The sequence below is a fragment of the Erithacus rubecula genome, assembly GCF_903797595.1.
Source record: "Erithacus rubecula genome assembly, chromosome: 6".
NCBI lineage: Eukaryota > Metazoa > Chordata > Aves > Passeriformes > Muscicapidae > Erithacus > Erithacus rubecula.
In genome coordinates this window covers 47,339,200-47,411,288 of record NC_136688.1, presented here as the reverse complement: position 1 = coordinate 47,411,288, position 72,089 = coordinate 47,339,200, and the positions used below count along the sequence as shown (strand labels likewise).

The 72,089-nt window shown below is 38.5% G+C and overlaps 1 long non-coding RNA gene across 1 annotated transcript; it reads right to left on the bottom strand.

Moving 5' to 3' along the window:
* Positions 1 to 51,635: 51,635 nt before the first annotated feature.
* On the bottom strand, positions 51,636 to 63,573 carry LOC306803771. The gene is made up of 3 exons (XR_013774689.1): positions 63,462 to 63,573; positions 56,045 to 56,184; positions 51,636 to 51,741 (listed from the first exon to the last, which is right to left on the bottom strand). It is a non-coding gene; the product is annotated as an uncharacterized lncRNA (long non-coding RNA).
* Between the last annotated feature and the right edge of the window lie 8,516 nt (positions 63,574 to 72,089).

The window sequence follows — 72,089 nt, the reverse complement described above, 5'->3', positions numbered from 1 at the left end:
GGCACCTGCCAGGCCACACACAGATTTAATGATTTCCCTTAATGTCATTCTAAAATTTAATTAGATATGCTTTATTCCTAAATACAAAGAAGCCATTTTCCAAGTTTGTCAAACCTCCCACATCTTGGCTGAATAGGGGAGAGTAGCTGCATTGAAGACAAACACTTGCTTTTCAATTACCAGAGTCAGAAGCCAAAACAAAGTTTTGAACACAGACAATTCACCTGATTTATTTTCAAAGGGATCCCTGAGGTAGGAGTCATGTCCACAGGTCTATAGAGAATACAGTCTTTTTTATGGGTTCATTCTACTCTTCGTGCTGGGTCAGAATCAAAAAAGTGGGTTCTTCTAAAATAGCCTGTCTATAAATCATTTCTACTAAAATTCTGAATAAAGCACATACACTTCCTTAGAAAATCCCTGCTCACAAGAGAGAAAGGGAGAGATTTCTCAGAGAAGTGAGCTGACTCGTGTCCTTGTAGTTATGTCCAATATTTTGACAGTGGAGTAGTAATTAACCTTGCACTCTGCTCAGTATCACTGCATTTCTGCTGTGACCACTATGAAGTGCTTTTTTGTGAAAGGAAAGAATGAATCTAAGTGGGAAAATTACTGGAAAGGAGCTTTAATGGCAACCTTGGCATCCTGCAATTTCACACATTAAAATATATTTTTAAAAAAACAACCTACTACAGTGCTTGTTGCATAAGGCTAAGCTTTCTCCTCTTCAAACTATTAATAAGGGCTTCCCATCGAGAAGACAAATACATGCTTGATGCATTTTTAATTCTGTGCCAATACATTTGACTAAAGCTGTTTGCTGTTTCAATGACAGGATTTAACTTGCCCTTCTGTATTCAACATTTCTGATTATTAATGACATTTAGAAAACACAGACAGAGGCTGTAAAGTTATATTCTGGTCAATGTTTTAAGAAAGTAAAAAGACTACCAATTAAAGGTCCAAATCCTTCTTATACAGTAAATGTAATCAGTTAATAAACTACAATTAAATAAAATTAATCATTTAATAGGTGCAATGGAATTTTTACCATAGCAAGGAAAAGCATCATCTTGACCACTGTTATTAATCCTGATGGCAATTGAAGGCAAAAAACTGCAGACTTCCCAAATCAGATGTGAATTGTATATAGACAATCTGTGTATGTACAAGCCCAACAGCCCTTTCAAGATATGTGCCTCTTAGTCAAAAAGCATTCTTGTCTATATTTTCTACATCCCATACTGAAATTAAATCAGAAATAAGTCAGAGGACATTGCTGAAATCTAAATTTTTTTCTTTCTGAACATCTCTGTAGTTCCAAGCAGTTTCTCTCCTAAGTTTGCCAGGAGTGTTTCTTTGAAGAAAAAATAGGATGAATTGGTATCAGTATTGAGACTAATATAGGGATCACATTGAGTTAATTTTTTACCTGCAATAAATGGAAAAAAATTGCCCTTTCCCACAGACTGATTATTATTTTGTTATTTAAGTGATAATGTAAACCTAAGGCTAAAATGAAATTATATATACTGATGATCTCCTAGTGACCTCCATTGTGCTGTTCCATTACAGCACACAGTAATAATACACTAAGTGCACACACTTATGGTACTGTCAGGTACCAATGCAAATCAAGCATCACAGGAGGCACATTACTTTTGTTTTAACCATTAAAGACTCTAAGAAATGCAATATGACAGCCAGAAGAAAGAAGGCTGGGATTTTCTAAAGATACCCAGGAGTGGCACTGATTTCTGTTTTCTTTGGTATCCTTTTTAAAAGGCCTTTAGCTGTGCCAATATAATAGATTCAAATCCTGACCTTTCTCAACACAATGAAGATACTCTGTATATCTTTCCGTATAACACAGGGAATCAATACTGTATTTTACTAAATGCGAGTTAATTTTACCCAGGGAAGGAAATTACTGCTCTTAATAGTAGAACACTTCTTTTTTTCTCCTCCAAGTCAGTGAATTTCAGGTTTGCCAAACCCTATCACTGTTTAAAAAAAGGGTTTGAGAGATTTTAATAGCTAATAATAGGAGGAAACATAAAAGGACAAATCCAATTTAAGTGAAAGGGTTCCTGTGTAAGCATTACTTGTCAGTCTTTGGTCGTACTGTATAGGGACCAGCTACAGAGCAGTGGCAGCAAAGAAATATAAAGTCCAGATTTAATTCTGATACAGAGAAATACAATTTCAAAACCGGACGTCTTATCATAGGCATGTCCCATTGGAGAACTCATTTCCCTAGCAAAAGGCTGTCACTGCCATTATGTTGTACAAGGAACCAATTTACTACTACAGCTAAACAGGGTTACTGGTGCTGTTGGAACTTAAGCATTTGAAGTTATCACTAGAAAAAAAATAGCATTTCAAATGTCAGTGAAATGGGAAGGTATAATTGAAAAGTATCAATCAGAGAAGCAAAAGGGTTTAGAAGGCTAAGACTGCAGTTTTAGAACTGCCTTCCCCCCTCCCCTCTTCTTCTTTTTATTTTTTTAAATTTCTTTCTCTGTTTCCTTTTCCCTTTCACATGCAGCTTCAGATCTTGTATTGCAAATAAAAGATTTTAGCTTGATACTTGTCCTGTGCCAAACATGAAATAAATTTTGATTATTTTCTTCATCAGTCTAAGAGACCATAGTTTCATGACACAGAACTCTCATCTCACCCTGCATCCAGAGCTGCCAATCTTGAAGAAATTTAGATTAATTAAATAAAAAGCTGATCTGAATTTTAGTTACTTTGTTTGCATCTTTTTTTCTCCCTCCGTCTGAAAGAAGACCAATCACTTGAACCTCCTTTATATAAAAGAATCTTTTCCCTCACCCCAGGCTGATCCTACAGAGAATTTGAGAGTGAATAAACCTTTGAGTTTTCAGGTCTTGAAAATAAAGAGAAATGGTCTGTAAAATGAATTAATTTCGTTATGTCTCCACGTAGAAGAGGAGGGACTTTTTCAAACTGCCTCATTTTGCTGCATTTTATCCTGAATCAATGTGTGGCAATATTAGTAGCATGTTTAGCTAATATCGGAATCGGAAGGCTGGATTTACACAATCTGCTGCTCATATGTAGAATATCAAGCTTTCTTTCATTATTACTTTCCTTTGCTGTGCAAAACGGCTCCAGGGGCTTTGGAAAAAAAACAGCTTTTAGTCAAATAGCAATTAGTAGAACAGATCTGGTGTATAATCATGCTAAAACTTGCTTATTTTACCCCTTAAATGGGTTGCCAAATTGCATGTAGTAATTTGTCCTTTCAGCCCAACATCACTGCCTGAGTCCCAGGGACATTGGTTAGTCTGAAATACCAGCACTGCTTCTGGCATTCATACACAAAGCAAATTTGTCCATTGCTTGCTACAACTCCATGAAAGCAAAACTGCAAAAGAAATTCCAATTCAGAGCATTGGCCCTCATTCATATTTTGAACTTGCTAAAAAGAGGTAAAAGGAAATGTTAGAAAGTTCTGCTGAGTGGTGTAATGTATTAGAGCATATCTCCTTACAGAGGAAAACATCAGCCCTGTGTTCCACAGCGAAGAGATGAGACCTCCTGAAAGTCAGGCTGGAGTTCCATGGTGATGAGTAACACAGCCCCCATATATGGATCTCCTCTTTACACAGAATAATTCCTATGTTAAGGGAAAAAAAGTACTATGCATTTCTAAAGGAGTTAGATTTTTTTATTTTAAATAATCATCAGGATGGTGTACAAAAAAAAATTTTTTTGTTTTTTTTTAGTGGCTGAAGAGTTTCAGAAAATTCTTGGTCAGGAATGATCCCAGGCTGTAGAAACTTAATTTTTTTGCCTAAAGTTGGGTTTAGGATCTGGTTGGAAAAAAGCTGAGAGTTTGAGCTGAGGCTGGGAGAAAGGCACCTGCAAGGTAAAGCTGCATGTCTTCTTCAGAGTTTATTTAAACTTCTCTTATTTCAGAAGTAATTTTACCTGACACAGAAGATCCTTTATCCGCATTAGAGTGCAGATATATTCCTCCTCCACCACCCTTTTGATGAATTTCAATTTCAAATAACTTAACGGCTAACAGCTCGCAATTGTTCTTTATATTAATAGAAATACATGGTCTCCTTTGAAGTTCAGGTAGTAATTCAGTTCTTAAAATTCTTCTGCTGTTTATAAATGATTTGAACAGGATGTCATAGCTTTTGATGCACCATTGCAACCCCTGTTCAACTACATTCTCTTATTTAACTGAAAGCAACTTTTAAATGCTTAGGAATCAAATTAAATGTGCGAACTGTAACCATTGAGTTGTAAATTACATTTCTTTTGGACCATGGGTGCATGTTATTAATTATATCATGTGTCCACTTCAGGAAATTAATGAGCATGATTGTGAGAAATCAGATTTTTGACTTAAAAGCATTCAGAGAATTTTTTTTGTGTGTGCTAGAAAGTATGAGATATTAAGAATAATACCTTGCTCTCAAACATTCTCCAAATTTCATTTCACTTAAACAGCTTCAACAAATCTGCAGTGTGGGAAATTTTAGTGGAAAAAAATCCAACCAGAGGAAAAATTCAAAACATTTCAAATAGTCAAAAATGTTAGATAGAGGGAAAGTACTTTTGCAATGCATTGCAGCTCTGCAAATCATTTGTTGAGAGACCTCTGGCATAAAAACTCCCTTCCACTACAGATGTAGCTCATGTGCTACCATTTCCTAGAGTGCCTCAGTCCTGCCACTGCAGGAGCAAGGTAAGTCAAACTGACTTAACTGAAACGAGTCACTGCTGCTGGAACTGAAGGGAAGGAGGGATTGCTAATTTCATCAGCTAATATTGTGGAAACCTGCGATTTCTACTTGGGGTGAGTGTGATAATTTCATAGCTCTGATTATGTTTCATGTAGCTGAAGAACTATAGATTGTTCAGAGGTGTCTGCCCACAACCACCTCAGTCATGCAGGCAATGAGGGGCAGCTGTCCCATGTCATGGCATCCTATAAACACAGTTTACAAAGGTAAGTCAGATTCTGTTTTTAAGAACAGTTAACAAGAAACCCCAAAAATTAAATACAGTCACTAGGAGGCTATTAATAAAGAGACAAAAATAGAAGGAGACTAGACTGTTCACTGAAAATTTCCAAACAAGAAAATGAGTTAATTTATGAGTCATTTTAAACAGTCCATCCAAGTCTGAGCTCAGAATAGTGATATTTCTTAAACACAATGTGCAGACAGTTGGCAAAGCCTGTGATTCTCTGATGATAATGAAGGGAGGGGGGAAGAAGACGGGCAGAGGGAGACAGAATAGTAATAATAGTTAAGGAATGTTTCTTTACCTTTAAAGAAGAGAAAATATCTCCAGTAAAGGAGTATCTCTTCATTTTATCAACTCTCTAGCCATTTCTTGTCACCGGATAAATACTAGAGTGCCTACTACAAAAGACAAAAAAGAAATATACATGCTTTATATACAATAATTCATTTAAAAATAGAAAAGAGATGTCTAGGTTTTTTTCCTAGGATAAAAGGAACCAACTAGTTTTTAAATCAAAACTGGAAGAGAGGAAAATTAAGAAAAAAGCTAGAGGGGAAAAACTAACGGGATTAATATTGATGCAGCTATGGCAAAAGCAAACAGACAGGCAGGGACAAGATTGCATCCAACCTCCAAAACACATGTAAAGTTGGAGCTAAAATGTCATATGCGTATGCAATTTATATGCAAAAATCTTTTACATAAAGATACTAACTGCCAAGTCTTCTTTCACAACTTTTTCAAGGCTTGCAGTAACTCTGGGATTTTATATTCTCCCTCCGTCACCTTACTGAAGGCACGACTGTCTGTGAAGAGCACGGAAACTTTCTTAAGGCCATGGTATTAAATTCTTTCTTACATTGCTGGGCTGGTGGCTCAGCAGGAAGACCTATTTTTGCTTGTGTTCAAGCAACTTCCCTGGCAGTTCTTGCCTGCAACAGACTGTAGGGAAGTTGCCAGCATTTAGAAGCTCTGATGATGTGAGCCAACCTTAAACTAATAATTTTTTTATCTCAATATAAGTGGAAGAATTACATAAAAATAGACAATTTTTAACAGTATGGTATTCTGTTATGAGAGAAGGCTAAATAACACGGGTGCCATATGAACATCTTTCTCCTATCTACAGCACCTAACTTTAGCATAGTCCATATGTCTATTTGTCTGATAGCTGAACTTATTGAAATAACATGAGGTTACAAAAATGAGTTCTAAAGCTTAGTGTCCCCAGACCTTTCAAGGTGAGACACCCATCAGTCATAAACACTTTTTTTTGCATAACCTTAAAAATCAAAGCCAATTAGTGAGTCCACTGGAATTTTACGTGGGAAACACAGACACATTTTTAAGAGTTCAGAAATTGGGATGAATGCTGCAGTCATTTACTGCTACCTTGTGCTCCTGTTTTGACACATGGAAAAGCTTCTGCTATAATCTCTTAGGAAGCTTCAGGATGGCAGAGTAGGCTGGAGAAGCAAGCCCCCAGAAAACTCAGCCTGCACACACAAGTGAGTCAGTGGTCAGCAGTGGGATGGCTTACAGAGGAACTGGAAACAATTATTTCATTTCCAAGTTATTTTAAACTCACTCAGAGCAGTCTCCTTCAGACAAGAATGATGGGCAAAGCCACCAGAAGGAGACAAGCAATGGTGTTACAAAATTTCCTTTCATTTTTCATCTCTGTGGCTATTGTACATTGTCAGACTGTTTTGTGAGCATTTCCAGAGCAGAGGCTTTGACATATCTGCTCCCAGCAAACAGTTTAAATGTTGGCTTTAAATTCCTTAACAGATTCCAGGCCATCATCTTTTTTAATTAAATGCAAAAAAACTATGTTAATGCAACGTTAATGTTGAGATTGTCATTGGACAGATGTCAAGAAATTCAAAGTTATGGTTCCCACAGCAACCATAATTTAGCGACCCCCTCCCCCACTTCCACAACCACCCTCCTGAAACATATTGGTCTCAAATTGTACAACAGGCACCAGAGTGAGGGAAAGCTGTGAGAGACAGAGATTGTGCATGGGACCTCTTGGAGCTGCTGCAGGTGGGATGGAGGCCAGTCCTGTTTCCAGAGGAGAAGGTGCTGCTGGTGGCAGCACTGGGACAGAAGGGCTCCTATCTGCACCCCACAGTGCTTGTGTAGCTGGGGTAAACAGGGAACTCACTTCACCCACTTCAGCAGTGTATCCACCAGCAGACCTAACCCAGCACAAACCAGCTGCCCTCTGTACTCACAGAAATGACCCCTGTAAAGGTACCACTGTAGCCACCACAGTTAACACTGCACAACAAAACTCTCCTTTATTCATCCCAGAATATAACAGACTTCATCACTATGCACCAGAGTGAACACTGAAACACACAAAGCACAGAAACAATAACTTCCAGTGAGATAACATTTTTCACAGTACAGCTTTTCAGACCCTGATCTCTCAGGCTTTGTATGTAAAGGAAAACTACAAATTGCTTTTAAAAACGAGCCTGTAAACTTAAAATATAGTCCAATACAGTGCTAAAAATCATGATTTTGGAAGCAGTACTGGTTTTCTGACATTTATTATTTTTTTTATTTGCCATCCCAGCTAACTCCTCAAAATTCAATACATTAAAAAAATATCCATTCACCCAACAATGTCATGACCTCTTGCTTGCTAATATTGCCTAGTGCACTACAGTTCCCTACTGCCCGTCTTCCAAATTGTCTAATTGCAGTTAACCTAATTAAGTTCGCCAAAAATTTACCCTCAATATGTAGTTTCAAGTTTTCTGATTAACCTTCAGACCCATAAAAGCACATTCACAGAAGTATGTCTGTTTTTGGGGGTTTTTTATCAGTTTTCCTATACCTCTCCCTCCAAACCAATTTGGAGTACTTTAGAGGACTGTTACACCTACATGAACTAATCTTCTGTCATTTTGTGCATGCCTTTTTAAAGATCTAGAGCCTGTGAATGACTCTATATTTAATCCTAAAGTCAGTGGGTTACATCAGTCCATCATTACAACAGTTACATTACCAGGTCCTCTCCTGAATAGAAATTATACATTTCTAGGTAAAACATCATGAGAAAAGAATACTTTTACTACTGCTTTTTCCTGACTGTATAAGCCAGAGTTGGGGCAAGCAGAATTTCCATGCTTTATATCATTTCAGAAAAAAAATGAGGATTGATGGTGTTGGTGGTTTTTTTCTTGCAAGAAAGTGTTTACTCAGTGTCCTGAGTCCCATTTACTAGTCTGGGCTTTGGGAAGCTTGCTGAAGGCTTGCTTGGTAGGTTTTTTCCCTAAGAAGCACATGATGTGTGTATGGAACAGGAAGAGAAGGTGACAGGGAGATGGGAGAAGGCAATCTTAACCTTAGGACACTCATCAAGTGATTTAAGTCTGTATATGCACTGCAGCTCTGCCTTTGAAAGACAAATCAAGTAATGCCTTCCTTTCAGACACTTCTTTTATTCTCAAGCCTGTCGATAGCTTAAAAGTTACGTTATATCTTCTCCAGTGTTAGTGAAGCAGTTTCTCATTTGATTTCATATTCAGTTTGTATTTGTGGAAGCAGGAGGAGCTCTTTACTTTACTTGATAAATGGTAACATCTGGCTTTGTGATGGGCCATCACCAGCATGTTTAAAGAGCTGCTGACGCTTCAGGGAAAACTTGGTAAAACATTTCATTGAGGCAATTCTAGTTATTTATTCTATTTTCTGCATTCCTCGTCCTACACTTTATACTGAGGACATTTGCATGAAAACAGACTACAGATCCTCATCTTCACATAGCATTTTTTTGTCTGCTGTCCTAATCACTAATCATGTTTGTGTCACAGCAATCATATCCATAGCAACCACTTATGATGTCATAGAAAATTAGAGTTTCTGGGAAGGGCAATGAATAGGGTATAATGATATTAAAAGGACAAACTCCATATTACACTACAGCAGTGAAAATTTGTTAGAAATCTGTAACAGAAAACTGAATTGGGCTATTGCTCTTACATAAGCACACACAGAATTTGACCTTTTCTTTTGATTAGAGAAATACAATAAGCTAAGCATTCCTGTAAATCACAATATTTATATTAACATTTTAACCTGTGTGTATAGAGATATCTTCACTTGAAAAAAAGGAACAGGCAGTTTCTCAAACAACATTTTTGCACATTCTCTCAGGAAGCTGCTTTCCTTGAAGTAATGGCAGGTCAAATATAGCCAAAGGTGTAGACATTGTACAAACAAGACTTTTCCAAAAGCCAAAATAAGTTTTTGACTCTTACAGAGATTCGTCAAGTTTTGTGCAGTTTTTTGCTGGATATTTTTAAGCAAATAAGTATTGCACATTCCTTAGGTAGCTTGGTTATAACTGGAAATCATAAATAATAAGCAGGAACATAACACAAAGACAGAAATTTGGCCCAAGCTTTAGTGTGAAGCTTTTATTTATTTTTATACTGGGTTTAGGTACTAAGCAAAATGAGGCAAAGGACTTCATATCCATGATGTAAACTCTGTTCTTTATCCATCAAAATATCCATCAAAATATCCATCAAAAAGGTGGGAGCAATTATTTTTTTTTTCCCTTAGGCCATTTTTAGAAAATATATATTGTAGGAATTCCACTTCTGGCAATTGCAAAAATATACTGAGATACAAGGACAGATGAACTAAGGTTCTTAATGGTTAAAGAACTAAGCTATGAACTTGTGAACTTTTAGGTATTTCCCAGGAAGTGCTATAGAGATAGGAAAGCTGTTAGTGTGTCCTACACTGTAAGCAGTCACTCTGCACCTTTGTCATTTTGCAGGTAACATAGTCCATGAACACATCAGTATTCTTTCCTGACCCTTAGTTCCATAGCCTCATGCAGAGGAGGAAAACAACTGCAGCCATAGGAGACACTCTTTTCACCATTTTTGCAGAAGTAAATATTACTGCAGCTGAGCTCTGCCTGAAGTTTGTAGCTCTTTTCATCTCTGCTCCCAACTGCACTGTCTGGAAATGCCCATTTGTGCACTTATATATGTTATTATAATGTGCAAAAACTGGGAATTGAAAAGAAAGTAAATAGTGTATCTTTATGCTATGTTACATTTTCTAGAAGCTCAATTGAGGTATCAATCATTCCATTCTGGCTGCATTGATCGGTAATTTTCATTTTGTAATTTCAAATAAAGCTTCTCTCCACAGCAGCAACGGCAGCACTTTCCAACATATAACTTCAGTTCATTTTAGCTTCATGAGTTAAAGATCCTCTCTCCCCATCATTCTTGCACATCTTCTAAGTGGTAATTCCACTTTTCCAATTAGATTGCTGGAACATGCCAAGTAAACAGTCACCTTTTCCTGGAGTCACTACATCTAACTAACATGAAAATTTAGTCCAAACAACAGCTGAATTGTAACTGCATTGTAGCTCCAGCATTTAGAATGTGGATTTTTACATATACATATATGTATATAAGGTGAACCTTGGACAGTACTAATGACGAGAGTAATTGCTCAATTTGCACTAATTTTCAAGAAGGAACTTGTTAACAAAAAAAAAAAAAAAAAGTAAATATGATGCACACACACAAAGAAAAAAAAGAAAATACTGTCAAAAAAAAAAAAAAAAAAAAAGAAAAAGAAAAAGAAAATACTGTAAGTGGATGGAGCCAGAAGTCAGACATCTTCAAATCCTTATTTACCACGTAGCCCCGGGCAAGTTACTTCTCTCTGTCCCTCAGTTTGCTCATCAGTAAAATGGGCATCATAATAATTTAATTCAACAGGCTGTTGCAATGACATACAAATTCATTGCTCTTTCAAAAGCTGTGAGCTCTCCTAATGAAGGGTTCCTTCGAGATACAAAGAATTCATAGTGGGAAATTATTAAGTAATTCATTTTCATTTAAGCAACATTTCATTTAAGTGACATTTCATTTAAGTAACTCATTTTCATTAGTTCTGACCAACAGTTTTCTGTGATAGCAGGTTTAGTTTAGACATAAAAGCATAAAATTCTTAGAAAAATTATTAGAAAACTGACTGAAAGAGAAAGGGAGTGAGAGTGCCATTGTCAGGATCACTATTCTATTTTTGTTAATTATTCCTCTTGTATTTAAAAACCAAGTACCAAAATACTTCAGGCACATCAGAAATATTCAAAACAAAGAAGCGTCAGAGAAGCTTCACAAGTGACAGTAAAGCTGAATTAAGAAACCAGGACAATATTACCCAAAAGCTACACGAATCCTGCATAAGACACCATGTTATAAATTAAATATAATACTTATGCAAAATTGTATGCATAATTATGCTACAAGAGCACTTTGGCATGAAACTATGATTCAAGCCACACAAGGCTGCAAAGAAAGCATTGCTGGAGAACCATATTTGAGGTGGACAAAGGGAAGAAAGAGGCGAGGCACAGGGGGAGCTGGTGTGACTCATGAATCCTCACATCATAGCAGAAGCCAGGCAATTTGGTCTTCCAACCCATCTGTTTAGAAGGTCAGGCACACACATCACACCCTCTTTAAGAATGTGCTCTGACAATGGTTGCATGCCCTCTTATATTTTTTTTCAATACATATTCACAAAACAAATGTTCAATTCCAAAAATACCTAGCAGAGATTAAAAGTTATGGGCTAAATATTTATGGAAAAGAAAAAGTCAAGTCCAGAGATCATCAACACACATTTTGTAAGACCTGAATTAACACGTGGACCACTCACAGAGCAAATCCACATAAACACATGATAAGTCTGTCCTTTGAGTTCAGCAGCTGATGACAGGGCAGACCACCCTCTGTGTGAAAGAGTCACAGGCACAGTCAGGATCTTACAGCAAATTTTTCCCACCAAGGCAGCAGAGCACGGGAAAGGAGCTCCAGCCCCAGCTCTGTCACCACCTTTCTGATGATTTTGGTCACAGCATTTGATGACAGTCACTGCTCTTTCCCCAGCCTTTGAGTTTGTGCAATCTGTTCAGGTCACATACTCCATAGAGTCTACTGGGACTTCCCAGCATCAATCTGATACCTCCACTACCATCATTTACTGCCACTGCGTGAGATGAGGGGCAGCACCATCCAGAGACAGACTCCCAAAAGCTACAACCATGACAGACATGTATGAACCAGATGGAGTCTCTCATTTTGTGCAAAATCTCCTTCAGTTTGGCCATAGCTAGCAGCATCCAAATGACAAAATCTACAGTTTCCCTCAGCTGAAACAAGAACAAATGTTTGTCTACTTAACACTGAAAGAAACTGGAAACACTGAGAAATCTGAGTAGTTTTGCAGGCTACAGCACAATTTTACTGAAAGAACTTGACAAAACCAGTTCCTCTGCAACCAATACTTAATGACAATGCTTCAGACATTTATCATTTTTTTTAATCTAAGCTTTGGCATGTATGAAATATTGAAATAAACTGAGCTAAGAAACAAATAAAATATGCGAGAGCCACAAATGGGCCTTCTTTTGTTTGTTTTCTTGATTTTTTTCCCCTGCTTCCCACCTCTGCAGTGTCTGCCTGCAATGATTAAGTTGACAAATGAAGTTCTGACTACTAATTAAATTGAAAATAGCAGATATGCTGTGACAGTGATCTCTCTCTCCCCCATACATCACCAGTAGCAGTGACTGTGAGAGGTTTTCCCTGCTCAGCTACCCCCAAGCCCAGTGGCACAAAACACAGCAGCTGACCTACACCGAGGTGGCAGGGAGGGAGGCACTGAGTGTCTCCTCTCACATATCAAGAGAGGACAGGAGAGTTTAAATGTGTAACTACCACAGCCTGGAGCCATCTCTGTGCTGGGACAAGCAGTGGGACACCACTACTTTGGCTTGTCCTTTTTTTAGCCTTGTGGGGGTTGGTTTGTCCTCTAGGACACAGCCCATGGCTCTGGGGACTGGGCATCCATGTGATGCTCCATGCATCTGTGTGCATACATTTCTCATGTCAGCCTCACAAACCTGCTCCTGACATCCCATGGACTGTAGCAGTTCCATATTGGGCAAAAGGCAGTCTGTACAAGGGGAAGTAGTGGCAGGAAATCTCTGTCATCCATTGGGATAGCAGTGAAGGGATCACTTGCCCTGCAAGAGCACAAAGGAAGGATAGATAGATTTGGTCTGCAGTCATCCCTGCTTCCACCACCTAACCTTAATGGCCTTTTCTAACAATTGTAACCATTCCTCAGACTATCTACTGTCCTAATGATTCTTCTCATTCTGTGATGTTTTATTTCTACTCCCTTGGTGCAGTCCGTTTCATCTCTATAACAGCAAAAATTTGAAAGCCACCCCGAATGCTTTGATTTTAAAGAAATGCTTGATGTATATGAGCTGTGAAAATTCTAATCCAAATCATCTCTGAAGTTTATGATTTAACAGCTAAAGAAAAATTTGTTCAATTGTTCTCATTGCACCACCTGCTTTTTTGGGATGGTCTATGGGTTTTCTTTCAATATGTTTGTAGGAGAGGACTCTCACAGACAAAAAATGCAAGTATTTGAAGTAAAAATATCAGCATATTGATTTACCTATATAGAATATACACACATATAAAAATACAAGCATATTTTAACACTGGTAATAATACAATTTGTGTTTCCATTTGAGTTAGCTGAGGTTTTCATTTTTTCCTCATTCTGGGTTAGTTAATGTGATTTCGTTATTTAAGCATTCTCTTACAGAATTGTCTTTCTGGTGTCTTTCATTCACAATGAGCGACCCATACATTTCTTTCCTCATGAAAGTAACTACTTCAACAATGTTTTCCAGGATTTCTGAAAGGAAGAAAATTGTAACTAACCAAACTCATTTTAATTGTACTAAATTGACAACCCCAAGAACAATGACAGAATAAGAATCTCTTACCAAAAACAGCCAACTACCTCTTTTTAGTGCTAATTTTGTCTTTCAAAGTTTCCTTTTCATTGTGGAAACTGTAAGGAGTAACCAGCTTGCTTTTGTAAAATACAGTTTATTTCCAGCAGGTCTCATCCAGCTGAAGCCTTAAGTGAAGCTTTGGAAGTATCTAGGCATTCTTAACAAATGAAGGTGCAGAGTGACACACAGTCACTCTGGCTGGAAGCTGTTTGGGTCAACAATTTTTTTTTCATTCAGTGTTCAACCAGAGCTTCACACAACAGGAACTGTGGAGGGCAACCAAAGCAGAATCATAATGGCTAACTTAATTCAAGCCTCTTTTAGGAAAAGACTAAGTGAAAGCCTATTGTTCACCCTTCTTTTCAGTCTCGCAAGAATGATGGACTCCTTTCACTCCAGGGAAACTTTTGCTGATATACAGGATGGGAAGTTGATGAGATAGCTGGACCCATCCATGAAAAGTTAGAGAAGTGTCCGTGCTATGAAATGCCCCCAATTTTCCTCACACCTCTTTCTAACCAATTTAGTTTGCCTCACTTCTATGCATAGAAATATACTTTGCCCTTTAGTCACGCAATTTCAAGGTTGTACTCAAACACGTACTGGAAGATAAAAGCTTTAAATAATGTACATTCTCTCGTTGTCCTTTTCATCGAGATCACAGGTGCATGACCTCGTCCCCCAGCACAAAAAGCTGTTGTCATGGAAACAGCTCAGGATGCCAACTTGACAACAACTGACATTCAAACCAGGAGGGACACCTTGTCTCCTGCCCTCCCCCACCAAAGCACTGTGCTACAGCAGGGGCCAAATCTGCAGTGTTTCTTCCTTGGCAGGGCTGGGATGTGTTCTGCTGTCAGGAGACAGTGCAGTTGGCTCCAGCCCCACACGGCCACTGCACCCCAAAAACTGCCTTGGTAAAAACGTCATCTGACACTACAGCTAAGAGCATCCTTTGCTTTCAGTGCTTACTGAGATGGGATAAGGGGAAGAGAAGGCCACCTTTCTTAATGGCTAGAACAGAGAATCTCATACCAGATCTCTCACAGTGCCACTAAATCCATTCCTTTCAGAGTTCCAGAGAGATTGCTGTCTTCCTAGAGGAAAATCACTTCAGCACTCTGCATTTCCATTTCCTGCATGTAAAATGGGCATAACTGTACCTATGGCAAGACTCAGATAAAGAGCTTTCAGTAATCGGTATTGTAATACATTTTTTTTCTTATTCTATTTCCAGCTGTATCAATACTATGGTAATTATTCACCATTTAACCCCAGTAATTGAGTAATAAATAGTCCAGGAAGCAGGAGATAGACTCCTGGGCAAACATGTTGAAAAAGTGGATGCACATTCCAGAGAGAAATAAACTCAAGAGAAAGGTCTCTTACCTATATTTTTGTCCCCCGGGAGATTTAATTGGAATTAACTATATAGTTAAAACACACCCGTACTCTTTGCCTCCTTCATACCTAAGCACTGTGGATAGTCTGAAATGCGGTACACAACTTTAAAGTAAAAAATAAACAGTTTTATGTATACATATATATCTACTCACACACATATAAATAAATAAATAAATATCATTGTGGCTGGGGGAAGGGAAGCAAAACACATACAACAGCATTTACTTTCCTGGAGGCTTGTGCATATTCTCGTGCCTGAATGCTGTCTTGTGATCTCTACATAACCTTTGAAACACAAGTGCATATTTCACCCTTGCAGACTAGCACAACCATTTTTTTGTCATTCCAATTTCATTTCCAGTGCGGTGTGGACTGCGGGCTCAGCAGTCACTGGAGTCTGAAGTGACTCTTGGGACCTCCTCACTGTTCTATATGCAAATGGCCCTGCACCTGGGCAGCCGAGCGGGCTTGCCGACAGTTTAGTTATGCAAATCTGATTGATCGAGAGCATATTGCAGAAGAACACACGCAGGCCTGAGACACTGGCAGCTATATTTCACTGGCTAAATTCCCGAAGAAAGAAAAAAAAATTAAATGCCAAGCATTTTGATGCATATTCCTATCAACCCCTGAAGTGCTCTAGCGTTTATTTCGGTATGTTTTCAACACTTTGCTTAAATGTTGTTAATGCAATTTCTTGTGCTATTGCTGAATTCACAGAAGGGCTTGTTTTCTGTGGTTTGGGTTGTTTGGTTTTTTTTTTTTAAACAACCCTCAAAAAGACCCAACAATAAAGAGACAAAGAAAGACCTGAAGCAACAACAAAAAATAGTTGTGATGATGTTGCAACACAATAGGTCTGTCAGTTTATTTGAAATAATTCTCCAAGCAAATGGAGTAAATGCAGTGTTAAAATATAATTAGGTCTTACAGTACAGAGGAGTGCAAAGAAACTGATGTACTAGCACAAGTTGCCCAGACTTTATTCTTTCTGCAACAAAAGGTAAAACAAACAGAGGGAATGTAGATTACATACTGTCACCCAATGTCGAAAGCACTTCTCTATTTACTAAACACTGTATAAAAATGCAGGGAAGGAAAAGAAAAAAGAAGATAGAAAATAAAAGAATCATCTGGGATCAGCTTAAAATAATAAATTCATTTTTTATTTAACAGAAAAAAAAAAGAAAATAAAAGAAAAAATGACAACCCACCTTTGTGTGAGCGTGTAGAAACCTCTAATAGAGAACACGCTTCAGGCATCAAGTTAATCTCGGTTTATTGCATACAACTGATTTATCTTCATTTATAAATGAGTGGTGAGCTCTGGTTCTAATATTTGCATTTCTTGTAGTTGTGTTTATGTACTTTAATGCCTTGGGGAGCCATTCATGGTGTTGAAATAACACGATTTTTATTTTCTTTTCCCAGTTTTTCCAACAGCATATACAGACTACTTCAATGTTTGAACACTGTTAAAACCACTGGGAAGAGACATTAAGTGAAAAATTTCAATCACTCATCTTTTCCAAGTCACATTGTGATAGAGGTTTTCAACAACAAGAGGGCTAATCAAACTAAACTCAGAATATATTTTTTTATTGATTTGATGTTGGGGTTTTTGTTTGCTTGCTTGCTTGCTTATTTGAAACAGTCTCTTCTCAGGCAAGTTTTGGGGTTGGTGGTTCCACAACTAAAGACTTACCGTGCACAGATCCCAAAGCAGAGAAGAGAAACTGTCTCCAATGATATGCCTAAAATGACTAATGCAGAAGTCCAGTCTCAGTTGGAGCCACAAAGCATTCCACAAAACAAATTGTTGCAACAGGCCACTAGACAAAAATCTATTAGTCTGGTCCTACAGAATATGAACTCACAGAAACTCTCCCAATAAAATATATTTCCATTGTGAATCAGTGCATAAAGTTCCTTACCTCAGAATATTTTTACATAAATTAAAATTAAAAATTAAAAAACTTATTATTTGATTTTACTGGAAAACAAAAAGTATTTGATTTTTAATTTCAGAGTTAAATCTGCCTTAATCGCAAGAGGACCATGCACAGAACAAAATTCCTTGGTAACAGAAGATTGTCCAAAAGCACTCTTAGAAATCCCCCTGAGAAACATAGTTAAAATTTCTAGAGAGAAGCCCAAGTTATCTAAAGGACTTGAAAAGCCAAGCAACCCTGCTGGAGCAATGTTAGAGCACATCTTATTGAATAGAAAACATTTCTCTGCACGTTAAGTTGTATTGCCTTTGGCAGAAACTCTTCAGCTGCAAATTTGTCCAAGGAATGACATACAGTACACATCAGAGGAGTAATGAAGGAAAGAGGCTTAGATGGGCACTTTGCAGCTGACGGGGAGCTGTTATTGAGGCTTGTCTGCTGCACTTAACAAAAGGGGGGGAAAGAACCCAACCGAAAAAGAGGGACCATCTTTGTGTGCCCCCGACTCTTACTGCCATCTCTTTAAAATAAATAATCAAATAAATAGTGAAAAAATAGCCATCTGACAAGCAAAGCCTAGCCAGAGGGTCAAAAATGAAGATCCTGGGAAAGGTCAAGTTTAATCTCTACCCACGATGCCCTACTGCATCCCTCACAACAGCTGACTAACAAAAGGGGCTCAGCACTGTGACTGACAGAATTCTTAATTGTATCCACTCATTCATGACAATTTGATTAAAATATTACGCCAAAGTCTCACCCCCTGTTTGCTTCGATCCTCCAAATCTAATTTTGAATTTTCAGAAAGGAGATTACCTCCACAAGCATGACTGGGATGCTATTAACTTCTACTTAATCTTTATTACTGATGTGAATTTAACATATGTATGGCTTCGTCTCGCTCCTGTTGTTTTCTCTCTAAAGTAACGTCTAGGCAATATACAAGTGGCGGACATTAATTTTCACTTTGATATTCTGTCATACCAAAGCTCATACTTTCATATGAAAATTTAAAGATGCACTGTCTTAATACCATGGCACAATTAGACTGCATTAAAAAAAATAAAAAGCCCATACATGCACTTGCTTCCTCCAGTCACCACCAAAGAAAAGAACAAAGCCCCACAGAAGAGACTTCAAAGCATTATAACTTTTCACTGTTATCTCCAGCTATATCCCCTTTATTAGAGGAGCCGTTCCAAGGACTGACAAGAACAGTTCTACTTAATATCAATAATGCAGTTGTGAAGAGGTCGAGAACGCAGTCAAAAATTCTAACCAATTTTGATTATTCCCAAATTTATGAATCTAGTAATTGAATATGGCCATTGTTACCTGTGTACCCATTTCAAATATATTTGCATAAAAGATATTATTTAATCTTCAAGGTGTTTATTCCCACACTCCTTTTCTCCCCTCAAGTAATACAACAAATTGACACAACCAGCTACAATTATGCTTTCAGGAGCATTCACAAACCTATTGAACATGAAACATTTCCAATAAATAGTCTGGTCTGGAAGAGAATTCCACCAAAATATTAATTGATTTTCTTCCCTTTCCCCCACAGGATCAGAAACACATCTTTTAATATCTTCTTTTGCAAAATATTTTTGTCATTTCTGTCCATGTCTACTTTACTCTTATCATAAAAAGAGAAGCAATAAATTAATCTTCCTAAATTCAGATGCTATGACTTCCTAATTTGCCTGTCCAACTGCTGCTCCCATCAGCAGGAGAGTATTTGGACATGATTCAAACTTGAGGGAGGATACCACCTCCAGTCATTTAACATGTATACCACTTATAAGGAGTTGTAGAACTACTCTAAGTTTCTCAAATCCCATACTATCCAGACAGTGAGGAATAGACTGATATCTAGAAGTAATGTCTGGAAGAGGTTTCTCAGAATCCTTTTCCACATTTCATGCATTTTGCTCAAATAAATATTTGGAGTACTGTTCAGAATTTGACTTTTGTCCAATCAAAGAAAATAATCTGTATTTCTGTATTAAAACTTTTTTCAGCATTTGCCCAGGACTGAAACTATATTGACACTTAAAGTATTTAAAGTTCTTCTTCCACCTGTGTGTGTGAGACTACAGGCATATTCTCTCTAGCTTGTTCCTTCTGTTCCTAGCACTGTCATGAGACTCAAGAACCTCTATATAGGGGAACAGCAGCACAGTAAAGACCTCACATGTCTTGCAACAACTTTCAAGTTTTCCAAAATATTCTCACAGCAGCTGCAGAAATACAAAAATTGTCTGAAGTTGCATCATGACGGTGACAATACTAATGAACACTGAAAATATTAATCTTACTGGTCCATCCCAGGGAAATCCCTACTTCAACTGATTTCACCACATCTTTTAGAGGACTGATCCATAAAGGACCACATTACAGTAAGAAAAAGAAATGTGCAACAGGCTGTCCAATCTCATCCTCAAAAAGGACCCTCCTCCCCAATTCCAAATCTCACAATTTGTTTAATCCTTGATATTAAAATACAGCATATCAACGCCTGAAAGCTTCTCAATGCCATCAGGAGGACAGATGAAACAGACTGAACACATCATGGTCAGCTCTGCTACCCAGCAGTGAGTCAGGAAAGGGTGGATAGAAATGTGATAGTGAGCTCTGCTTCTCCCTTGCAAATGAACAATAGAAGTCCTGCACCCTCAAAGACCAAAAAGTCCGTTTCTTGTTAGAAGTACAGGAAATGAAAATTTACTAATTTCATTCTCTGAGGACACAATGTTTTCTGGGAGTTTTCTGAATAATACAGAGCAGAAGCTGAGCAGCACAACTGTGTTGCAAGGGCAAGCTTTACAGGATAGATTTAATAGATAGTAGCTTTATTTTGTTTAAGATCTCGTCGCTTGTTTATACAGAGATATCACTAGAGGTTTCTCTTTCTTTTGCCAGATTTTTGGCAATTGTAGAATAATCCCATTTCCTGAGAACTATGTCCCTCAGTTTTCAATAAATCACTGCTAGGAAGATGTGCACTGTCTGTGTAGCCAGAACAACACAGAAATCTCTCTCATATCCCAAAAGCATAAGGCTACTCTGCACTCTTAATGACACTAACAAATACTTGCTTTGACTCCCTGTCTCCAAGAAAATGCATCCCCAGCCACACATCTCAGCCTCCTAAACAAGTTTTCTACTCCACAAAAGTCATCAAAGCAGCTCCTCTGTTGCCTCGGGACCAAAGTATCTAGACCCAAACTTAGCTCCTAGGTTTGAGCAAGTGTGGTTGCACAAGGGCAGGGTGATAAAATCACCAAGCACTGTCTCAGAAATTCAGGTGAGGGATAAAAAAGACTCACTGTCTCTGAGGGAAGGGAACCCTAACCACACATGGTCCTCGTGAGGCCACAGGTTCTGTCTCAGGATTCCCAAATCCAATAACAAAATTAAGTCCCTGATATTTTTCACCCTAATTTTGACACAGGCAGTGGCTATGTTTGTAAGCTAAATCTATGTGAAACACAAAAATTACTAAGTGTGGAGGGAGAGGTGGCCACTTACAGCATGTCAAACTGTATTTCTCTGACTGGTAAATCTTCATGGAAGGTGGCCACTTTGTGGTTATCTGCCCACAGTCCTGGATAGCAGACTGGAAGCTCCATTCTACTGAATGCCAAATGAATTGTTCCACATTGCCTAAGACATGTCTCTAGAAAACTGAGCCAAAGGGTCACCAGATCTGGTTCTTCCCCCACCCATCTCTAAAATCAGAAGGGGATTTTTGATTTTGCTGTAGTCTTTTCAGTTTTCTTCCTCATCTCTAAAGGTCATGGAATATTACAGGACTTGTGGAATTACAGCAACAAAAACACAGATAAACACATGGTCCTGCTGAGCCTTGCTGCAGCCAGCAACCACATTAATGCAATGCTTGCTTCAACATGCCTGAGCTCCTCACAAGGTTTCTCCAGTGGACAATTGGTGGTGAGAGGGAAAATAGTCAAAAGGCTAATGGGAGCATAAATAAATAAATAAATAAATAAATAAATAAATAAATGCAGATTGAATAACCTAAGGTTTAAATAAAGAGGTAGAGCAACCCCCTGTGTGGTCTGAAGACAGAGTGAAAGCTAAATATACCAGGGTTTTAAAGTTTCCAGGTGATTATTTCTAAATAGTCATAACAGTACCTTGAAAATTTATTTTTTTACCACTGTATACACAGAAAAACTTCACTGATTTTCTGAACCTCTTTCCATGCCTGGAGGTTACATATCCTTATAGGAAGAATCTGAGGTGTTAGCTCTTTTATGAGGTTCACTTGAAACAAGGAAATAAAACCCAAACAAACCACCTCTCCCTCCTCACATGCATGTCTAGATGTCCATTCCCAGTGCAGAGGCAGGACCTTTGTTAGGAGTTCCTGTCTCTTTGAAGGATAATACTAAGCATTTATTGGTTTTCTAAATATAACTGGGAGTTTTCAGTTTATTTCTCTGGTATCCAAAGAACTGAAATCAAACTGGGGGGAAGGAGACTAGGACACCCCGCAAACACTCCAAGCCCCAAAGCAAACTTGACAGCTCCTTAGGAATTCAACCATGGTTTGAATAAAACCAGCCTGCTTTCTGTTCACTGAATGCCAAATGGTTTCCTGTCATTTCCAGTAGGATTTTTTTCTTTTTTCCTTTTATTTTTTTTGCCAGTTCACAACGGCCTTCTATTGTCAATGCTTTGAATAGCCAACAACAATTTAAAGTGCTGGGCTCCTATCAGCATTGTTCTTCTAGTCAGAGGCACAGAGAACAAGAATACATCTATGTTTTCCATACAGTGTAGAAAAATGTAATTCTCTGTTTAGTGTCATATCAACAGCTCGTGTCCCAGTTCACTGCTATGGGCAATGAATGACAGGCTGTGCTGTCCATCCTGACAATGTGACCAAGATATCTGTGGTCGAGGCTGCTATATTGTTTTTCCCCTTTCCAAAAAAATGTTGCCAGAGAAATCTCCTATTTTTGTTCCTTTATTTGTTTCTTTATCTAAATACAAAGTAGAGATAAAAATGAAATTGAGTTCATTAAACAAGCTGCAAATAATGTCTTGATAGCACAGGAAATGTTACATTCCCTGGAATTTAACATTGCAGCATGTGCTCTCAATGGAGCACGGATTTCTTTATAATACTAATAAAAATAGCTGTAGTCCCATTCTTTCAACAAAGGCTTCCCCCCACCCCAGCAATTCAGTAGAATATATCTTATTTTCTAGTATAAAAAAGTTTCCTTTATAGGTAGCAGACATATCACGGTTAACAATATGTAGCTGAAGGGTGATTAACTCCAGGTACCATAGGTCTGGAACTGGCAATAAAGAGGTAGCTTGGAGCTGTGCACTGGAAACAGCATTTATTCAAGAGAAGAGGAGAAATGAAACAAAAGTTTGACAATGTTAGAAAAGAAATGTGAGAAATAGGTTGAGGCAGCTATGGCACAGCAATGATTTACATGCCGTTAACGTTCTGTGGCTGTATGTTTTGTTCAGGACAATATTTAAATAAAAGCAGCGTTAGCCTTGGCAGCCTGTGTATTAACACACTGAATTTATGTTGCCTCCAAGGTAAAGAGCATCTTCTTATTGCAACATATACAGGAATTACAGTGTCGAGAGCATCTTCAGCAGTATATCCTACCTTAAGCAGAGCTTACTGGATTTGTTTCAATTTATTTTTATTTTTCCATCATTTCTTGAGTGTTTTCATTTGTTTGGAAGTTGTTGAGCATGATGATAATTTTTTCTTTTTACTGCTTCAGACTCAAAAACATCTCCAGCAGAGGGAAAAAGTACATTTACACAGGCAGCAAAGGAAAGTAGAGATTTTAGCTTAACAGATGGTTGGAGTTGTTGGAGTAGGGAAGTGATGGAGTAGAGGTATCCAGGCTGCATTCCTGTGGCACAAGAGTTTTCCTATCATGCAATGGTTACTTTTATATGAGCTGCAGACTAGTGCTGTGGAGAGCAGAGACAAGGGCAATGTCTCAGAACAGGCCCTTTGACACTCTGCCAGCATCAGTGTCATCCCTGTCTTGATCCTCCTTTGCGTTTTACATGGCTCTCCCAAAACTATCTGAGCTGCCAGGTAATGTTGGTCATAGGGGGATCTTAGCAGCTGGCTGTTTTGTGACAAATGACACAGAATCAGCAACAGTACATGACCTTTATGGATTCTGGCTGTCTCTTAGAAGAATGTGAAATATTCACAATGAAATACAAAACCTACTTGAAATTCAAGTTGCTCCTCAGACAATTACTATGGAACCAAAAGACCTAACTGCCCTGTATTGGTAAGATATTTATATTTCTACTGCCCCCATAAAGTTCTCTGCCTTGTGCATCATTATAGAAAATAACAAGAAGTCAGAGCTTTTTTAAGTACAAGGCTGGTCCTAGATGACTGTCTGAAGTACAGATGAATGACAGTGAAAAAAGCAATCCCAATGGTAGCAATAAGATCTGAAGGCATAGCCTTGGAGCAGAGGTGTGAAACCTCCAGACTCAGCCAAAATAAGCCACTGCTACTGTGGGGGGAAGATGTGGGGAAAAGGAACATAAAATTCAGGCATTAGTTCAGAAAAGCAGCTGCTACAAACTTCTGAACAAAGCACACTGAATCAGCAATATAAGTAAATCATAACATCTTCTGCCTCCCAGAGCAAAAAAGTTAATCATGTTAGGTCCCTCTGAACATCTGTCATCTTCCACAATATGGAAAAGGGTGAGTTTTAGATCAACAGACTCTTACTCTGTCAGATCAACTATAAGAAACTCAGTGACATACTTCAAGGTCCTCTTCTTCCTCTTCTTTCATGTGACATGCCCCCTTCCAACTTAACTGAGAGTACATTTCCCTGCCCAAATTCCTTATGCTATTATTTAGCATCACAATGAGAGGATATAATTCTGGACTTTAAAAGGTTGTTGTAGGGAAATTAACAATTCCTCTAGGTTTAAGACGTGCTGTAATATGTCTGGTAGGAGAAAAGGAAGATAAAAGCAGGACTGGAGTTCTGTATTTGGCAGTATTTTCTTGCTCTACAAAAGACGAAATGTTCTTGCCACATGCAGAATGCATACAACTTACTGTATCTGATTATTATTATTATTATTATTATTATTATTATTATTATTATTACTATTATCCATAGGCCTGGTTTTCCTTTTCCAAAAACAAAAACAATTCTCTATGACTACTTAGATTTTTTTCCTTGACCAGCCCAGACCATAAATCAAAACAAGAAAAAAACAAAAAGAAAACAACCCACAAACAAAGAAACAAAAAAATCTTGCTCATAAAACTTTTAGAGTTCTTCACACCAACAGAAACCACAATTTTAAATTAACAAAATACCTACTTAGAATATACAAGAGATAGTTCTGGTGACATGTCTTGGAGGTCAGAATATAAAAAGTTGATAGTTTAAAAGGCTGGAAAAAAGAATCCATTGTTACTGCCAGAGCTGAAAGATATGAATACTGAGCTTTGCAAGGAGAAGGATAATAGGGGGCTTTAGTCAAATTACAGGTATGCATAAAGGAAAAAGACTTTTTCTGATTGTAAAAGTAGCCTAAACTGAAGACAAAAAGTGGTATCAGATGCCTGGTAGAATATGTATCTACACTGATAAATGCAAAAGACAAATGAGACAAAAATTCTGAAAGCAATTGAATACTGAAGCATCCTGCTTCATGACAAGATCTCATCATGATAATCCTCAAAACAAGTTTAACCAGACGGTTTTGCTGAAGGATATTCTTTGACTCCAGAGGCACCCAACAAAGTTCTACAACTCATGCTATGTATGGCGAGTAGGATGCTAGACTAAGTTGTCACAACAGTTCCTCCTAGACTTACATTCCTTAAGAATTTGGAATTATCACAGCAATCATCCTCCCCTTGCCACCTGATGGTTATTCTGTGGGCGAATGACATAACACATTTCTGAGTTACCATGCCCAGTCACAAATATCTGTGAAAAGGCATGAGGTAAGACAAAATCTGGGCAGATAAAGTGACCTCCAGAGTGAAGAACAAATTTAAAAATATATTTTCAGACGAACAGATGCAAGAGCACAAGTTTGTGCACAAAGTACATGCTGATAATAATATGATATGATTTAAAATATTACTTCAGGTGAGGTTTTAATAACACTTAAAAACCCCTGACAGCTCCCTGTCAAGGTATGTCCATGTTATTAAGTTGTGAAACACTTGTCTTGCTCATAAAACAATCCAAACTGGAAAACACATGGTGGACAAAGCCCAGGACAGCAAGAGTCAGTGCTGAGCCCCATTTTGGTGATGTGCTGAGAAGAGCCTCCTAAGAACCTGCATTAGCTTTGACGAGCCACATCTTCACACAATTCATTTTCATCACGCTGAAAGATGAACAATAAATACCAGGCAAAGAGAAGCTCTGCAAGGAGGAGGCAACTCTGACAAGAGCATCACTAGGACACATTTCCCAAGTTACTCCCAGAGCTGAGCACTAGAGCTGCAGTAAGTGAGAGACAAGATGATGATCTGTAAAAACCTTCTGTCACTGTGTCAAGGGAATGCAGTGGGACCATTTCATGCCTGCATTCCAACCCAGTTTGGGCTTTTCTCCACCTTTCTCTGAGGAAAATTCTGTGTTCTGCTGTAACTTCCTGCTCTCCTCACCCATCCATCATTTAAATCCCTTAATCTGATCTTAACCTGATACTAATCTATTATTTCTTTTCCAGGAACCTCATGGTAGTCGTGGATTGATTTTATTTTCTGTACTCTGTAATTCAGTTCTCCATTTTCTGTTGTTTCACACACTCCCCATCTTGTTACTATACTTCTCAGCTTTCTGGTTTTCCTTCTTGCACTCCAGCTCTCTATTGTAGATACAACTGATTTTGCTTTCATTGCCTTCTTTTAGGATCATTATGATGTTTGCTACTTTTTTTTTTTTTTTTTTTTACTTTTCCTGTTTGGTATGTTCAAAAATCTTATATTATGCAGCTTTGTATTTTCCCTGGCAAACTGGCCAAGTTTCTTAAGATTATTGTAAATTTGTCCCAGCCAATCAGGACAAATACCCGATTGTACTCCGTTTTCTGTGTTCTTGGTTCACCTGCATGTAAGAGCCTCCATAAATAATTTCTTTACAGCCTTTCTAAAGTTTCTCTCACATCTGTTTTGATAGGATAGCATAATGCTTGAGACCCTTCAATGTGTTTAGACTAAAAGTTTTTATCGGAAGTCTATCTTCTTCACAAATACTTACCATTTGCATCTCCTCTTGGTCACAAAGTGCTTTATTAAAAACAACCTAAAACCAAAAAGTTATCCACAGACTTTATGCATTTCCCAATTTTGAAATGCATCACATTGCAGGAGGATACTGGCAGACCTCAAGACAGTTTGCATTAGTCCACTCAGCCCTCCACACTGCTGTGTCCATATTCCATGGGACATGTTTAAACTCCATGTGTTTCACAGCCTGAGTTGGGAGACAGCAATCCCCTAACTTGCCACAAAAAAATTTAATAATCATATCAGGATTCAAAGTGAATGGAGCATGTAATGTTTCAAACATGTTCCCATTAATTTTTTGTCTTTTGTCTGAAAATTCAAGCAAATTCGAAGCCCCATTGCTCCATGTGACTCCCTCATGTGATCCAAGGAAAGCTAGAAGGAAGCAAAAACCCAAGTTTTTTCCAAGTCCAATATTAAATGAACAAGACAACTTCTGTGTGCTTTTCTACCTACAAGGCAATATCCTTTACTGCAGCACTATGTGTCAAGCTCCAGGATGCTTTCTCACACATCTTTATTTTCTACTTTTTGGATCCCAGGATGGTAGAGAACAAGATGCTGGTTGCTGCTGAGAACTAAGGGGGTGGAGGGGGGAAAGGGCTCCACAGTACTTACACTGCCAATGGCCAGCAGCTGTAATGAGAGAGAAAAGACAGCTGAGGTTATAAAAGCTTAGCCAAACATAGAATAGGTAACCTATTTACTTTTAAAGGTTACAACAACAACAACAAAAAAGACTCTAAAGAGGTAAAACTGGGAAGATGGATATATGTCTTCAACAACAACTGGACTGGTATGACCCTGGCAACATCAAGCTCCCTACAGTAGCTCTTTCTCTGTCATCTTGGATATCACTTATTTTAATAACACATTTACTGATGAGAGTAAAACTAATGTAGCATGAAGAGAAGGATGGAATAGAAGGCATCTTATTTGTCAATACATCGTCACTGTCACCCTGCTTTGGTAATAATGTGAGATATGAACAGCAGCCTGATTTTCAAAGACACCACACACCACAGGTCTCTGCATTTTCATCTGGAAGTGAGGGAGATCAGAAGTGCTGGAAAAAAGTTGTCGTTTATTGGGGTTTTTTTCTCCCATATCTTATACATTTGTTGTATTGATTTGAGATGAATTTTAGAATCTATTAAAATAAAATATTTATGTAGTAAATATTCTATTCTTATGATTCTACCATTATATTCCTATTTTTAGGTACTTTCCTTATAGTACAGCTCACACTAATAAAGCTTTAATTATTTTTCAGAAAGCACAAACTCTCCAGTTGGAAAAAAGAGTTTGAAAATACAGCCTTTGAAAACAGGTAGGACAATAATTTTCTTCATGTCTTGAGAGTAAAGAGATTTGACTCATGATTTTTGAAAATCTGGGGTCAGGAACAATTTCCAGATTGTTTTACTAAACCATGAAGTAATAATAATAATCAAAATCTTAGACAAAAGTTATTCTGTTGCTGCTACTGAAGAGAGATTTACCTCTATTTCCCAGGGATTACCAATATAATAGTCTTTAATAACCTGCAATTGTCAGACAAGCATGTTTTATTTCTGCACTTTAACAATAGCCCAAAAGTGCCAAAAGCATTTGCATTTATCTTCAGCCAGTGAAGTAGATGGCAAGACCAGAAGGAGCTTTATCTAACAATAGCTCTGAGTCCTTACAATTGTCTTAAATATTTCAACAAAGAGATACCTCAGTGTATTTCCCTGGCTACCAATGATTTGCCAAAGGTCAATAACTTTAGCTTTAAAACCCAACTGATTTCTAAAGATTTTCTTGCAGTTGAGAGATTAATCCAGACTCTTATAAACATATTTATGAAATAAGAGCAAAGGACTTCAGTCTGGCAGTCTGGAATGTAACACCATTTTGTATCTATATTATTTTTGGGATTAGAAACCATTAATTTCTAAAATTGTGCTGTGGAGCATAAGTGGCAACAGCTGCAGCTATCTGTTTGCTGTCTTTCCACATGGGCTGTTTTCTGTGCAAGATATGCATGAAGAACACAAATAAATGGGGTGCTACCTCTTTAGACAGGGCATGGCAAATTTAAAATAAAAAACTAAAAAGCATAAACCATGTTTGCCTTAAAATAATAAACTCAGGTGTTAATAAAAATGGCATCTTAAGGCAAGTCCTTACACACTTCCTGTTTCTGTAATCAATTCTTCTTCATGCACAAACTAATACAATGCCTCTTCTTGTTATGTCACTATGGTACACAAAACATTTCATGCATAAAATATTAATCCCAGACACAGGTCTCTGAGAGAATGATTTTACTGGCTAAAGGAAGACAGAGGGAGAGAGAGAGGTTTCTGACTATAGCTCTAGTAATGCTTTCCAGTCCCAAAACAAAACTGTAACTATATTTAAGCCCAGAGCTTTTCAATCACACATAAAAGCAAATCTTTGGTCAGTTTAATGATGTGGACAAGATGACTGAGAGAATCAGAATGGGACACACCATGTGTCCCATTCAAATTTGATCTATAAAAATCCAAAATAAACCAAACTCAGTTACCTGGGTACTCTTTGTACTTTACTTTTCACAAAACTTACCATTTTAAAGAATTTATTCCAAAGTGAATCTGGGAAAAGTAAAAGTTTTGATTCTTGCCCACTAAGAGGGAGTGCAGGGTCGGGATGGGAAAAGAGGGAGGAAAAAAGAAAATGTAACCTAAATGAACACAGCTTTTAAGTCTTCAAAAGATTTTTATTGTTAAGAATTGTCACTCCTTATTTCACAAGTTCAGAATACTGCACTGTCAGTAAACCATTCATTGAAATATAAATATCTAACACACTGTAATATAATTAGGAGAATCAGGCAGGCCTCTACTTCAATTTCTTCTTGATAGTATTATGGACTGTGAGACCTGTGGCCCATACCAGACCCTTGCTGCCCCTTACATCCAGATCCACACCTTGGCTGGAGGATGCTTTTCCCCTGTGGTTCACATTTCCTTGGCAATTGAAGGCACAATGTAGGGGGGAGAAAAAGTACAATTATTTCTTGCCATAATACTGAGTCAGAACATGGCTAAGGTTTTACAGTATTAGGACAATTTCAACTCCTTCAGTTTAGTCCTAACCTCAGATCTACTGGTTAAGAAAGGGACCCATGAAAGATTTCTGCCTTCCACAGAAAGACTGTCCACCAGAGTTAATTACTCAGGGCTTAATCCAAACCATTATTAAATATTTTCCCTATTGGAACCTCATTTTCTTTTCTTGCCAGATAATTTTGCAGTCTGAGGCCTACATAGAAAACTATGTAAAGAAATATTTTCAAAGAAGTTCACCTGCTGCCAGTGGGATAGTTCACCTGAATAGAGTTATAAGCACAATATAGTTCAGCAATAGAAAATGTTTTTCAGGAGATATAGCTTTGCTAGACTGCAATCATTCCTGATAATCCCCCTGTGGTGGGTTGACCCTGACTGGATGCCAGGTGCCCACAAAAGCTGATCTCTCACTGCCCACCTCAGCTGGACAGAGGTTTCCTTGACCAAGATTAGAGCAAGGACCCTGATCCAGCACAGGCTTCCTACAGCTCACAGCCTCCTTTGGGCACCCTGCTGCTCCAGTGTGGGCTCCTCCAAGGGCTGCTGGTGGTCTCTGCTCCCCTGTGGTCCTCCGGGGGCTGCAGGGGCAAAGCTGCCTCACCATGGTCTTACCATGTGTGGAGCACCTCTTGCCTCTCCTGCACTGACCTGAGGCTCTGCAAAGCTTCTCCTCACACATTCTCACTCCTCTCTACAGCTGAAGTTGAAGAGGTGCAGAAACTTCTTCCTCTTCTTAAATATGTTATGTGAGAGGCACTGCCAACATCAGCAGATGGGTTCAGCCAGTGGTGGGTCCAGCTGGCATTGGCTGCCCTGGACAGGGGGGAAGCAGCTCACAGTTTCCCACAGGAGCCCCCCGACTACCAGAACCTGGCCACACACACCTAATATACTCCCTGTGGAACATGCCAGACAGATATTCTCTTATCTCATTGCCTATACCTCCTGAACCTTCTAGATATTTATTTTACTCTTTTTTCTTTTTAAGTGATTCTCTCCATCTTCGTTTTTCCATGTCTATTATTCTCCACTTACTGACCTCTGAGGTCATACACTGCAGTCCCAGAATGGTTTGTGGTGTGGTAGAGGTGGTTTCACCTCTGGACTGTGAAGCAGTGCTTTGCACACACAGGCCACAGAAAACCACATTTTAAATAGAAATTAGAGGCTGCTCTACAATATAAATAACATTACATTGAGAAGAGGCGTGTACTGCTGGAACAAAAAAAACCACTTGTGCTCAATATTGGGTGAGAACAATGTCCAATTATAGGCTTCTCTTGCAAAATAAATTAGGACTTCACTATGGGTATCAACTAATTACCTCCCAGAAAAAAAGCCATTTAATTTGATATCAGTAAGGCTAAAGGAATGTTTAGCTCCTACATTTCTGTTTTAAATGACTTTATAAGTCCTGCAATATCAAGATGCTAAGAAGTGCTCAAATAACCACACCGTCCACTTGCTACCTTTTGCCATGTGGAATAATGCATGGAAAATTTCCAAAGCTCCACCACAGGACTAATTACAGACTCATCACAAAATTCTAAAACCACAATACTTAGGCAGCTAAGCAAAAACAGCTTTCTAATAGAATTAATCAACTGTAGGGTAAACCCTGAAAATATGATGCAAAAAGAGATCAATGAATTTGAGTAGGCTATGATTCTAATCATCAGGCTTTTTTATATTGGTGAAAAAGAAGCACTGATTTATTATATGCATCCTCTAGCAATATTCTAAATAAAGTGTTTAAATATAATTTTTAAGTATTTAAAAGTGACAAAATTCATGCTTCCTTTATATTAAAGACTAAAAAAAAAATAGTTTCTTAACCTACTAAAGGTGATCTTCCTTGCCAGAAGGACTCCTACCAGGAAATGCAAGGGTAGCTTATCTGAAGGTTTTCTAACTGTTAGATGTTATAAATGTCACCCCTTACTGCTGGCACCAGGCTGCCATTTAGCTCTCAGAACAGAGAATAGGGAGTGCCCTTTCCTAAATTTGTTTGAGTGTCTAAGACTATTACCTTGGTCTCCTGGTCTCTCTCACACATAGTACATTATTTTATAGCACAAACAAGTGCACTAGCACACCCAAACCCTCTTAAAACCAATCAAATATGAATAGGACCTGACCAAACTCACAGTCAGTTAGCAATTAGCTGGTTGTTTTGATAATCACATTACAGAAGGGGTATCCACAGAAATTCAATCACTCCAAAATTAGTGGCATACCAAAGGCTAAGGACACATAGACAAAGCTGTTCTGGAGCACAGGAAGGTTAATTTTCTCTCCCTCTCAACACCTACTTGCCTCCCTCAAGAAGAGAGATAGAACCAGGCCATTTCTCCCTCTAACATGCTAAAGCTTTCAAATAGCTCCCAGGCATTTTAGAAGCAGTTGTACAGTGTTTGCTTGCCACTTTCAATTAAACATGGTACAGCAGTCTGATGTCACTGGGATCTACTAATAGGAAGAGTTTATTTAAGAGTGTTAAAACTCCAAACAAAGAACTGTCCAGAGAGGTCTGCATTTTCTGGATAAACACTGAGGCAATATAGGGACAAGAACAGGGAGAACAATATAAAGTACTAATGCTCTCTCTATAAACGCTACCAACATTTGGTAAATGCAGATAATTTACTGCATGTCACCAAAATAATTGACTTGTGTGATTCAATAAAAGCACAGATATCTTTGTGCATCTCCTTGGAAGCAGTAGATATCTTGAAAACCAAAATTATTAGAAGTATTTTAGCCTCTAGTAGATTCAGCAACCATTACATTTAACCAAGAAAGTTTCTTCATACACTTTGGTTAAATGGAAGCTTTTCTGGCTGGCTACCCCTCCATTTTAATGTTGTGTTTTACACTATTTTAATACAACTGAAGGTGTTAAAAGCAGACAAAATCCAACTTGTTCCTGGGCCTCTCTAATGGAGGCACAGTGAGCAGCTTCAAGGTGGTAATAGAGATCAGAGAAAAAGCAAGTAACAGGAAAAGAAAGACAACTTGATTGGCAAAATGATATGGAAGAAAAAAGATGGTAAAAGTAGAATGCAAGGGCTTGATAACTAGAAGAAAGCTGTTAGGAGAAAGGGTTCATAAAAGTCTTTGTTTTTTAAACTAAGGGTGCAATTAACTCTATCCATGAGAGAGCTGAACTCCAATTCCTTTCAAGCACTTCTGAAGTACATTAAGGGTCTCACTAGAGTCAAGTAGGGATACTTAAGAGAGTTGTTACTTTAGCAGGGTATTTATCCTATGTAACTATGGAGTTTGGCCCCAGCATCACATGCCTTGATCTATTGGATGCTACTGCTTTGACTTGCAAGTTGTTTCAGGTTTAATTTAACAGCAACACTGTGAAGGCCAAACAGCAAACACTTCTGGAAGACCTCTAAACCTTTTTGATCAGCCCCAGATAGAATTTCTAATCAGTTCCCTCCCTTCCCAAATAGTCAATAGTCTAAAGAATTAGAGGCCAAAAATTGTTTTGAACTTTGCAAATGCAGTAGTAGTAGAAAACACTTGCAAGAAAAGCAATGACAATATAAAGACTAGTAATCTCATTTACATATAAAGAAAAAAATAAATGTCTCTGTTTTATTCAAAAGGCATGGTATTATCAAAACAAAGTCACATCTCACCATTCTATTTAATTTTGGTATATAACTCAAAGACTGAAAGAAGGGCGGATCAATCTCACTTTTATTGATTGTGCCTCCTTCTAATCAGGTTCCCTGCCTCTTTTTTTCACATGAATATACAGTGATGTCTGAGTAGCAAACAATGCAGAGCTATGCTGCTTCTTTAAAATTAAGATTCCTCCTGACTTTTTAGTGTCATGGATTCTTTTCTGCCAAGCTTTATACATCATTGATTTACAAAAACTCTGGTTTGGTATTAGATTGACTTGACAGTGTCTCACAACATAATGAGTGAAATATAAAAAGCAGCAAAAAATTATACATACTCTTGGCATACAGCCCCTTGTTTGACTGGGATTGGAAAGAGAGAGGTGCTTCCCTTCCACATAGTTATGGCCTCTTGGGTGTTTCAGACATTGTTCTACTCAGAAAAACCAGTAAGTACACACTACTCACTGCATGTAGCTATTGTCTTTTCTGCTCCACAGAGGTAAAAGTCCAGTGTCTTCTCCATGGATTTCCAGTAGCAGATGATTTGCACAGAGGTAACTAAAGCCTGCAAACTTCTAAATCTGACAAGAGCCAGAAAATAACTCAACTTGGGTCTCAGATAAAATGGGACAGGTCTCCAGTGCTCTGGTGCTCTCAACAAATCATTTAATTTAAGATATGTGCCTATTTGACAAAAGGCTTTGAGAGACAACAGAAAGCCAAAATCCAAGAACATATTTGCAAGGTGTTTAACCAGATGTTTCTTTTTTTATTTAGAGAGTTTTGGGGCTCAGCCCACAGCCTTTCTCTGATATAACTCTGTCATGTCCCAGAAAATTGTTTCCCATTTCACAGATACTCAGCTGCTTCTCGGTTTATTTATTAATATTTTCAAATCCCAAATTTTAGACTGTAAATAATTATAATATTTGCCCAAATATATATTTGTCTAAATACTATGAAATTCCTGTAATAGATATGTTATGTAAACCAACACAAAAAGAATTCTGTATATAATAGCACTAATCAGTCTCAGTGCAAAAAGAATTAAAGAAGGAAGAATTAGGAAGTGGATAGACTTAGGACGTCTTTCCCAAAGTTATTCATGGACAATAGCAAGTAGCATATGTGTGGTTCAACTCAGCAAGAAATTGCCTACTCCACTGTATAAAATACAGCTGCCCTAGGAATGCAGCCCAAACCTGCTCTGCCTGCATGAAAAGAACAACCTCCCTAAGGTCCTGACTGCTTCTATACACAACCAGAACAACTTCAAAAAGAGAAGTAGAGAAGACAAACATTCATACCTGACTGTGGATAAGAGTAGCAGAATTTCTGACTGCAAATAATGTTTTCTGACATTGCCCACACATGGTCTGCAATTTTTAAATACCCAAAATGTTCTTTGAAAATTATTCTGGTTTTTTTTTCCAAAATTGATAGGTATTTTTCCATTGTAGAAACAGAAAAGTAAGATTTAACTCCCTACCTTGATTACATTTTGCTGGGTTGCTTTGCCTTCATGCCTTTGTAGCCAATCCATGCACAAATCCTGATTTAGGCAAGAAGCTGAAACAGGGCTAGAAACAACTTTTTTTCATCTTTCCACAAAAACCCAATAGCAAACATGCACAGCCCTAAGCAGTTGCATTACAGAAACTGAAAGTCAGCTGTGAATCCAATATATGGAGCTGACTGAACCATTTCACATCCAAACTGGAATTCCAGCAAGACTCTCAGCAGATACAGTCGAATGATGAAATAATTGAAAATATAAAAATCAAACACTCTACCTTTTGCAAGACAACACTTCTGAAAGTTTTATTTCCCCAGTGCTTTTTATGTTTTGTTATTTTTATGCTTATATATCTTTTGTGAGAAGAAAACTCAATATTTGATCAGTTTTGATTTCTAAATATCTGCACGTGGTAAATTGCTGAAATGACATTCAAAAAATTTAAGCTTATGTACAGAACAATTTTTGTGAAATTGTCTGTTTTCCATCAGCTGCATCAGAATGTTTGGCCAGCTTTTACTTTGAGTTTTATTACTTCTTTCTAGATAACTCTCAAGCTCCCTTTTCTCCAAAGATTAACACATCTCTTGTGAAATTATAGTATCCCAAAGGAGATAATTTAATTACCTGAATTTTGTCTTTTTTTTTTTTTTTTTTTTGAGATTTCATTAACAAGCTCTTCTTTTTCACTCACAGCTCCTCCAAACTAAAATGAAAGTAGTTAAGTAAGTAGTCATGATGTTTTGGTTCCAGAACTGATTTGTTGGAGGCTGTAGTGGTTCTATTCTGTTGCCTTTCTTTTAGTATTAATTCTAAATAATCTACTGTGAAAAACTCTCACAATTTATCACACTTTCTGCCTGTGGCATTTCCTTTTAGCCCAAGGATAAATCTTTCTAACTCTGGCAAATGTCAGGAATGCTCCTGTGATACAGGTGATCCCACAATAATAAAAATCAACAGCTAAAAGCAGACTTTATTGTATTCATTATGATACTTATGGCCTGTTATAAATTTTCATCTCATTCTTATTTAACAAAGGCTATATATTACTATTCTCTATATCACTGTGAACAAAACCAGAAGACCATCCTGAGTTATGATATGCTATACACATAATCATTTTTACAGTAAAGCTAAATGAAGAAGTTATCATGTTGAAATCATACCTAAAACAGTGTTAATATTTTTTATAACATTGCAAGGATTTGTACCACAGCAAAGACAAAAGAAAGCTAAAGTCTTTAATCATACTTAGATCATTAAATATCAGAATTTAGGAGTCCATTAACTAAATACTTGTACAAGCACCCCAGCAATCTGGAACCCGCCCAGTTTTGCCAGAATCAGAGCCATTATCATCCTGACAGCCACCAGCAGCACTGTCTTTTCAGTTTCCCAGGGCAATGATTTTGTTGAAGTCAGTCCTGGCCACGTTGCCAATGTGCAAAGTTTGTCTCTTGCCTGTAACATGCTCAACAAAACTTCAGCGTGCATGGACACTGTGAGGTCACATAGCATACATAGTGACAGGCTAAAGAATATAGAAAATTAATACTTCTGACCTTCCCAGTATCTTAGTGTATCTCTCTTTGTTTTCTTGTACTCATTCTGCTGTGCAGAAATAACATTATTTGAGTTTCATGAAAATTACATTAAAATAGCTGCAATATCATGTTTCTATATCCTTCCCACCCTTCCACAAATAAACAAGATCCAAAGCTTTCCTTTCAAAAAAGAGAGCTCTTCCCAAACATGTTTTGTCAGGACAATCATGCCAAACTTTGTCCAGAATGCAAAGGAGGAACTACTTGTTATTTTGTTTCCTATTCCTTAGAAAACTTTGCTTTTCTCTTTTCATCAAGGGAACTCTTATTTACAATTGCAGCTCTGTTGATTTCTCTCATTACAAGGTTTCTATATGAGAGGAGTAGCTTAGCCTACTACTTCTGTCACTAACATGCACTTTTTCAAGAACACAGACTATGGAAACAAAGCTTTGCATGGAAGAGATTTCTTTGATTTTTGTCATCTTTGAGCCAGTGCTTAACCATCATCACATTTTTAGATCTGTCACTGGATACTTCTGAAGTACAGAAATAGCTGCTTTTTTCTGAGTTGTGTGTGTGCAATGTGTTGACTCCAGACTGGAAAACCACCCTGCCAGAACAACTCCAAAGGGAGTATGCAAATCCTTTTTAGCAACACTGTTCACCATAAAACATCAAAACACTGTCTGAATACATCTGGGAGATGAACAATAATTTTGTTCTGGTCAGGCTAATCTCTAGTCTTTAATATAAACTCACAGCTACATAAGTGAGATGAGAAATAGAGTATGGAAGGAGCAAGAAGCACTTCAATTAGTGTGTTTTAGAGGTGTCTATATTTTGCCACTAAAATTACCATTAACAGACACAAGGTTTACAGGGAATTTTTAAATTTTTCCTGTAACATTTTAATCAGAAGATCACAGTTTAAATCAAAGCTACTTTTAGAAGCACAGGTTTTACACTTTTTATTCCACAGCAAAAAAAAAAAAAGGCATGAGGACAGTGACTTCAGAAATCTTCCAAGTTCTGGAGTTCAACCAAAAATTAGAGAAATCGATGATTGCTTAAAGGAACCATTTTTTTTCATGGTGGTGAAATATTTCAGAGCGAGTTTCTCTAGAATCCAAATATGATTAAAATTGCAAATCTATTTAAGAACATCAAATAACTCAACTTGTCAATTAAGACAAATGGATATTACACACAGCACACTTAATCCCACAAGAATTCAGGCACGAGTTTTACTTCATAGCACAAAGCACTCTTCCAGGTTACATCTTTTTCCCAGAACTGACATTTGACTTGGACGTCACCAGACCAGCAACCTGGAATGCTGAATGTTTTACCAGTTACTTCAGCACTACAAATTCTTACCAAAGATATACTTTCTTACCAGTTATGTCATTGTCCCACCACCAAATATTAACCCTAAGAGCTCTTGGAACCACTTTGGCTCTATTGCCATTAACAATTTGCCTGTGTGGAAGCTGTCACACATCTCAGTGACAACACACTAGATCTTTCCTCTTCCCACAATAGACTTGTTATGGATAAAGAAATTAGAAGATCATTTGTCCATGCTGAGCATTTACCAGAAAGCTCCTCCTGCTGATTCTTTCAATATTCCAAGTACAGATTCCCTCTCTTACCAAAAGTCTTAGGAGACAGCATCCTGTGATTGGAAAGGCCAGGTTCAGCTCCCAGCATAGCCACCTGCTATCTCAAGTGATCTCAAGGAAGTCGCTTGTCCTAAAAAATGGCCAGTGACTCAGAAATATCAAACCTGATATTTCTTCAGTATAGTTTTCAGAAGCTATTCATTTAATTCAGCAATACAGGTAAGGTGTCTACCGTCTGGGCAGGAAAGCAGGGAGCAGCACCTACAAAAGATAAAAGGTAGAAAGTCCTGAGTGCCTCAAGTCAGGCCCTCCAAAGCCAGTTTTGAGGCCCCAAACCTCTTTGTCATTCTCCTCAATCTATAAAATGGAGACAAGAACATTTTCCTTCTGCCCAGGGATCGTGAGGATAAATACATTCCTGTTTGTGAGGCACTTAGATAAGATAGCTAAGGGAGCTATGTAAGTTGATAGATTCCTTGATCTTAAGGAACTGTACTCTTGAAAGAAGCAGCTTGACTGAGTTATAAATGTCCGTATTATTCACAATATGAAACTGCCAAAAGATAAAAAAAATTCTAATGATATTTGAGAGCAGGAACTCCCCTTCGCCCCTTCATACTTTGAGGACTCTGTCCCTTTGGAAATGGTATGCTTTTCAGTGAGGAGGATTCCCTATTGTTTTCTTCCCTATTCTTTATAATGTAAATGTAACCTCATTTATTTATTTATTTTGTCTCCCAGGCCTCTTTTCATCTGGCAAGATGGTGGGGGAGGGGGGTGGAGGGAAGAGGAGCTGAAGGAGGGGGGCTATTTAATAATGTCCTATTAATCGCAGTGCACTATCAGCAGGCTTTAACCCTGTTCCAATTCTTTGATTGCTTTTTAGGGATTAGAGCAAACTTCATTGTCATCCATTGCATTGCAAAGAGGTAAATTTGAGTGATATGTACACAAAATATAGATGGGTGGATAGTGCCTCAATATATGTGCAGAGTATATACATGCATTTATATGGCTTGTACACACACGCACATATAAAAATAAGCTACATCTCCCTGTATGCCTAAGAGAAAAATCAAATCAAGGCACGGAGAAACTGAAAAAAAACCCCTACATGTATCATTCACCTGATTTCAATTGTGACTCCCTTTGAACCTCGGCCAAATCATTTTGTACATTAAAAATTGGTCAAGGATGATAAGATTCCATTTTCATGGTTGGTAATGCAGAACCGGTGAAAGAATACAATTACAGACCCCTGAGTAAACTCTGCGAATGTCAACTTGATGTAAATGATCAAGTGTCGACAAAGGGCTGCTGGGGAGGGGTGGGGGTGGGCAGGCAGAAATGGAGGGGAAAGAGAAGCAGAGGGAGAGAGAAAAAGAGGCTTCAACTTCTTCAGCAGCCTCTCCCAGTGACATGCCAGCATCTTCCCTGTCCCAGCCACTCGGGACCCGACCTTTGTGTGCCAACACGGGCCCCAGTGTCCCATGCTGCCACCTCCACTGTGTCAGGGCTGTGACACAAGTGCCCTGCCCCTGCCTCCAGCAGGCCAACAAAAGCAAGCAGCCAGCACAAAGAATTCTTGCAAAACAATAGCATGCCTCCACAAAAATCCTGCAGGAGCCAACAACACTCGGGCTTTGTGTTGAGGGGCTGTCAGACCCGAGCCCTGCACAGAGGGGCTGTGAGGCTGCAGGTGCTGGTCCCCAGTGTCACCCCCAGCCCTCCTGGCTGCCTCCCCTCCCTGGCCCCAGCATCTCCAGGGCCCCAGGCAGCCCTGCTTGCTTTGCCTGCCTTCTCTGTGAGCACTAAGCTGATGCCATAGCAACTTCTCTTTTCATTTTGAGCTGACATAAGAATCTGAGGGCGAATGTTGTGGCCAAAAGGATGTGCAGAGCTCAAGGAGAGGAAAGGAGGCAGAGGTGCTCATCACTCAGCAGGGAGAGCAATGATTTAAAAGTTGCCAGAGCATGATCTCTCTATTCCTTACACTTCATGATTCCCCAAGGGAACAGATAAACCCCTGCATTTACAGCAGGTAAACTGAGGCACAGAGACAGTAAGGCACTGACCTAACTGCATTCCCAAAATGCATCTTGAACTGAGGGCTGACTGCCAGGAGCCTGTTTCCTCCAGTTTCAGGCTGGCAGCCTTGCAAGGGGATTCCTGCTGCCCCTTGGGGATAAGGACAGTTCATGTCCAGGTCATGGCCACACCTCATCTGGTCCCACATTGCAGTGAGAACACTGCAGTGAACTTCTGGGAGGGGGATACATAACTAAAAATCTTTTGCCATTCATGAGCTGAAAACAGGAGTCATATTTCTGTTTATTTTAGAATTATCACCTGAGCTGATTAAAGCGGTTATCAACTTCAGTTGTTCTTTACATGTCGCTTTTATTTCACATTTCCAATGTTTTCCCTGTGTGCACTGCATAAATTATTGAAACATTATTTTATTTATCCATCCCCTTGTGACAGAAATAGGTTCTCTGAAAGCAAATCTTGTCCAAATCAGTTTTGTTTTTCTTGGTTTCTCTCCTCAGTATTTCCACAGCTTTTGGGTTAGTGAGCACTAGTTTGCTTTTGTGGAGAACAAAAAGCACTGTGGGCTGATAAAGACAGGCTGCTAAATTAAAGGTTATTCCAAAGTACATCACTGGCTGAGAAACAATAGGCTTGTAAAACTTTTAGCAAGCTGGGTGGTAAAAGGAGATTATATGCTGAAGATAGACAGGATGGGGATTGTCTAGACCCCAGCAGCCCTGCTTCCCATTGAGACCCAGCCTCAGCACAAAACTTTCTTGGTTCACAACAACCTCCAGAATTGGCCATCAAGAATATGAGAAAGTGAAATAAGCAAACCCCAGGGCACTGAAATATGGGCTTAGGTTTATATCTTATATAAAAACAGCAGCCTAGTACTGTCCATTCCTACCCTGTACTCAATTCTTTTTTATACACTAATACATCAATACAAAGCACTGTTACAGAAGCACATACTTAAAATATTGCACTCTCTTCTCTTTTTGAGTGCTATGTGTGGCATCCTAATTATAAGCAAAATAAAATTAAGCAATGATATGCACATGATTTCCTACTAAGAACAAATATCATAATGAAGTTTGATATAAACGTGACACAAGTTGTCTAGCTGATAAGGGACCTAAGCTCTAGCTAACTACCTGTACTTAAAATTAGCTCTGCTCAAAATATCCCTGGAAATACCACTAAAGACTCAAGTGATGTTTAGAATGTTAGCAGGACTGTTCTGGTTTTGAAGCACAGCTTCAAATAAAATGAATTTTAAACAGTTCAAAACGTTGCAATTTCTCACCTGCACATATGGCTTATGACAAATTTGAATACTGAGTGTTATCTGAATCTTAAACTCTGAACCAGTATACACAAATACAGTTGGGGGGGTTGGGCACTGCAGTCAAATCTATTTCCTTCTCAGGCTAAAATTATTTGAACAGTTATTATGATTTCCCTTTCTCTCCCTTGATTCTACATTCATGGTTCCCTAAATGACACAAAATTATTTTGAATAATATAATACTGAATATTATATTATCGAATTGTTCCTCCCCATTACAAAAAATAAACTGGACTGAACCCATTAACTGGGAAAGTCAAGTCAACACAAATCATGTTTTTTGACAAACTTCATCGCTGTTGCCAGTCTTTGCAGGTAAGTACAGAAACTTAAACATAGTTTGTCTTTACTGAATGCAAGGAAGAGAAAATACTTTGTCTTACTCATATAATGAGAAAAATCTCAGTTAACTGGGATTAAATCTACTTGGCATTCTTATAATATACAGCACAATCTATTTCAGCAAATGCAGAAATGACCATTTATATTTAATATTGCTGAAGCACTCCAGATTTGACATAAAAAAGCCACAGCTCTAATATTAGATTTAAATAGTGCAAATTACAGCACATGTTAAATAACTATTCCCTTGTGTATTTATAGCCTTAGGTTCTGAACTTGCTGTCTTGCATATTTTTAAGACAGTAATTTTTTAAAGTTTTCAGTCCTTTATATAATTAATATTATTAACTATCTCTAATTATTATTGGTAATAATTAACATATAGTCATTGCCACACTAAAGATGATTTACAAATATTGTTTTACTAATGTGTGGTGGAAGGGTTTATTCTTTTAAAACACTTACATGGCAAATATTTTTTCAACTAAATGGTTTATTTTGGCAATTCAAACCAATTTTTTTTCATTTTTAGTTTTTTGAGGTTTTTTTTTAAATACACGTTTAATTTAGAAAGCAAAAAGCTAAATTAAAAATATTCATACAAAATGAGGAAAGATGTTACTCCAGTCTGATTTGCCAGTTACATTTTGCTGAAGCTTTGTAAGTAGTTGTTATCCTTCTTATTTTAACAATTCTGAAGCAATTTTTTTAGGGAATAAAAGTATCTCATGCAGATGAGTGGTACACCTAGCAACAGCAAGACACAGCAGCAAAACTCAGTAGTCAGAGGGAGTCCAGAGGAGGGCCACAAAATTCATTAGGGGGTAGAGCACAACCCTTATGAGGAAAGGCTGAGAGAATTGGGACTGTTCAGCCTGGAGAAGAAAAGGCTTCAGGGTGACCCAATTCCAGCCTTGCAGAATCTAGAGGGAGCCTATAGGAAAGATAGAGAGAGACTATTTACAAGAGCATTTAAATACAGGACAAGAGGGAATGGCTTCAAACTGAAAGAAGCCAGGTTTAGGTCAGATTTTAGGAAGAAATTCTTTACTCTGAGGGTGATAAGGCACTGGAACAGGTTTTCCAGAGAAGTTGCAATTGCCTTGTCCCTGGAAGAGTTCAAGGCCAGGCTGGATGGAGCTGTGAGCAACTGGTCTAGAGGAAGATGGGGGGTTGGAACTAGATGATCTTTAATAACCATTCCAACCCAGGCTATTCTATCATTTGTGTGCTCACTCTGCCTACTGTAGCCAGAAGAGTAGCAATTAAAACCAGCAAGCAATAGCTGCCTACACGAAAATGACAAGCCAGGCTGAAATTTTACAGGGATTGTCATACCCAGGGAATAAGGTACAAGGTTTTGTTTCTTTGGGCAAAGACTCTCTGAAATGTCACTGACTTTTGAGTATTTTGACTTTAGGAAGGATATAATAAATAAGTTTGAGGTTTTCTACAGCAACAAAGAAAATCTTGTTTTTACCCCTCATCTACATTTCCATTTGAGACAGAGCTTTCAGAATCTAGATTAGAATAGTCAATCAGCAACTATAAAATAGTTTAAAAAATATCTTTAAAAAGTTGTATTGCCATAAAAGTCCATTTTGGCATCAAGTTTTCAGTAATTTATATCTTGCAGTACTAAATACATTATCTTCTACTTCCCGTAATGGAAGGACAAGTTTCTCCAGCTGGTTTTAGTAGAGAAGCAATTTTTATATGTACACCTCTGCAGATGAATACAAACATACATAACATGAACAGTGGATGGGTTACACTCCTGCTGATCTTTATTATTATTAACAATTCAGGAGTCAGAGTCAGTTTTCAGTGGTACATAATTCTAAATCTTTTTTACATTAATAGTGTACGGAATTTTTTTTCCAGGAAAAATATTCCCCACTATTAAGAAAACTGAGTAGATGAGTAACAGATGACTTCAGTGAAAGGGTACAGAAGAAGCCCTGTCTCACTGCCTGAAAGCCAGTAGCTCTGGTGCCCTGATGTTGGTCTTCAGCCCCTCAAAAGTAGAGCAGTATAACACAGAATCTTGAAGGAAGAAACACTGGCAGAACAATCTGTCACTTCTCAAATAATGGGAATATATAAAGGGAATATAACGTATTTAACTTTCTACAAAAAGCCTGGCTTATTTGGAATACCTACAGTGAACCACACAGTGAAGCATTTGTAATAGTCAAACACAGAGGCTTAAGGTATAGGGAAAGGAAATGGTCCATGAAAGACTGGTCTACAGAGTTAAATCCCTAAACTAGGCTCACCTCGCAGCCAATTTTGAAAACAGATTTCAGGTCAGGAAGTGGTAGGGAATGAGTTTAAGTGAATGTCAAACCCACTAACCCTTCTCCACAAGAGGAGAAAAAGTAATTCATGTAATCAACAAAGGATTAAGGCAATTCAGTTACCTCTACAATGCTAAAGAAAAGCTCAGAAAAGTTCAGAATGTGCCCCTGGGCACTGGAACTCCAATAGTTCACATTTACTGGTAATTATCTCACCTATGGGTTCTGTTTTAGACATTCATCTCTCTCTTCAGGAAGCAACCATTGCCTGGATCTCAGGATAATCCCCTACATGGATCATTCCCAAAGAGTAGTATGTCCAAGATCACCCCAAGATAGAATTTCCTATCCTACAAAGTCCACCAAGTGGGAGGTTCCTGCCTCAAAGGCTCTTTACATAGTTTAGTTTTACAGTTCTTCCTCCTCTAGAAGCACATATTCACCTGTCCTTGCTGGTCCATTGCTCTCTTCTGAAGATACTCAGTAGATAATAAATCTTAGCCTCTGTCACAAAGGCTTGGAGGTCAGTCTGTGTGTCAAGTGCTCCTCTCCAGAAGAGAAAGTCCTGATCTTTCCTCACCAGAAAGCCCTGGGTTCCTGTAGCTGTTGAAACAACCAAGCACTGAAACAGGCAGAGTCACAGCATCTCCATCAGAAAGGTTCTACTCTCCAACTGAAGATATTTGAGGCTGGCTTTAAATTTCCCTCTTATCTTAAATGGCCATTGAAAGCTATGGATTCACTCAAGAGTTAAAATTTTTAAATTTTATTTGTTCTTCTTGAGTCACCCATACTCACACAGTAGCACTTTTGTAACTGCCAAGTTACACCCAAACTGATATATGAACTAGGTCAATACACTTGTGCTATCACTGCTGTCTCCCAGAGAAATCAGTGCAGGTACTAAAGGGAAAGGGCATTTCCTAGATAGGATCTATCACTTCAAATACTTTTGATTCAAAACAACCTTCAGGTGTCAGTGCAAAACCATTCTTTTCTGTGTAGCTCATTGGCAAAAGATGAGCAAAGAAATGGTTGGAAGGAACTCTGGTGGTGATTTGCTAATAATTTTGATTAAATTTAGTGTAGTCACATGGTTGTTGTTGCATTTTTATCCATGGATAATTATGGAGTCTGCTCATTTTATGAGATGTATTTTTAAGAGTTTATCAGTGGCTTGGGATGAGTGCTCTTTTGTTTAGTGATGTATAAATTTGAATAATAATAAATAACAAAGTGAAAGAGAACGAGGGAAGGGAGGAAACTGAAGTCTGGGAAGATGCTTTGCTATGTGTGTCTGGTGCATTTGATCACAGCATAGATGATACAGCAGCGGGCATTATAGAAAGCCCCAGTATAAATCAGATTAGATAAATATTAATTGCCATGTACTAACTGTGCACTTTACTGGAGTATATTGATGCTTTCAGTCAAAGACTCATGTCATTAGCATACACTTAATGATCAGTCACTTCCCTTTACACAGTTGCAATGCTTTGCCCAGCAGACACCAAGAAACAAGGCAGGGCTGGTGTGCAGTGACGCTGCCTTACAGAGACATATAGGCTCACATGGCTCTCCCCAGTGCTGCACCCCTCTGCCTCACACTGTGGGGCACCTCTCTGCTTCCTCATGGGGCAGCCCAAGCTGCAGACACCCTCCAGACTGACACTTCTCAAAGACTGTGCAGGGGGAACTTGTTATTGAGGATGTCAGTGCTATCACAGCAGTTAAATATCCAGCATTTTGTCCTTGCACTAATTGTGGTGTTGAGGAACTCTGTGACTTGTTGGACCACTATTAGCTTCACCTAGGCACTTGCAAGGATTTGCACTCACCTTTAGAAAAAAAACAGAGACAAGGATTTTTCTCTCACATATTAAATAAAAAGTATTAATAAAAATGCTGTTCATATTCAGAATCAAGCAACTGCATTCATCACAAAGCTGAATTTGGGGGAAAATTTGAGGTTAATCATCAATGTTAATACTGATTTGGACAATTTTAATGTGTTAAAAAACCTTCTTCATCATACAAAAATTCAAAGAAAATAAGGTATGCAAAAATGAAATAAATCTAATTGATTGGTTAACACTGGAAAAAACCACAAGAAACCTACCCCCTCATCTGTCAAGATGTCATTAAACCAAGACATTACTATGAAAAAGCTTGATTTTGACAAAGCTGCACTTTCCACTAGTAAAAGATCATAAAGGGAATTTTTCTCATGATTAACACAAATAAGTAAAAAGATGTTCTCTTTCAAATTACTTTGGTAGATTTGAGGAAAGTTGTATTACTTTTGGGACTATATGAGGCAAAGTGTTTTGTGGCTGTGTTCAATTAAATCTTGAAGTAATGAGTGCACATGTCAGGCATTTATTTGGGGTCTTTTATGAACTTGTGCTGTGGGTCTGCATTTTATACCAGAGCAGTGAAAGCTGTGTTTGGGTGCTGCTTCCTGCGCTGTGGTTGTTTGGCTGTAGGTGCTCGTGCCTGTTTTGGGGTGGGCATACAGCTGTGGTGAGAGCACTGCACCATCTGTGTGCTGAGTGCAGCCTGCTCTGCTTTTATGTATAAACATGGAACATGCCACCCCACTCTGTGGCTGTGCTGAACGCCTTTCATCTGTGTTATGACAGGGCTGCATTGTGCTCAGCACTGCTGCTGCTCGCTCCGTACTGGAGGCGTGAATTCCAGTGTGTGATTATGCTATAATATCACCGGGCTCCGTGCTGCCCAGTTGTGCCAGGCTCTCATTGTCTGCTGTGTCTTGCAATAATGTTGACAGGGCTGAAAGGCATTTTGCAGCTCTGCTGTGCTCCTGCAAGGTGGTGTGGGGGCTTTGTGCTGTGCCAGGCTGGGCCAGGGGAGCGTGGACGGCTCCTCGCTTCCCTTGTGGGGATGTGCAGAATTAGTTATGTAATCTGCACTTTGTGGGGTTTTTTTTTGCATTAATGTTGTGTGCTCTCTGCTGCTTGATTGTGGGGTATTAATGTCAAAATCTTCCATGATCTACTGCTATGTGGTTGTGGTGGAGACTGATAAAATCGTGGCTTTTCTTAATAATGCAGAATTTTAAGAGACAACAAAATGTATAGGAATTGTTCTATATTAAAAATGCAGTATAATTGTATAATTACAATATTTGCATCATGCTAAACAGATTGGCTGGGTTATTTCAGATTCCTTAAAGTCAGGATGGCATCAGGCCTACAGTATTTCTAAACTGTTTTGCCCGTCTGCAGTTGTATAATGAAACACCACAAATTTTACTCTGCAATACTTGTGCTTTCTAAGTGCTGCATTATGAACATAAAATTACCAAATGTACTGAACACACTTACAAATACTGAACTAAAATCCCTTATCTCTCACCCACAAATTAAGTCTCCAAAGATCCTTTTTTACAATGCTGAAGTAATAAATACCTATATATTTATTTCTACAACCATTTTAAGAAATTAGAAGAAAACCCACACAGTAGTTTAGCAGTTAATTTAAAACAGTGCAGCCTCTCGAGCAAGTATGTAAAACAAACACACATCATTTATTTCCCTCATTTGAAATCCCTGCTCCCTGACAGACAGACAGACAGACTCATACACACAGATCACTACAGCCCAAATTGGACATCAGAGAAGAAACTAGGACTTCTTTGCTATCATCCGTGATTGCCCTGAGGGTTGAGGAGTGGCCAATTTACAGCATGAATATAGTCTGGGGATACATGAATCATGAATCATGTTTGATGTATGGAAAGGCACAGTCACTCTGAAAGGCTGCAAATGCAGTCATCTGCTTTTTAAGTGAAAAAAAAAAAAGCTTGCAAAACAAAAACAAAACTGGAGGGATGAAATACCTGGGAAATATTATTTAAAAGACACCATTTTTACTTTTTTTTTTTTTAATTGGGTTGGAAGGGGTTACTTCATTATGCAGCAAATTAGAAAATTCATAATTTATCATTGCACCCAGTCGAAATGCCACCCAACTGAGTCGCACCCCTGTGAAAACCATCACATAGTAACAAACTGTCAAAGCCTGCTGCAGCCGACGGGCAAAATTAATATGCAAATGTATGCAAGAAATTAAAAAGCAGAATTACCCAGGCAAATGAGGTAGCTATACTTGAATTGTTAGAATTATGAATAATTACTGCGAATTTTCTGCTCCTAATATAACTTGTTTTTTGATAAACAAAGACTTAATTATCGAGATGCGCTGGAGAATTTCCGTGGCGCTCATTAATCTTGCAAAAAAAACAAGTCCCTGGTGCCCAAACCGTAATGAAGAGCGCGTGCCCTGAATCTTCAGAAAGATCAGAGGCACCAGGGTGCCAGGGCTAGAGAAAAAAAATGACAGTGCCAATGTCCCCTCCTGTACCCTGGAGTGTCATAACGTCTTCCACTAACTATCAAAGGGACTTATTTATGCCAGCAGCTGAGCTATAAGTCCAATTTACGATGCCTTAAGCAGTGGTGAAATGATCTGTTGATGTGCTATGGAAATGCCATCTTGCAGTAGCTCGTTTTGGTCCCAGTGATACCAACACGATGAGGACCCTCCGCTCCTCTGTTAATGGATGCAGCGTGACAGACCATAATACACAAGAGGGACAATCTTTTAGGACCAGTCTCAATGGTCCTCCATTAATCTTGGTTCTGCAGCGCTGTGGTGTCCATGGGAACAAGGGCATTATCATAAGCACTGGTTTTAAATGTTCCCATTAGGGATTGCAATACAGGGGAGAGATGCATGGGGTGAGAGGGCTAGGGGAGACAGTCCACTATTAGTTTACACTATTTTTTATGACCTGGATTTGAACCATAATGGGTGGCTCGGAAAATTTTCTCTTCCTAAATAACATGAAGAAAACAACAAAGGAGGAAGCAGTTAAGTGTACAGCTTAACGGTGTAGTGCTGCATGTTCGTCTTCTCTGTTTTTACAGCAAGAAAATCAGCTTGGCCCTGGTGGGCTGAGATAATTTAGCATGAGAAAGCAAAGGGAAAATAACCCCAGGTACTCTCAGCACAGACCAAATCGAACCCGCTGTGAGCTTATTATTACTTAAAAACTGGCATCTAAGTGGAAATGACTGACTCTCTGTCATTATCCCTATTACCACCATGATAAACCCAAGCAGATGATAAGGCAAAATTACAAAACATCAGTTCTGGAGCTCGGAGACTACTTCAGAAGCTCAGGGCAGACTGCATTTTCAAATGCTTCCTTCTCTACACTCAAGTCCCCAAATTTCCTGACGCCTTGACAGAACCATTTCACTGCATAGGCAAATTGTCACCTTTTAAACCAGGGCATCTGTCATTTTTATACAAGGGTCTTCCACTCAGTCATTCTTGCGCTTAATCCTCCAATTTCTCCACATGTACAGAGCAGCTACAGCACCGTAATGTTTGAAATTTCATTCTCACAGCCTGCATTACACTCAGAATGGGAAAGGATGGGGTGACAACTGCCTCACAACTGACAAAAAGGACACCCCTCCTGACTGCTGGGCTATATGTTTTTTGTCAGCTGGAAGAGCAGCTTGTCTGGTAAGGAATGGGACTTCAGAGTGAGAAGAGGAGCATGAGCAGAGAGTACAAAAAAGTTCTTCCAATATCTTCTGCAATCCTCTCGCCCTTCATGTTACCATGGCCAAGAGAAGTGAAATTTCCCCACATAGTCCATCTCCTTCTTCAGCCTCTCCCTACAGAGGGGTGACTGGCACATCAGCATGGAATGTTAACTTCTCCAGCAGCTTCTCCCTGGTGCAACAGAGCTGGAGGGAGCCCAGAAAGCAAAGTGTTGCCTAGGTCTGAGTAAGTTACATCTGGCTTAGCAGGCTGATAATCCACTTCACTGGTTGTCTGTAAAAAGGGTTATTACAAAAGGAGCAGTAATTGTGTCTGACATGGTTGCCTACCTCCATGCTGCTCAGCAAGCAGGACAGCTGCTAAAGTTCTTACCAATAAAAACTTTTCTTTTCCTCCTAAGGATGGGAGAGTTTAATGTTCCAGTCCTGCTAGTGCCCAGGCAAGATTCCTACAAAGCATTGCTGTTACAAGTAGTGGTGTCACAGCCCTCATGATGATTGTTAACACCCTAAGCTGAGTCATGTGCCCCCTGGGGCAGTGTCCCAGATCCCACCACCTGATGATGTGGGGCTAAGAAAATAGCTGGCATCTGCTTCTATTTCAGATCATGGGATAAGCAGGATCATTCACTTGTTGACACTAAAACCTGCTTCTCAGCTAATGGCCACAGTGTAAGTCTCAGCATTTTATGGTGATGAAACCACTGGAGTAATAATCCCATATGGTATCACTTTTGAAAAAATCTTCAGGAAACAGAATTCCCTTCAAGACTGGTTTCATGTTTTACCAGAACACTTCAGTACAAATCAGAATCTTTCCTCCACCTCCTGCATGAACAGGCATGGGGAAGAGATCCAAGTGTACAAGATAGAATTTTTTATTATTATCAGTGTCCAAAAACTGCACAGGTTAGATTCTTTACACAGAGTGAACTGGAAAGGGCAATAAAATATCCTCTGCAGAGGCTGGGCCACCCGTTATGGAGAGTCCCCATCCTCTTTCCCATAATTACCACATCTAGCAGAGAGCTTCTCAAAATGCTTTTTGCAAGCTATTGCAACAGGACCTGGCTAAAATGATCAGAGAAATTACTTTTTGGTAGAAGAGACTGACATTGTGGTAGAGAAGCAAAGATTCCATGTCCACTCAGGTTTATACAGCTCCAAGCCTCTCAACAAAATGTAAATGTTTTCAATCCATGTCAGTGTGCTACCATGGCAGATCTGCACACACACCATGTGCACCTTTCTGACACAACAGTTGTTCAGCTTGCTACACAAATCCCAAAGGAGACTAACAATTTAACTGTATTTAAATAACAAATATTTTAGGGTAGAAGAGCTGTGCTTCTCGTTGTCAGCTTGAGGGTCTTTACAGTGATGAAAAGGGGGAAAAATATACTTAGATTATTCCTAGTGACCCACATACAGCAAAACATCTGCTGACAACATGGTTGGCTTCCTGCCCAAGTTCAACTATGAGCTGTCTCCAGCTGATCACCTTCGCCCTCACCATAATCTGTAGAGCCCACAGCAAGCAAAGGAAATAGCCAGGGATGTAAAAAGCAATTTGACCAGTTGAATAAGCACAAACCTGCATAAACATGAATACACTTATCTCTAAGATAAACCTCATCTTAAAAAAAGATGTTGCCATCATATACAAAATTCAGATTATGATTGTTTAGGTTAGAAGAAGTAAACTTGTGTTGATCATGAACCTTCATGTTTGCAAAACTTACACTGTAAAAAATTTTAGTTCTTAGGGAAATACATGCATCGTGTGATTAGACAAAACACTGGAAACAAATAAAAAGCCCCAAGAAATAAGTTTTGTACTGTCAAATTCCACCATTGTATTTAGTAAAGAATTATTCTGTTTGTAGAGACAGAAACAATATTTCTAGAAGAATTTGTGTTCCATCCTTTCATTTACATCTGAAATAGTGTCAGCCTGTCATGCAAACACATGGATGTAACTTGACTGTCAACCTCACCTTTCAACGTTTGCAGTTATTTCTTTTTTGCTATTATTTTTGTTCAAATCATTAATTACTCTCAAGTTTCAGGGTTCTTGTGCTTTCTTTGCCAGCTAGGGAAGGCTTCTGGCTGGACCTGTGGATTGTGAACAAAGAAGGGCTGGGGGGTAATGTGGTGGTTGAAGCACAAAACAAACACAAAATTGTAAGAATTTTCATTCTTGGGGAAGAAAGGAAGTGGATCAGAACTGCTACCTTGGACTTCCAAAGGGGAGAGAGACTTTGATCTGTTTAGGAGGCTGGTTTTAGGAGTTCCCTTAGGAGTTTAGTCCTGAAGGGCAAAGGATCCAGGAAGGCTCTTCATTCTTCAAGAAGAAAATGCTGAAGGCAGAGGATCAGGTCGTACTCACTTTCCAAAAGACCAGCTGGTCAGGAAGAAAACCAGGCTGAAAGAACAGGGATACTGTTCATTCAGAGAGTGGCTGGAGCTCAGGAAAAACAGAAGAGTTTATGTCCTTTAGAAGAGCAGGCCATTGAGAAGGACTACAGGGATATCGTGAAGTTATGCAGAGTGAAAATTGGAAGAACTAAAGCCCAGCTAGACTTTAGTCTGGCTATTGTTATAAAAGACAATTTAAAATGTTTCTATAAATACCTCTGCAACAAAAGGAGGGCTAAGAAGAATCACTATCCTTTACTGGATGTGAGAGAAATGTGAAGATGAGGGAAAGGCTCAGGTACTTAAGGAATTCTTTGCCTCAGTCTCTAAACGCAATTCCAGTTATGAGGGTCCCAAGCTCCCTGAGCTGGAAGAAGGGGTGGGGAGCAGAATGAAGCACCTAAATTCAAGGAAAGGTGGTCAGTGACTTGCTGCACAACTTAGACACACACAAGCCCATGGGGCCAGATGGGATCCAGCCAAGGTTCCTGACAGAGCAGGTGGAGGTGCTTGCTGAGCCACTTTCCATCATTTACCAGCAGTCCTGGTCAACTGGGGAGGTATGAAATTAGAAAATGTGATGACACCCAACTACACACACAAAGGCCCAGAAGGAGGACCCAGGGAACTGCAGGCCTATCAATCTGACCTTAGTGCCTTAGTGATCATCACACAAGACATACAGGACAACCAGAGGATCAGTATGGGTTTAGGAAAGACAGGTCTTGCTTGGCCAGCCTGATGTCCTTCTATGACAAGGTGACCTGCTCAGTGAATGAAGGAAAATCTGTGCATGTTTTCTACCTCAACTTTAGTAAAGTCTTTGACACCCTTTCCTTTGCTAGGCAAAACACTGACTGAATCACTAGGCCCAGAGAGTGGTGATGACTGGTGCTACATCCACCTGGTTCCTGGTCACCACTGGTAGTTCCAAGGGCTCAGTCCTGCCTAATATCTTTACTGATGATCTGGACAAGGAAATTGAGGGCACCCTCAATCAGTTCACAGATTACACAAAACTGGGCTGGAATGTTGTTCAGAAGAACATCTGCTGGAGGGTAGGAAGGCTCTGCAGAGGGATCTGCTGGATCAATGGGCCAAAGCCAGTGGTGGCTGTTCTATTCTATTCTATTCTATTCTATTCTATTCTATTCTATTCTATTCTATTCTATTCTATTCTATTCTAGTCTACTTTCTTTGTTCCTACATACAGGTACTCATTCTCCTTTTTAAACTCCTCCAATTGCTTAGAGCACAGCCATAATCATACCTGATTTTGTTCAAATTAATAATCACTAATTTGTGACCATAGGGGGATTTTTTGCAGCTTGTATTAAAGATGTAAGAAATCATGCCATGCAATTCAGAAAACCATAGAGCAATCTCTTATTGTGGTGTTGCCACCAGAGAGGGCTGGTTATTTTGTTTTACTTTTTATTAGCATCAGTAAGACTAGTGTTTCTTCCCAGTAAAGGCCAAAGGATACTGTGATGCAATGGGAGGAAGGGGTTCTCAGCGTCTCACATTACAGCCTTTTCTGGCCCAGCAGAAAGCCTTGAACTGTCCTCTAAAATTCCTAAACCTACAGTGCCTGTACTTGGGTGAAGGTCTTGTAATGCACAAATTGTTTGGGCAATTTGAAATACAAGTATATAGAAATGTAACAGAAAAATGTAACAGCAAGCGACAGCAAACATGATCCCTTAGGTGCTGTAGCTGGAGGCTTAGTGGCAGATGATGCTGCAAAATGGCTTCAAGATGGGATATTTACAAAATTGCTTTATGAGAATTTTACACTGCTAATCACAAGGCTCTAATAATAAGTCTTCCCTTACTAATAGAAATCTAAGCACTAGCTTGCATTTTCAGATATTGCCTTTGCTAAACTGTGTTGGAAACTTGTAATATTCCTTTTTCATTTCCAAGCATGCCTCCATATCTGACAATTTTAGAATTGCCTTAGCCCTTCTGAATATACCAGAAACAGAACTCCTCATTTGATTAAATCTAATCATTTTTTGTTATTAGTACTTTTTAACATATATTGATATAACAGATTAAATATTATTTATAGCTTTAATTTGTGTCTTGTTTGGATTGTACAATCACAAGACTAACTTGGCTACCACTATTATCATATTGTTTTATACTTCCCCTAAAATTAAAATCCATTCTTGTCTTTAAGTGTCTTATTGTACTTGTCTTTCCTGCTTTGTATTGCATAGTCCATGATTAATTCTGTTAGCCAAGTGCATATGGCCTGCTTGGCTATCATCCATTATCTTCATCATTGTTGCCTCAAAATGAGCACTTTATTATTACTTTTTTCATCTTTCCAATTACCAGATGTGCTTTTGCATTCCCTTACTTTTCCTACTAGACTGAGAACTACATTTAGAGTAAAAGTCCCAGCTCATTAGTCATTGAAGATTCAGTGGCTTTTCCCTGCCTAACTACAGAAAATTTGAGGGTTAGTTCCAGTATTATAGAAATAAGTAACTTCTGAAAAACAGAAGTAAGAATTTCTGGATGCTCCTCTAGAAAGAAATCTTCATTTGTTGTCAGAAAATTGGTAGTTTGGTAGATTATTTAGATAAAAGGAAAATTCCCTCTGGAAATCCTGTTACTACATTTGATTCTACTGTCTTTCTGAAGTCTCACAAGTCTTATCTAAGTTGAGTTTTGCCCACACCTGCCTGTCCTATAATTGATTTCTTGGGATGCATGCCCTCAGTACCCCAAAAAACATTGAAAAATAATAAATAAAAAAAAGCTCACATAACCTGAAAAGGTAGTGAAAAAAGTCTATAAGCAGCATCTCTCTGGGAAAAACCTCTTGCAAGGTTTCCAGTCCAAATTTTCAGGTTCAGACAACACAGTGTGGTTCAGTGTGCCAACACCTGAACACTTCTCTGACTGCTTTCAAATCCCTAACCATGCAATGTTCATTTAGCCACCAGGTTAGGGGAGCTAAATGTGACAGAGAATAAAGCACCTTGACAAAGTAAGGGTAGCCTTTTTTGGGTTTTTTGTTCATTTGATTCACATAATTTAGAGAAAAATATCTTCTTATGCCAAAGCACCTGAGTCCACTCCAGTATTATTTCTCTAAGTGTCTTAAATATAATTAGGGTATTCATTTTTTGTTGTTGTTGATACATTTTAGTCACATTATTGAACATTTTAAAAAATCACTACATAAATATTTCATATAATGCCACAAACTCTTCCTATGACATAGATATTTATAAATGCCCATGATTTTTTTCTATATAAGGTCATTTGATTTAAAAAAAAAAAAAAATAAGGGAATATCTATCCCTCAAACCTTTGTACTGTAAATCTGTTTCTAAGTAAGAACCTACTCATTGCCTCACAAAGCAATGCTGGAACCAGACCTGTGCATGACCTGGGGATACATAAGGGAAATGTTATAAGATAAGTAAGGGAGGAAGCTGGCAGACAAAAACATGCTAGCTTCTGTTTTCTGACCTAAGTATGCTGCTCTGGGCATTTTAGAAAAATCTGTTAATAATCACTTTGAAGGAGGAAGAAAACATTACATCAGGAAAAAATCCCATAAAGGGGCGGGAGAATGTAGGCTGAAATGTTCAGAAATGATTAGGGTGGCATGTTTCAAACCTCCCCCAGTATTCAGATTTTCAAGAGAAAGGAATGTAGTTCCCAAACTCGGGAGCCTGAATAAAGCAAACAGAGCACTGAGTTGTATAGTCCAGGGCAGGTGAGAGGAACTATTGAATTGCTGCTACTTACAAAAAAAAAATTGCAAGATTTTCTAGAGCTCTAGCACTTAGCCCAAGCTTTTAAAAACATTTTTGGGAAATTAATTGTTCATGTATCACTGTATAATTAGCCCATCTTATGCTGACCACAGCCTCTGAAAATCAGATTCTTTAAACTGTCCCTTTTTGAGCATCTCTGAATTGAGGCTACCTTCTTCCCTAAAGAAAAAAACTTTGCTCCTCAGGCAAATTCTTACCCTTGATCTCTCTAGATCTGATGTTAATACCTTCATGCCTCTCTATAGCCTCTTACTCCAGGCACAGTGACATTTACTTCAACAGAGCTCTGCCCAAGTGTTGTGCCGTAGTGACATATCCAGACTTGGTTCTTCTGTGCCTGCAGAAGTAAAAGATGTCCCACATGTATTAAGATGACAGGGCAATGTGTTGAAAACTTCTGCATATGAAGAATCTTAAGATATCAGATCAAAAGAGATTGCAGAAATGATAAATGTCATTTATACACTGGCAGGTTAATATCATGGCAATGTCTGGATTTTCATCTGAACATCACTGAGAAGAGTTTGACAAGTCTGGGATAGCATGGCATGGCTATTTCTCTCATTTGGGCTGATATTTGCTTGATCTGCTTTTACCTTAATAAGTTTGCTCTGAGCAGAGGAGCAACTCTGCATCTTCCCTCCTGGCAAAAGATACACAAAATGCCTTTTTATCTCAATGAACAGTTTGCATTCTTCTGCAGAAATTCAGAAACTTGCTATTGCTAAATTATGCTCTCTATCTTTTAGTACCGTGGTTGTATTAACAATGGCAGATTGTCTTTGGTAACCCTTTGTTCTGAAGTTTTAGTAACAAAGTGTCTGGATGCAAAACTTTGTCATATTGTGTTTTGAAGATTTTGTAGCAGCAGAAAGTGGAGTGTGTCTGTGAGCATTTATAATGGAGAAAAGCTAAGTGATAAAGTGCACCTTTAACATAATGACAGTAATTCAGTCTCAGACAGTGAATGCTATTATACCCTCCTTTAAAGACTAAAATCAGTCAATTGAAATGACAATTATGATAATCCTCATGTAATGAAGATTATTTTGAAACAAAAATCTTTTTTGTTGTGTGTGCCTGTGAGTGTGTGTGCATTTACTGGACCCAAGTACAATCTCAAAATTCCCCTCAGCTGGAAATCCTATACAAATCTAACAGTATTTTCCAACCATTCTGCTGGTTTCAGTTGATATTTAGTATAAGTTGATTTCTTTTTAAAAAATCATAGAATCATTAAGGTTGGAAAATATCTCTATTATCTATACACATGTTCTGATGAAATGCTCTGAACATACAGCTTGGAGAAATGGGCAGCCTTAATGGAAGTGGCTAGCTGATCAGTCAGAATATGGCATGATACTGCCTTCCCAAAGCACCCCATGTCTGCACCCTGTGTGTCATCTTAACTTGCTCAGGGAAGCTGCTGTAGCTTCTAATGCACCACATAGGTAATTAACAGTGAGCAGTTCCAGAAAATATTGTTGCAACTAGGAGTCAGTCTGTGATGGGTGGCCTGTCACAGTCATCTGAGTTCAAAAGAGAACATAGCAACCATCTGAATTTAGTTCTTATATGGGCTAAATTTTCAAAGAAGTCTAAAGGAAGTCTAATCTGACGAAACTATGAATTTATAATTTTTTTCATTTTCTTTTGAAGAAATCATTCCATTTTAATGAATCAAGGCAGAGACATTGTACAGTAGAAGCAAAATGACATGAAGGTCTCAACAAAGACATGCATATACAGGGAGCTCAAATGAAAAGGAAGATAAAGAAAAGATTTTCCAGGGCAAAAGGGGTAATAAAGGGAATAAGGATGAGATGACCATAGGCCTCTATGGTCTGATGTGAATGTTTCATAGAGCTCCTGCCCTATGAAACAGGTCTGACCCAAAATACAGCAACTATTATTAAGATTACAAAAAACATTGGAGAGATATAGGTATATTTTAGTCCAACAAGAAAGATGTTTGCTAGCAAATGTAGCTACACATTTAGTATACTACTGGCTGCTTCAGTTTTTCTGAATCTTGTAAAGATTCTTCTCACTCTACAAAATACTTTTTTAGGAAAATTGGTATGTAAATGTTCTTTTGTTCAAGATTTTCTACTTTCCATTGCTCAGTTGATTTAAAAGTAAAGAATTAATGATGAACCTCACAGAGAATGCTCCAGAGATTTCCTTAAGCCAGGTGAGAGTTTACATGTAGTGTTTAGCAATTATATAGGATGCATCCCTTTTTTATTGAGGGATGGTAATTAAAATCAGGTAATTTTGTACTTTTTTATTAGCAGAGCTTTATTCATGTGAACTACCCTAAAAGTGAAGTTCATATTAATAAAGCTGGTTATTTCTGGTTAATAAAGATGGTTATATCTTCTTAGACCTGACCTAGTTCTAATAATTTGCCATTCAAAAGATGCAGAACTTAGATCTTTGCAGGAAGTTGTTACAATTCACTGTGAACAGTGGCCTAAAAGGGTTGCTGTATGCAGTCAAATACATTGGCACAGTAGGGAAATGTGATCTTTTCTAAGGCTATTATTCTAATCATTTCATCTAGTCCCTTGTCCAAATATGATATGCACTGGCACAAAGTTAATTTAATTTTTTTTAATCCCTGCAACAGTACAAAAACCCGTGACAAAGCAGGGTGTCAAACATGTGCTTTTAGGAAGTCCTTCATTGCCTGTTAATTGTGGATTGCAATTGTGTCAAAGTGATCTAGATGACATTGCTCTGCTGACTGTTTTGTGGTGATGTTTAATAGCTGGAAGGCCAAATGCAGTACCTGGTGTTCACTTTAAATATGCCTTAGTACTGAGTGCAGCTTCACATCATGAAACACATCTCAGTCATGCACAGCTGATTGTACCCTTACACACCTCTTTTTTCCTGTGTTTTTTAATAATGTCTTGGCCCTGATCCTGACAACAACTTCACCCTAGCTCTGCATGAGTCCCTAATGCAGTAGTGAGGACTTCAGCTGGATATCTTGACAGGGTGCCCTCTCAGGCTTGAATCCACTGCAGCAAAATGGCCTCAGAGCTAACTAATGAAATTACTGGGCAGATTTTAAAAGAAGCATCTAAATCCTCCAGGCCAAGCTCTGCCCTGGTCTCACATCAGCAACCACAGAAGAGAACTCAACTGGTTGGCCTCTCCTCTCCTCCCTCTGCTGTTCATGAGGAAAAGGAATAAAGTCTTCTAGCCTCTCCAGAATGCTGCACCATACCTGAAGGTCAAAGAGACCCATGGGACCAGGCTGAAACAATTCTCCTCTTTTTCCATCTTTAGCAGGTGACTAATGCTGAGAGCCCCGGAGATATGTGCTCAGCAGCCTTGCAGCAGGAGCCAGGCACTCAAAGACACCAGCAGCAGTCCAGAGCCATGTTCTCACACCACATTTTGTCTTCAAGGCTCCCTGCAAACTCCTCACAACATTCCTGACAGGTATCCCTACCAGTATTGTCCTGAAGGGAAAACTAGTGGAGGTAATTAGAGCCTTGTAATGAAGTAACATCTGACGGCCTGCAGCCCAATCTGCTATGTGGGTCAATAGATAGATTATGTCCTTAGACTGACTAATTGTAGGCACCTAATTGTATTAACACAAAAGCAGTGATTCACACAGTGGCAAAGAAGTGCTCACCCAGCAGTCCTTCCCCCTTGGAAAATTCCGTCACCCCAGGGCTCTGAATCATGATCCCTGTCAAATGTAACTGTGCCAACTAAAGAAAAGCTGCTTCTCCTGTCACAGCTGAGTCTGAACACCCCTACCAAGGAATGAGACAGCAAATACTCTCCCTTATCGAGGACAAGATACAGCATAGCCCATTGTCTTGGAAAAGCGCTGTAAGCCCAAGATGAAAATGGGTAATATGTTACTTTCATTATGTGCAAGAAGATGGAAGGAATTGCTGCCCATTTCTGCCTCAGTTTCTCTCTTTATTGAAGGAATTGTTAAAATAGGACTTAAATGAGCAACTAAGTGTTCAACCCCATCCTGAGTTGGTGGACTGAACATTGGCTGGTCACACAGAGCAGCTTGGAAATTCCAATAACATCAATAAACATTTAAGGGGAAAGGAAGCTCTACTATCATGCTTCAGGCATTACTGTGGAAACTGGTCTAAAAACTTTCAGCTCAGATAAGCAGATTTTAATTTAGGAATTCTGTCAGAGTTTATTTCCTTACTGATATTTTTAGTTAAAAATCTCTAGTTTATGAATGGAAAAACTCTAATATTTCTATGGCAAATGTTGACAAATTTAAATTTTGACCAAATAAGAAGGTTCTAAAAATGAAGTCCATAGAAATGTGTATTTTAATTTTTTTTTTTTTTTTTTAATCTTGTGTTGTGTGGAGAAAGATTGCAATTGTCTGAAGGACTAAAATTCACGAAATAGTGCTTGACAATAACTAAATGCATTCTCCTATAGGGAAGATTGGTTCCATTACTATACACTTAATGCTGGAAAAAATCTTTTCAACCTCAAGTGTTTAGGATTTAGCTTTTTAATTATTTTCCCTTCCTCCCCCACATCTTACTGCTGTCGCAGAAGTTCACGTGTCTTTTACTGACTTTGAAACAATGTTTAGGGACACTAAGGAGTAAAATAATCATCCAACAAAACAAAATCAAACCTCAGATATTACTATCTGTCTCATAGGCTGAAATGCAAAGCAATTGCATTCCATCAGAAATACATGATTTCCCTCCTCTATTACAGGCACTCCTCAGTATAAAAATTCTATCTGAAAATTTAGACAAGTACTACATTCTGTAGACCTGAGTTTTAAGAGAGTAACAGGATGCATTTCAGAAGCATCAGCATAAATATGAGTGCAGATTGCCTGGGTTTGTATGCAGCTACATCCATTCTTCAAACTTTTTTTTAACCTACCTTGTGGCTAATGACCTCAGGTGGGAATATGAGAGTATTGCATTTAAAAAACAGGAAACTTACAGGCACAAGCCAAATACAGGTTTTCTGCAGTTCTATATGCTCTGAAGAGACAGACCAAAATCAGAAACTTAATCAAAACACCTTCATCTTATTTTTGCTAGAGCTGGAGTCAGCAGAACAACAATTGCTTTTTTGATTTTCCATCACAGGAGTGTGACAAAAGCAAAATACAGTGTTGGACACTGACTTCTAAAACACTGTAGAGGCTGAGCATTCTGCAATTGATCTTTGCTCTTTCAGAGAGCACTTTGACATCACAGCCCTGGGAGAGACAACTGGAGAGGGATCCACACTCTCTACTTTAGCAACAGCTTTCATCCCAGGGGCTCACAGTCACTCCAGCCCCAGGAGGTCCCAGAGCCTCTGAAGAATTCCAGCTCCCACCAGGAAGCTCTTGGCCAACAGCTGCTAATGGCCAGACTCATCAGCTTTTTTTTCTGCTAAGCTTTGCCAACCCAGGAAAATGTTGTTTTCAGGTTGCTTTGAGACCAAATATCTTTTGGGCTCTGGGAAACTGGTCTCTGACTGGGAGTTCACCATTAAAGATAGCAAATTGATGTTATATTAAAAATAGTAATAAAAGTCCCTGATATAATTTTGCATTTTTATACACTTAAAGAATGTCAATTTCTTGAAAAAAAAAATAAATAACAGTCCACTTACATCCAGCAGAGTGAGCCAATAATAATGATGTATTTTACAATGTATGAACTTTGCCATGTGCTGCAGAGGTATCAAAAAATCAATACAACTAAATCGACAAGTTTGTCAATGATTGAAATTAATTTCCTTTTTTGTGGTACTTCACTAAACTGAATTCCATAGTGTCATATTAATTAACATCCCACTCAGATGGTCTGTCTAGATGGAAAATGACTAGGCTATCTCTGGGCAATTTCAGTGAAAAGTTTGTATTCACATGGAAGATATTCACATGGAGACAAAATGATTTACTTACTAATGTAATTGCCAAGGTAATTGAAGTAATCAAGGTTGAAATTTCCAGAAGATGCCAGTCATTTTCAGCTGGACTCTAAGGACCCAGAGTTTTCTGAAAACATATATTTATGGCATTCCAGAAAATCCATGTCTATCTGAGGCAGAATCACAGTCTTTGAGCAGAAGAAGGACATAAGACCCATTAATTCATTTATGAAATTACCAAATTTATGAAATTACTAAACTGGGTAGCTGTGTCTCATGGAGCTCAGAGAATTAAAAACAAACAAAAACCCATTACAAAACAGAAACAAAACTTAAACAAGGTCACAGAGGAAAGTCCTTTGCAGTTTCTGAATATAAACTTGCAGAGGTGCTCAATTTTCTATTAAAATGTGTAAGATGAAGTTTAGAGGGCTGGACTGCAATTGCTATGAAATCCTATGAAGATACAAGGGATCAGAACTGTTAGCTGGGATACACAACTCTAGTTTTGTTTTAGAGAACTTGGAGAATTTAATTTGAAAGACCCTCTGGTTTTTCTCCTTTTCTTCTTCCTATTTATATTCCAGGCAACAAGAAGTATGGGTGTTTTTTCAGAGTAAATATTTTGTTATTTGCAATTATGTTTCTGCAGCTGAAATCTGGCAGCTGGATCAGAGATCCTCTGAGACAGATGCTAAGGACTGTGTTTTTCACCTTGGTCTTTTGGGCCATGCCCTTAATTGGAGCTTAGTGTCCCATTAATGGTTATGCCTCCTGGGATTTTTATGACCATTTCAGAAGTGCAGTTTCTGCCTAATGTACTGCTGAACAACAAAGAGTCCTTGTAGCCATATCCCAAAGGTCCCCCTATTAAATATACAGCAGTTCTCAATTAACCTGACGTTTAAAAACCACAATAGCTCCAAAGGCTATCTGCTTTGCAAAGCCCCTGGTCTAAACTGATAGCATTTAATTTTACCCTAATGCAATTCTGTCCATATGCAAAGACCAGCTTGCATGTGACACTAATCTTTGACTTTGTGCTCTGTTATGACCAGGAGAACCGATTTCTGTGTCCATGGGTATCAGTTTCAAGGCATTAGGATACTGAAATTAACCTTGATTGTATCTCAGAGTTCAGAGCAGCTGCAGGTTTAAAGAGTAACCACAAGTTCCTATGAAGTTCAAGCCACTGCAGGAATTGTGTAACAGCTCTTTCTGAGAAATTGGGAGGGTGGATTTCAAAAAGAAGATGATAAATTCACTAATTCCAGCAGCAGTGAAAAGACAGGGCTGAAATGATTCCTTTCTGAGGAAAGTGAATTCTACTTTCTGAAACATCTGTAACAAGCCAAATCTTACAAAAGAACAATTATTTAGCCACAAAAATACACAGACAACTATGTTTAAAAGTCAGCTTCCCAAGGCAAAAAATAGGTTTTAAGTAAGGCAACTAATGCAAGCCGTTATTATTTTACATGCTCGAAAAATATATTTTCTGACCTTTCTAGTACACTTGTTCCAACTTGAGTTTCAAAAAGGTTTGATGACATAGCCACAAAAAAGTGTATTTAGCAGCTGATCCTATGAATCTACTGAAGCAAGTAGAGATAAAATACATAAAGTCTGCACAGGCTCAAAGTAAATGGCTCAGCAACAGATATATATTTGCACATGTCTGGTACAGGAAATTAAAAGCTTTCCCTTGTTGCTTACCTGAATTTCTGAGATTTAGGCTCCTAGCATGGTTCTAGGATGCCTTCCTTGCTGACTTATTTTCTATTTCAATTGGAAAAACTTATCAATGAGAAGAAAAATCTGGTTTCCTGCAAAAAGCAGAACAGAGCAATGCTTGCAAAGTTATGGGAGAGGGGGAAAAAAACACAAGAAAAAAACCCAAAAACATGAAAGCAAACAGTGTGTCTATTCTTCATTCATAACCCCATCATTCAGCAGCACCTGAAATTTCTCTCTACCCACTGCTGGAAAACTTCTCTTGACCTTTCAAGAAAATCAAAGTAAAATTTTAAAACCTGAAAAATTAAATAAAAGCAAAACAAAAAAAAAAATCTGTGAAAATTGTTTTGTGAGAATGCAATTTGTTTCCAGAGAGATAGCTTTTAGCAAAAGGAAAACAATTGCCAAGTACTCTTCCAAGGGAGAGACAGGCATTGTATTAAGTCTCTGGAGATACCAGTTCAGAGCAACAGGTTTTTTGTGTGAACCCAATGTCAAAAACAACATCTACTAGAAGATCATGACGATCAGAGACTTTGATTTCCTTAAATATCTGAATTTAGTTCTTGTTACTGAACTATAAGTTTAAAGGAGTATGCTAAGGGAAGCAGATATTGGAGGGGGTGAGAGGGAGCAGAAATGACATTAGTTCCAAACTGTGATTTGGTACATTTCTATGAATAGACTAACTCTGAAATTTATTCCACTAAATAATTCCCTCCAGCCAGCAGCTTTCAGATTCTGATTCATCATCCCAAAGCTCTAACACATGATACAGAGGATAATTTGAAGTCCTTCTCCATGAATAAGGTCCAGCTGAGCACAGAGAGGTACAATTAGTTGTAGAGAAGGAAAGACCTAAGCTGACCATACAGAATGGGATGTTACTCATCACTGAGGTCTGGAAAGTGCCTCCTAATGAGGAGTCCAGGTAAAATTATCAACATCCCCAAAATCTTAGGAATACATCACTCTGGTTCTTAACACTTTTGTTCTGATTCCTAAACTGTTGTTTGAGTGCTGCTCAAAATAAGCCAAATCAAACAACAACAGCCCAAAAACACAAACACTGCCCTCTTTCTCTTTTGCTGCTCCTTCTACTACAAGTCACCTAGCATTTTTCTATATGTTTGCAGCTTGCTGATTTAATTCTTCAATCTGGCAGGAGATATGCTGTTTAACATCTTTGTTGGTGACATGGACAGTGGGATCAAATGCACCTATAGCAAGTTTACCAATGACACCAAGCTGTGTGCTGCCATAGATACAATGGAGAGGAGAAATTCCATCCAGAGGGACTTGGACAGGCTTGAGAGCTGGGTCTATGCACCCCTCATGGTTCAACAAGGCTGAGTGCAAGGCCTTGAGCCTGGTTAGGGCAATCCAAGCAGAAACACAGGCTGGGCAGCAGTGAATTGAGAGGAGCCCTGAGGAGAAGGACTTGGGGGTGCTGGTGGATGAGAGGCTGGACATGACCCAGCACAGTGTGTTTGGAGCCCAGAAAGCCAATAGTATCCTGGGCTGCAGCAACATAAATGCAGCAGGTCAGGGCAGGTGATTCTCCCCCTCTACTCCTATTCTGAGGCCCCATCTGCACTGCTGTGTCCATCTTTGGAGCCCCAACATAAGAAGGACATGGACCTGTCAGAGTGAGTCCAGAACAGCACCAACTCAGCAGAGAAATACTCACCTACCTCATTATTGTTTTCATTTCTGGCCTAGTTTCTGTATTTGAGTGAGCTAAACTGACTAACTCAAACAGCCAAACACCTGAGCCAAACCCATCCCAAACTAAGCAACATATATGCAGTTCTGAGCCAGACTAGGAGATAGGGTACAGGAGAGTTAAGCTCCACTCCTTGGCCATGATGATCCAATATATTGGCTCAGATTGTCCTGAAAATATGCCTTGTGACACAAGAAAACTGAAATGACTCCAAGATAACTCCAGTGAAAATTTTGGTGAAGTTATACATCACCATTATGAAAAGAAGGAGGTTCCACTAAGCCAACTAAATTGATGAATCAACAGGTGGTAAACTATGAGAAGGAAAATGGTTTTACCTAGCATAAAGAGATGACTTAGCAGAACAAAATATGGAATAATTATCAAGCTAGTCCATGGGATAGCACTGGAGTACACAGCTCAGCATGACAAAAAGAGGTGACAAAAAAAGCAAAAGTTGCTGGCCATGGTTTAGAGATTCACCTGGTGCTTTCATGCTCACCCACCTCTTATCTTAATGCCTGCAGCCACCTCAGTGCATTTCCATTAACTTCTCTGTAAGGTAGCTAAGATTTCCCATGTCTTGAAGATGGTGAATTGACACAAAGAGTACTCAAATAAAAAATACAGATCTTCCTGCAATGTGGACTAAAGATGTACCATGTTCTCTGGTTTTAATAAATAAGGACAAGTTGCTCCTGGTTCTGAAGGCAATAAATAAAGGAGATAAATTATAGAACTTATATCAAAAATCCACACTTACCAAGATCCTCACAGATTATTCAATGCACACTGTGTTACTTCACAATGTTTGTATTATTAAACAAAATTTGTAATGTTAAAGATTTTAAAGAAAAAACTTCAGTTGAGAGCATTGAGAAAGCAGCAAATGCACTTCAAGCAGAAAGCTGCCTTTATCATTATAATAATAGCATGGAAGAGCATTATGAAAAAAAACCAAAAAATCAAGTGTACAAATTATCCGACATTCATTCCATGACATCCTGACAGCTATGTTAGTCCTGATAAAAATATCCAGGAGGATGGCACATTGCAGATGGCACTTCATAATGCTCTCACTTAAAAGCAGTCATTCCCTACCTCAGAGAGAGTGCAGCTTGATGAAGGCCATAGGACACTTGGTTCAGCCAGTAAAAGCTGCTTGATGAGGGTGTCTCCAGTTAGTTAGTTAGTAACTTATTCATTCATTCATCTTATGCAGAAAAATTTGATGAAACTTGAAGAAAAAATCATAGCCTTGCACCTTCTTTGTGAAATTCAGAATCCAGAATCTTGTTCAAATAATGTCTGCTTCTCTGAAAATTACAAGTGTGAAAAATGGGTTAAATTGCCCTAGACTTTCACCTCTGGAAACATGAGCTCAAACCTTACTTCCTATACACTACCATTGGAATGATTGACTATTTGTCAGTGCCACAAAGCCAATAAATTACTGGGCAACCTGATAGGATTGATTGTCAAAAGATGCCCTGGAATGGAATATCCTGTCCAGGATGAGGTACCTAAGTAAGTGACCTTCAGAAACAGTCCATCTCACAGCCCACCCTGCTCTTATCTCCATTCTGCTTTTCAAAAGAAAACCCTTTTGCCTACAATATCATACAGAAGAAGATGTTAATAAATACCAAGTACAGAATATAATTTTCTTAGCAAACAAGATGTCAGCTCAACAGCACAAATGTCATATTTACATTCATCTTATTAAGATTTATACCATTTAATGTTGGGCTTTAAGAATTAAACTATAAATGAAATATAATTTTCATATAAAAGGGACAGTATATTTTTAAATCAAGCCTGTAGAAACTCACTCATCAGTGGTTTATGAAACTTGAGTACACTGATGCTTCAGTACTCAATTAATGTCAGGCAATATGGATTTCAATCTGGCTTGAAATATATTTAAACAAATGAAGTAGATACAAATGCTGGCTCTTTGGCCAGCCAGAGCTAAAAATTCATTTTCTACCCCATTTATAATAAGAAGTAATCCCAATGTAATTTATCTAAAGCACAATATGTTTCCCTAATTTTTACATGTAACCATTACTTATAGTTTAAGTAATAGTTATATCCACAGATCTTAGTGCACTTAATTGAAAATGCATGATATTAAAACATAAGGCTCCATTTTTCAAAAATAAAAGCATTATTCTAAGGAATAATTGAAGTGGTGGCACAGGGGCTGGGAAAAGGCAAAGGAAGGAAACCTTAACAAAAATCCTTAAATGCAAACATTTCTTCCCATTTATGTTATATTAGGATTGTTTTTGAATAAAATTAGTCTCTCTCAGCCCCATATTTCAGTTTAGATTACAAAATCCTCTCATCTGATTGTCACACTTTACGCTGAAGTCAAATCCTTCTGCAGCAGAGTGACATGTCAAGGGTGACAATGACAAATTGTCACTAAGTAAGGAATAACACATGACAGGGCTTTTGGCCATAATGAGATATATGCATGCCTTGAGAGCTTTGCAGGCATGAGGCTGAAGGGCTATTGCTCCCAGCACTCATAATGTTGCTAGGTCTCATTAAGACTTTACATGCACTGGAATATATTTCCAGTGATTAAAAGAAAAAAAGTATTTATGAATGAGTAAATCGTGGCAGCAAGTTTTATTTTTATTCATACTTCCCTAGAAGTGTGTATGGTTTATAAGGCCAAGTTGAAAAAGGAGAAAGGGTCTTTTATCCTTCTTTTAAAGTTTTTATGTTACTGTCCATCATGACAACACACAAGTTCCATACCCTCTAAATTAATAGCAACAGTGAAATCTTTGGCCTAATGGACTTGATGGTGCTCCCTGACACGTATTCATTTGTAGCCATAAACTTTACATGGGCTAGGTGTTGCTCTTCAAATATATAATGATTTTATTAATGTCTCTTTTTGTTGGTGTGGGTTTAGATGTAATACAGGGGCATGTCAAAGTTCACGGAAAGGTTTTTAACTTATCCTTTGTGATTTGATTTCTAATGACTTTTTCAACTTAGTACCTCTTAATTAATAATAAGCACAGCCGGTAAATCCTGACAAGACTATCATAACATAGAAACTTTTATGAGGAAGGTCAGGCCTGTGGTTAAAAGGACAAAGGAAGTCATATATTCAGCTTGGTCAGTGTCTCTCACCACCAGAGAAGGAAGATGAGAAAATGTTGTTATGGGGTTTATTGCAATCCACACATTATAGATCTGTTTGACCCGGGATTCAGGGCAAGATGTAGGACAGTTGTTTGTGCAGAAAAAAAAATCAAGTCAGATAACAAGAAGTGTGTGGTACTTATGGTCTCCCCACTGCCAAGAGCAGGTTGACTGACCTTTCCATGCCCCATTTTCCTTGATGAAAAAAAGCTGCTGTGAAATATAATTTCTCCACCATCTGTAGAGCACACAGAACTTTTGGGGCTAAGAACAGCCCCAATTCAGATTGCAAAACCTCTTGGCATTAATTTTAATGTATGAGAAGTTTGTCACTATAAGCAATTGCAGTCAGTGATTTTCTCCCACTTAAGAGAAAAACAAAATCTAATTTTTGTCTAAATGTGAATAAAAAAAGTCTCATCCCATTCTCCCCTAAAAAGGCTATGTTGTCTCATTTTGTTTTAAAAAAATGAAGAGACACTAAAATCTTTGTGGATACATGTCAGATGTCTCAATATTTACAAAACTGAAGTGTTACTCTCAGATTTTACCACTGAAGTAAGCAAGTTGGTGATCATATGTTTCACCTTTTCTTCAATCTATGCAACATTAGGAGCATCTTATTCTAAACAAAACTCTTTCATCTCTCTGAAAGAAAGGAAGAACTATCATGACAGATAGTAAAATAGAAGAAAAGGTGACTGCTTTGGAAGAGAGAAAAGAAAGTCAGCCCTGGAGTCCAGGTGCTGAAATTGTGTCCCTGCTTGGATGCCTCACAGAAGAGCACAGGCTTGTTGAAACAAACTTTTGTGTCAAATAATTTAATTAGCCACAAGTATTTCTATAGCATCAGTCACTTAAAATCTTTTTCTGCCACATATGCCTCTTCAGAAATTTTAGGGTAGTTGTGATCTCAGTTCAATCCATGAGAGCAGCAAGAGGAAAAATAGATCTCCCAGATGTAAGGAGTTCTTCCAGCATGATATTATTCTGGGTATCCCAAACTTGCTTCCCAAATCTCAGTCACAACAATGCATAAAACAAGAACTGACTGAAAGACTTTAAGTATGGATTTGTAATAGAAAAGAATCTGGTGACTGCTACTGCATTGCTAGAAATGAGGCAAATCAGAGACTTTCCATTTGGAAAAACAGAGCCTATCATATTGGCCTCAGGCCTTGGATTCAAACCCCTACCCACTTAAATCACTCCTGCTGAGGTATTTTTCTTGCTGCCAAGGAGAGCAGTTTGTGCCCTTACCTCTCATCCAGCATGTCCCCAGCTATACATTCCAGCCTCTAAGCAGCAGTGCCAGTCACCAGCCTCAGCTCTCCCATTCAAACAATAAAGTCACAGAACTCTTGGATCAGGGAACAACCCCTGTGGCTGGAGCTGACAACCTTGGATTCGTTGCTCTCAGGGCAGTAAATGAGTTATGCAAGTACATAAATTTCAATCACTCACCGCTTTGGAAAGGGATTTCTGGAATGTGTTATCTGTGGTTATATCCTTGGCAGTGGGGCCACCCAGGCATTTTTCAAGCAAGAGCGACACCTGGGTTGCAGCATTCACTGGAAGGGGCTGGTTTATGCATGCAACCCTTAACTGTCCCACAGAAATATGTTTCACAGATGGGATGGTCATTGAAACAAACTGGGAAGTGAACATGATGATGGCAGTTTTATGCATTGGCAACTTGTCTGTTTTAATTTTAGACTTTCTTGATGGCTGTGTTGGCCCTTGACAGCCATGGCCCCTGGATATTGCAGAACAGATTTTTTTTTTTTTTTTTTTTTTTTTTAGAGTGTACCAATTATACTTATTATATCCTAGCCTTTTACAAATAATGCAATTGCTGCTGCTACTTGTGGAGGAAAAATTACAACAACAAGCCTAATTTTCAGTTTGCACCCATGAAATCTGCTTTACTATATTCACATTGTTGGTTGCATGGGGCCCATCCCAGAGCAAATATACAAGGAGCAGTCCATGTTAAATAAAACAGAGTATGGGGACATGCTCCAAAGACACTCACAAGTATTAGGGTGTTACACCTTTCTGACCTGCACACCTCTCTCCCTACAGGGACAATATCTTCCTCTGCATCACGGGAAGAACATCAGGCTCTAGGAATTGTCCAGGCCCCTTGAGAAGACACATTAATGTCCAAGAGAAATGCCATAGCCAGAGTGGATTAGGAAGCATGCATGAACAGATTTATATGCAGATCTGGGGGCTGGTCAGCTTGGGTTCAGAAGTGAAGGGAAGGATCTCCTGAGAACTTTCCAGCTTCAGGAGTGTGGAACCTCCAGAGAGAAACATTAACATTAGATGTTGGAGGCCAAGTGCTTCTAAAGGTCAAATTTGCTCACTATTTACCTCAAAAAACCCAGGAATACTAACCAAAACCTCAGGGAACTAACTGGACTCAAATAAATGAAGCTGCAGTAACCAGGGAATTTTGAAACCAAGGAAGGTTCTAAGGTTCTTCTCAAAAGAATGAGCAGAGAGGAAAATAGATGGGAAAAGGGAAAATGAAATTACAGCAGGAACCTGCAAGTAGGACCTCAAACTGTGTAGAGATTATCATATTTTGAACACTTGGAAACCAAAATATACTGAGCAAGTGATGTTTGGTTTTGATTATTTACATTCCTTTATACTGCCAAGTATAATGAAAGTTTTTTCCTGCTCAAGTAGTGAGTACAGTCATGGGTCTTAGTTAAGGCAAGCACTATAAACTACTAATCAAAATGAAAGTGGAAAAGACCAGCATTCTGAAATGAAAATGTTTTGCTTCTCCTGAATTACTTTAAAACATGTCTGGAAAGTAGATCCTAGACTCTTTCCACCTGGTGTTAGAGTTCTCCATTTTTGCTGTCTATGGTAATTGTGTGAAGCTAACACTGAGGTGAGAAAAGGCTCACAGAAATGCTCAACAAGCACATTTGAGCCCTGAAATTCTGCAGTAGCTACAGCACTGCTTGTGACAGGAAAGGAGGAGAAGCCTGCAGCCTTCTTACTACAGTAGTTTCAGCCAGACCAAGTCCAGGGAACAGGAAAAATAGTATGAAGTGATTTTCCCAGCATCTTCAGCCAAGCTTAAAATTTTGTTTAAATGGGAATTGAGTCCTGAGGCTTCAGACAGAAACCTCTTTGAGCTGAGAGTGAACCAGAAACAGTTCTAGGGTTGTCTCTTTTTTTAGTTTGGATGTGTTAGTAACACAGTATAACGCTACAGTCAGCTACACATCATCCCAACTGTAAAAATTAAGAAGAGCTGTTGAATGTCAAGTGATGAAGCACAAAGTGTCACAACTTCAAAAGTCCTGTTTTTCTGGCAATATTTACTTATTCACATGACACATTAACATATGTAATAAGTACATAAAAGAACAAATGTCATATGGAGAAGTCAATATGTACCCATAATATACTGAACAGTATTAAGAAAAGCTTAGATTGCTTTAATTTCATTATTTATATACCTGAAAAAATAATTCCAGTGCTGCAATAGCAGCCTTTCCTCCTGTGACTGTAGAGAACTTTGCACTGTCAGGGTTCCTGACTATTGCTCCTCTTTTCTGTCTGAACACACTTTATAGAGAACAGTTTTCTTTTCACTGAATTTCTAAAGGAGTCATGGGGAAGGAAAAAAAAAATAGAGCTATAAAGAAGAGCTGTTCTTTAGGAAGTTCTTTTGAGCATTTTTA